This window comes from Lissotriton vulgaris, chromosome 7, assembly GCF_964263255.1.
Source record: "Lissotriton vulgaris chromosome 7, aLisVul1.2, whole genome shotgun sequence".
In the NCBI taxonomy this organism is placed as follows: Eukaryota; Metazoa; Chordata; class Amphibia; order Caudata; family Salamandridae; genus Lissotriton; species Lissotriton vulgaris.
Genome location: NC_141695.1, coordinates 82957914 through 83030002, shown reverse-complemented (window position 1 = coordinate 83030002; position 72089 = coordinate 82957914).

Here is a 72089-nt window from a genome sequence, read left to right as displayed (position 1 = left end):
TACCCCTTTACCCAAAAACTGAAAACTGACCCTGAACCCTAAAAATACCCTTTTACCCATAAACTGAAAACTGACCCTGAACCCTAAAAATACCCCTTTACCAAAGAACTGAAAACTGACCCTGAACCCTAAAAATACCCCTTTACCCAAAAACTGAAAACTGACCCTGAACCCTAAAAATACCCCTTTACCAAAGAACTGAAAACTGACCCTGAACTCAAAAAATACCCCTTTACCCAAAAACTGAAAACTGACCCTGAACCCTAAAAATACCCCTTTACCCAAAAACTGAAAACTGACCCTAAACCCTAAAAATACCCCTTTACCCATAAACTGAAAACTGACCCTGAACCCTAAAAATACCCCTTTAGCAAAGAACTGAAAACTGACCCTGAACCCTAAAAATACCCCTTTACCAAAGAACTGAAAACTGACCCTGAACCCAAAAAATACCCCTTTACCCAAAAACTGAAAACTGACCCTGAACCCTAAAAAAACCCCTTTACCCAAAAACTGAAAACTGACCCTGAACCCTAAAAATACCCCTTTACCCAAAATTAATTAATATTACAAATACATTACTTCCCACCCTATTCCCCTATAAACCCACAACCCGCTCCAGTAGTAAAACATATAATTTAGTTAAAAATACACATAAATTATCAATTAATTAATCAATTAATCAATTAAAATAAATAATTGCCAATTAATATTTAATTGCAAAATAAATTAATCATTGAAAAATAATTATGTAATTACAAATAAATTACTTCCCACCCTATTCCCCTATAAACCCACAACCCGCTGTGGTAGTAAAACATAATTTAGTTAAAAATATACATAAATTATCAATTAATTAATCAATTAATCAATTAAAATAAATAATTGCCAATTAATATTTAATTGCAAAATAAATTAATCATTGAAAAATAATTATTTAATTACAAATAAATTACTTCCCACCCTATTCCCCTATAAACCCACAACCCGCTGTGGTAGTAAAACATAATTTAGTTAAAAATATACATAAATTATCAATTAATTAATCTATTAATCAATTAAAATAAATAATTGCCAATTAATATTTAATTGCAAAATAAATTAATCATTGAAAAATAATTATTTAATTACAAATAAATTACTTCCCACCCTATTCCCCTATAAACCCACAACCCGCTGTGGTAGTAAAACATATTATTTACTCTTATATATTTTTAAATTATAAAAACATATTAAACACATATTATAACAATTAATTTAAATACTTAACTTATATTTCTAACACATATTAGTAAATCGAAATTACTTACATCGATATATATGCTATCGATATTAGTAATTTCGATATATATGCTATCGATATTAGTAATTTCGATATTACTTACCTTAGGGTCGATATTCTGGCCATCGATATTCTGGACATCGATATTCTGTCCCATCGATATTAGCAACTCGATATTAGTGTAGGTCGAAATTAAGAACTCGATATTTTGACTGTTTACCGCTGCATATTGCTGCTATTGTCGTGATACACATCTACATTAGGGCTGTGGAAATGACTTCAACAGCTTCGCAGTGACGTAGCCGATATGGATAACGTCCATTCGGCCATCTTGCATGCCACCCTCCCTTGTTTTCTTGTTATGTAGTCTGCTAAAAGCCATACAAGACAGATAAAAACATACAGAGGTAAGTACATTAATAGATCTCATCACAAAAAGCAGTATTATTAAAAAAGCATTTTAATTTATGGCAGATTATGAGAATATCATGAAGTGTCATAAGAATAGGACATAGAAGAGTATCATCATGCCTTACAGGTCTAGTATAAACTTAAATAAAGAAGCATCATACAGTGTAATGTGCATAAACAGTTGGAAATATCAGCTTAAAACAATGAAAGGAGCTCAGAAAATAGCGTCATTTCAAGATAACATATTGCCTAGTGGAGAAGTGTGGCTCAATGGTTAGAGTGGCAGACCCTGATGCAGAGGTCTGGCCCGGGACCAGGGTTCAATTCCCTGCCTCGGCGGGTCTTGGGCTAAAAAATTGTACGGACCTGATAATTCTCGCCTCGGTGCCTATTCCAATCATAGAGTCCCACTCTGCAACTCTGGGCAATAGCTTGCTTAATCTCCAAAACGGCCCACGCAACGCTAAGGATGCCTGGCCTCCACCTTGGGGGTGCCCAGGAGTGGACGCCTCACAGGGAAAGCCAGGATGGGTTCCACAGCGATATTCGTACAAGCGCCTTGAGACCCTTGCAGGTGAGTAGTGCGCTTTACAAGTATCAATTTACAAGTATCAATTTACAAACTCGATTTTCTATGCTTATAAACATGCAGACTGGTTAAACAGATACTAAGGGCCTCATTCACCCATTCGTAATAGGTACTACCCGCCAAGAAGGCAGCGGGCTAACATGCCTAATTACGATGCAACCGACACCATGGGGTCGCAAAGTCTATTCATTGTATTTAGGCGGGCGTTGTAGTCTGCAGCAGACGCCGCAGTCCATTAAAATTACATGTTACATATCCCTGAAATGCACTCCTGCCATTCCCTTGGCCGCGGCTACTTCCTTGCTAATCCCGCTATGCCTCCAGACAGCTCTGCTGCATATTGCTGCTATTGTCGTGATTCACACCTACATTAGGGCTGTAGAAATGACCTCATCAGCTTCGCAGTGCCGAAGCCGATATGGATCATGTGCATTCGGCCATCCGGCTGGGCCAATCTCCTCTTATTTTTTTGTTATGTAGTCTGCTAAAAGCCATACAAGACAGATAAAATCATACAGAGGTAAGTACATTAATAGATCTCATCACAAAAAGCCGGATTTTTAAAACAGCATTCCAATTTACGGCAGATTATGTGAATATCATGAGGTGTCATGTGCATAGGACATAGAAGAGTATCATATTGCCTTACAGGTCTAGTATAAAACTAAATAAAGAAACATCACACAGTGTAATGTGCATAAACAGTCAGAAATATCAGCTTAATACAATGAAAGGAGCTCAGAAAATAGCGTTATTTCAAGATAACACATTATTGCTTTGTTACAAACTCGATTTCTTATGCTTAAAAACATGCAGACTGGTTAAACAGATACTAGGGGCCTTATTCATCCATTCGTAATGGGTACCACCCGCCAAGAAGGCAGCGGGCCAACATGCCTAATTACGATGCAACCGCCACCAAAGGGTGGCAAAGTCTATTCATTGTATTTTGGCGGGCGTTGCAGTCTGCAGCAGATGCCGCAGTACAATAAAGTGACATTTTACATATCCCTGAATTACATTGCAGGGACCATGCAGTGCCTGTCACGTGTTATTGTACTATGTAGGGGGGCATCACAAGTGTCCCCTCGGGACCTTGTCGATGCCTTGAGAGTGAGGGGACCCCCAGTTCTTTTTCCGCCCGCCCGGTCATGGCAGGTAAATCACTGCTGAAAGACAGGTGGAAGGGAATATCATCATCCCTATGACAGTGCCTGGCAGGCAGCGCTGCTATTCTGTGGATTACGGACAGTCCGACGACCAGTCTGAATCATTACGATTGTGGGAACCTTGGCAGTGGGTCTTTCAGACCGCCACCTATCTGACCGCCATCGTAATGCGGCGGTCGGGCCTTACAAATGGCTGGGAGACCACCATCAAAGGCAGGTTGGTCTTCCCACAATTCTAATGAGGCCCTCAAAGATCGAAGAGATTTCCAATAATACATTACTCTCTTAAGATCTACAATACTAGTTTAGTTTAAAAGTGGAAGCAAAAGATTATTCCAAAAAGAACATTTAAATGTGCATACCAACATCAAGTGCAAAGTTGATTTTACAGACAAATCATCACTTAGATAAATCATTACATGGACACGAGGTTAGAGTCCTAGTATGTCTGACAGGATAAGGACATGCCACCAAATAGTGCAAAGTGCTAATCTGAACCAGGTTAACAAGGCCCACAGGTAGTTGCTACCTATTCACATAAGGTATGGTTACATGATGGCTCTGGAATTCAAAGAGCTGTACAACAAGACCAAACTCTTCAGTGCAAGATCTAGTATGCCTGGCCCACTTCCCAAAAATATATTTGATGGTCTAACTAGTAGCTGTCGAAAGAGCTTCAGGGCTTTTGTAAAAGTCAGGAAAGCCAAATATATCACTCATATTTTTGATGTTTGTTAGCCAGGGTATATGGGTAGCCTTCTCTAGATCTAGATGCAAACTGTCCATAGTCACAGTACAGCTGAAACTGGCTTCGAGCATGTCCAGACTGCTAGCCACTCTGGGAAGTCGATGAAATACATAATTGGAATCAGAGATTTATTGTAGTGGCAGACTTGTAAAGCTAATAGACGTTTTGTTTCCATAAGTTGTACTCCTTTAGAATTCTGAACTCCATGTTTGCATTTTTAATGTTTTCACACTGATATCTATTTTTCATTTGTTCATTTTCACAAGGAGTTTAACATTGGGATTTCAAACTATTTTTTTGCACACATGCTGCTCTCATGAGAGAGGGCAATGGAATGCCATTGGCACAGACTTGTTGTTATATGAATATAGTATGAAGCTATTTATTACAGTACTTATATGACACCAAGGTTCTAGTCGAACCATGTGATTAATGAATGATTTTCATATTATAGTTACCAAACCTGTCAGGTTGAATGTAATCAGAAATATGGAAACTTATTCCATAATATTGAATGTACAGCTCTTTAAAAACAATGTACAGTAACTGACTGTGCAGTTACCATATCACTTTAAATTATATTATGGTTCAAGAGAAAGATTGAATTTCATTTGATTACCGGGAGTGGGAAATACCAAGAGTAGTGGCAGAGATATCATGTATAATATCAAAAGTTAACCGCCAATTTGAACACTATAGCCGCACAAAAAGTTCTCTCCTGTTTTTTTTAAAATTTCAATATTCCTGTTGTGCAGATTAGGTCCTGCTCAGCATCTGGGATATCTACTGTTTCTATTCCCTTCCCCCCTGGTCTACTTCTAAGCTGCACAGCAACTAGAATAACAGCAGGTTCTCTTGCAGATATCTGCTCAAACAAACTTATCTATTTTTATGGCAGATATTCATGGATTTAGTAGATGAATCCTGCCACAGTAGGCTCCCAAGCGTTCAGCCAGGTTAGATAAATAGATAACCCGGAGATGGTAAACAATCTTTGGCCATGGGAGATCCAGTGACGTCTATGGATACATTTAAACTACAAGAATATCATTAACCTATGTGGCTTTTAGATCATCCTGAAGAAGATTACTAAATCTAGGACCTGCTTTACTAGTTGAAAGGATGTTTGACTCAACCCTTAAATCTGAAAAAATCGCCATTTACTAAAGAAACTCAATCTGGATCCACATGATTTTCAAAACGGTACACAGTCAAAATATCGAGTTGTAAATATCGACCTACCATAATATCGAGTCTGAAATATCGAAGATGCATAATATCGAAGGCAAGAATATCGTAGGACAGAATATCGACCCAAGGTAAGTAATATCGAAATACTTAATATCGATGTAAGTAATATCGAAGTAAGTAATATCGATAGCATATATATCGATGTTACTAATTTCGATGACACTAATATCGATATTTGTATTATTGTATAGTTTTTTATTATGTATGTGTTATATGTTTAATTTAAGTATTTAAACTAATTACTATTATATGTGTATAAATTTTATATAATAATAAATAATTTTATAAGTAATTTTTATGTTTTTGTACCGGAGTGGGTTGTGGGTTTATAGGGGAATAGGGTGGGAAGTAATTTAATTATGGTAAATTGTTTAGTAATTAGTAGGATTTATTAATAAATTATAATTAATTGGTAATTATGTGAAAATAATAGGAAAATAATTTTAATTAATTTATTAATTGATATATATATGTTCTGTAGCGGGTTGTGGGTTTATAGGGGAATAGGGTGGGAAGTAATTTAATTATGGTAAGTTGATTAATAATTAGTAGGATTAATTAATTAATTATAATTAATTGCTAATTAATATTGATTCATTGGGAAAAAATTAATTGATTAATTGATATATATTTTCTGTAGCGGGATGTGGGTTTATAGGGGAATGGGGTGGGGAGTAAGTTAATAATAATTAATTAATTAATATATGTTTTTATAAATTTATATTTAATTTATTGGGAAATAATTAATATTAAATAGTTAATTAATTATTATTATTTTGTACATATTTAACATTATTAATTATTTGGTAATTAAATAATATTAATTAGTTACATTATTTAGAGTAATTTATTGATATATATTTTTTAATTACTGTTAATTAATTAATTGGGAAAAAATAATATTAATTATTAAATTATAATAATTACAGCTAATTTGCTAATATATTTACTTTATTTGTTATTGTTCATTAATAATTAATTGCTAATTAAATAATATTAATTCGTTTTGGGTAAAGGAGTATTTTTAGTGTTTAGGGTCAGTTTTGAGTTTTTGGGTAAAGGGGTTTTTTTAGGGTTTAGGGTCAGTTTTCAGTTCTTGGGTAAAGGAGTATTTTTTGGTTTCAGGGTCAGTTTACAGTTTATGGGTAAAGGGGTATTTTTAGGGTTCAGGGTCAGTTTTCAGTTTTTGGGTAAGGGGTATTTTTTGGTTCAGGGTCAGTTTTCAGTTCTTGGGTAAAGGGGTATTTTTTGGGTTCAGGGTCAGTTTTCAGTTTTTGGGTAAAGGGGTATTTTTAGGCTTCAGGGTCAGTTTTTAGTTTTTGGGTAAAGGGGTATTTTTTGTGTTCAGGGTCAGTTTTCAGTTCTTGGGTAAAGGGGTATTTTTTGGGTTCAGGGTCAGTTTTCAGTTTTTGGGTAAAGGGGTATTTTTTGGGTTCAGGGTCAGTTTTCAGTTCTTGGGTAAAGGGGTATTTTTAGGGTTCAGGGTCAGTTTTCAGTTCTTGGGTAAAGGGGTATTTTTAGGGTTCAGGGTCAGTTTTCAGTTTTTGGGTAAGGGGGTATTTTTTGGGTTCAGGGTCAGTTTTCAGTTCTTGGGTAAAGGGGTATTTTTTGGGTTCAGGGTCAGTTTTCAGTTTTTGGGTAAAGGGGTATTTTTAGGGTTCAGGGTCAGTTTCAGTTCTTGGGTAAAGGGGTGTTTTTTGAATTCAGGGTCAGTTTTCCCTACTGTTGTACTCTCTGGAGTAGTAATAGAAATGTTTACCCTTACGCTATCCAACGTTTTATTTAATTAATTGTTAAAATATCAAATATTTATTTTATTTTTTATATTACTTACATTTTATTTTTGTTACTCTTTTATGTTTGTAAATGTGTTAGTAAATTAGAATATATTTCATTAATTTATAAATTCGTAAAATAATTATTAATACTTATTGTTCAGTGTATATATATTACATATTTACTGTATATATTTAATTAATGTATTCTTAATATATGTATTATTTATTACTTTTAAATATTATTAGATACTTTTAAATATGTTTCTTTTATTTATTAGTCTTATAGACTTAATTTTACATTTATATATTAAAAAAAAAAACAATATTTTTAACATCGATATTTTTTACATCGATATTTTTTTTTCGAAATTTTTGTACTTACCATGTTGTAGATAGGATGTCGATATTTTTGCCCTCGATATTGTTGACTCGATATTCTTGTAGGTCGATATTTTTGTAGTCGAAATTCTGTCAGTGATTCTTTCAAAACATATGGCCAGCCTCCAAAGTTTCTTTACTGGCTCAAAGTAACTCAAATTATCCACAGATTCTCATGCACATCTCAGACAATAACCTGCTGAAATCCTTTCACTCTAGCTTCAGATCCGATTCCAAATACAGGACAAAAACCTTCCAAATATATGACGATCTCCTAGAAATTTTGAATGAAGGTGATATCTGCCTCCTAATGCAAATGGGTCTTTCAGTAGCATCTGAAGCCAGATAGATGTATTTTTAGGAACTGAGATTCGTGAATCACATGTCCTTAAAGAAAAGTGCTGGCTGTCTTATTGCTACAATTGTGCACTGTCCTGAAGGACCAGATCTGCAGTCAGGCCTTGAACCCAACCCAACCCAACCATGCTGCTAAACAAACTGTTTATCCTCTCTTACCATGTACAGTGGGCTCCCGGCACAGGGCCTGGCATGCCTGACATCCTGGCACCAGCCCAGTGTCACAAAAGCAGCTGGGCATAGCAGGCTACCATTTGTCAAAGAATCCGTTTGCAAGGTCTGGTCCACGGCAAGGCCCAACAGCAGGCCTCATGCCCACCATCCTCCCTGCATGTGGTCTCCTGCTCTGGCTCTCCTACTATTTCTTCAATCGCGGGGAGTAGCAGGGCTAGGTCTGATGACAACAGCCTGCATGTCCACCATGCTCCCGGCACACATTAAACTAAATTAGTTGTACTTCCCTTTCTTAAGTTTCTAATAGACATAGGTAGGCCCAAGTAACAGTTCACTGGTCGTCCGTGTGAAAAGCAGAAAAAAATTCAAAGACACAGAACAGTAGATCTGGAAAGTTGCCTTCAAGATTAGGTATGGAAGACAATGGAAAGTTGTGCAATCAAACATTTAACTAGTGCAATTAAAATTTAACCCTGGCCTACTCAAGATCTGAAATGTATATAATTAGGAACTATTGCTCAGCAGTCGGAAATGCTCATGCTGAAACCAATTTTTTTTTTTTTTACAAACTCAATAATTTTTAACAATAAACACCAACATAACATGGTAAAAAGGCAGACACATCCTATTCCTTAATAATTGTGGATTGCTCATTGTTGTTCATGATCACAATTAAAGGCCTGAATCACAAAATGCCTCCTTGAGGCACCACCATGCGTAAGGTGGCCCTTTTGTGAACCAGACACTGTCTATAAATGCAAACAAATGGGTAGGTATAACTTGTTAAATGACAAGGTAATGCCTTTCAGGCAGATTTCTATCACAAACAACAAACAAGTGCATCTGACTTTTTGTCCTTAGCCTCTTCACATTGTTTGATGTCACAACTCAACAATAGATGTAAGAGTCATGATCACGGGGGAAATTAAGGTAGATGTTCTTGAATTCTGCAATAATAAGTATGACATAAACTGCTGGGCTCATTTACAAGCTTTTCAGAGCTTTCTTCCTGTTTTCTGGGGTCCGAAAGGGCTGGGCCCATTTGTTCTGGAACTTTTCGAGAGATGCAATCTGATGGCTCTTTTTATCATCATGAAAGTATGAATGAGAGAAGAATCATTTATGCCCTGTCAATTTTGAAATAACTCTTCTCATTACATAATAACCATATGAATATTAAGGAAGATTAGTTGAATTTATTACAAAGCCAAAAATAACTCAACATAGACACACCTTAAAACAAGTGTAAAATTACAAAGGAAGCAGCATAAAGCCAAAATCACTCACTCAATTCAAATGGTGCAGCATTGACAGAACTATTTGCTCGAGAAGTAGGATACAGGAATTCAAAAAGCAAGAGTCCAAATTTCCCTGCATCGAGGGTTGGTAGGTAAAGAGCCTTCAAATCTGTCCCTTGTCTGTAACTAAGATGACATCCCTACGTTAATGAGTAATCCTTCTAGCTAAAGAGGAAAAGGTGTGAACCGTGGAGTCTTCCTAAGAAGTCTCACCAGCGTTAAGATGGGTCAAGCAGCATGAAGCCACTATCACAGGAGAAGGAACTCGTTCTAAGATGCTCTCTCTCCAAAGGCAAGAAAGATGTGGGCTCTATCCGTAATTACAACCACCAATTATCAACAGATCAGACTCCCAGAGTGAACTTCTTGCACTTACTTCACACTGCAAAAATTCATCCTTTGATCCCATGCTTTCTCCTGTCTGAATCTTATAGAGCCTGGATGTTATCGCACATCGGATCTCTATGATCTCTCCATGGAAAAATGAATTGCGACAAATATTTTTGGATATGACAAATGTGTGACAAATTATCTTGCTATAAATCATTCACGGAATAAAGATTGTTTTAGATACTGCATCGTAAAAGCATGCAGAATGTTAGATGTTGATTTGTGACAAAGCTCAAAAAAAGTTTAGTAGATCATTGGAATACGTTTTCTATGTTCATAAAATGAACATTAACAGGCAAACAATAACATAAATGTCCTAAATAGGTGTATGAATAAAGTTGTTTTAAGGATTCGAAAATAGGTGCTTATATTAGTACTTGAAATGTGAGCACTGATATTGAGGTGAAAAATAAATGTAATAATGATGTGTGTTTTGCAACGTTGGATTTTAGTGATGCTTCTAAGTACTGAATGGTGCCATTAGCTTGTAACATGAACCGAGCACTCAAGAACTAATATGTGAATTGGTGTTGTTCAGAGCCGATGTCGTTGGTATCATAGGAGCCACTGATATTATTTCCTCATGGTTCTTGTCCTGGTCAGCCCCTACCGATAACGCTGTCTCTGGTAGCTCCAGTGTAATAGAGCTAGTTGACACCCCTCCAGCGTTCAGAACCTCTTGCGCCATCATTTCGTTTTTACCATCCTGATTCGTCCTCCCCCGCATAGGGGTGCTCGAAAGTTGCCCCTGTAGCCCCTGTCTGCCCTGTTGAATCAGTGGTTTTGTGCAAAGGGGGTACTGCTTTAGCTGGTTTCCAGTCCCATGCGATGGTTTATTTGGCGTTGAATACACCTGGCCCATCTTGGCTCCCTTGTTATTCTCCTCCATCTCTGCATCACATTTATTTTTCTCTCTCACCCTTCTCAGCCTTCCCGGTGCCTTTCTCAGAGGCAGTGGCAGAGGCAGAGGCAGTGGGGCTTGATAGAGTTAACGGATCAGGAAGGGACTGGATTTCAGGATCTTCGTCCCCTTCGTCTTCACCTTCCACCCGATCATCTTCATTGACCTCATTGACCTCCCCATCCTCCTCATCCTGTTCTCTCAGAACATTATATTTGTTTTTTCCTGGTTGTATCACTGCGGCCTTTTGTCTCAGCGCACTCATTTGCTGGACCTTGCGTCTGTTTATTCTTTTGACCACAGGCAGGGTTTAATTCACAGATTTCAACAGTTCTTTTGCCTGTTCCACCTTGGCCTGTTTGCCCTTTACTCTCGCGGACATGTCTGGATATCAGCTGTGTAATTACTACTATTTATATTGGGGACCTATCTTGAGGTCTCCAAGAAGTCTTTTTCGGTATACTGTGACCTCCCCACTCGGCGGTCGCTTAATGGCTTTAGAGGTTTTTGAAGGGATGATGGCTCATAAGCGGCGGCGGGGGGGATCAGTACTATGCCTCAACCTAATGCTGTACTTTCAGGCTAGGACCGGGACAGCTTAGGAGTGGGGCAACCGGCAACCAACAGCTGATATGGGACAACCGATGGAGCGAGTGGTAAGGCAAAGACAAAGGGGAGCACAGTAGTCTTGCAGTAGGTGCAATAGACGCAGTAGGACACGTACACGGTCCAGAGGTGGAAGAGGAGTACGGGTGAGTAGGGGTGAATAAAGGACGAACAGGCAGGGCGGACAGGGGATGTAATCTAATGTGCTCAGAAGTCAAAAGTCAAAGTCATAGTCAAAAGAGTTCAGAGGTCCATGCTGTTTTGCCATATGCCCTTTGCTGACGATGCAAGCAAAGAAAAGACCCCAAGAAGGCAATACACGGCAGATAGGCAGACAGGCAGCCCAACAATCTCCCTGTTTGATACCACAAAGCTCAAAAGTGCCATACGTTCGACGTCCTCCGTCCTCCGTCCTCTGCCCCGACCCAACTCGACTCGACTACACCTAGCCGTCCTGGTCTCCGTCCTGGCACCGCATCCGCGGCGAAATGTGGTATTCCATCTGCCTGAGGCCACTTACTCCGCTCGGTCACCAGAAAAGTTAAGAGAATCCAAAAGCTGAGCGGCGGACATCAATCAGCCACTATGTAGAGCAGCAGCGTTTCGCCAGGAGCGTTTCCGCCATTCAGAGCAGCAGCATCAGCGTCTCGTTCCGCATAGCTTTGTGGGAGGAGTCTCGGCACGCCAGGAAGCACCTGAACAACAGCACAAGCCCAAGCCCAAAGCAGAGCCACAAGCGCTCTATGGAATCTCCAAGCCAAGAGTTAAGCCCACAGATATCTAAAGCTTCTCAAGAGAATGGCTTATTTTCTCTTCCAAACACCACGAAAACAAATTCCATTTAAATTATGCTTGGAACCATCCTCCAGGAGTTAAGAGATTTTAAACACTCCCAGGCCCAGGAGATCTCACATCCGCACAACAGGCTCACAAAAATGGAAGAATTTTTTGGGAGTCTTGGGGGTCTTCCTCTAAAGGTCACTGAAGCTGAAACAAGGATCGCTATCAGCAATACAGAAAGACCTGCTGGTGGCCAATAAAAAAAGAGCCCAGTTAGTAGAAAACCTGCAGGACCTTGAAAATTATAACAGGAGGTCAAATCTACGTCTAGTAGGCATTCCAGAGGAACTGGAAGATAAAGACGTAGACAAGTGGTCAGAGTCCCTCTTGAAAAAGCCATACCTGAGCTTCAAGGGGATTTGACAATTGCAACAGCACACAGAGTCCCGGCATATAAACCCAACAATATGAAATATCCGCGTACGATTTTGCTTAACTTTTCTGATTTCAGGGTGAAGGAGAGAATCCTAAACACTGCATACTCTAAGAAATCATTCAACGCGGAAGGTGTAAATAACTTTAGAATTTTCTCAGATATGTCGGCAGCCGCTGCTCACAGACGTAGAGACTGCGTTAAGATTATTGACTCTTTTAAAAGCAAGGGAGCTCAGGCCATGATTGTGCAGCAGTCAAAACTTAAAGTACTGGCCAAAGGAAAGTTTTTTATCTTTACAATTGTACACGAAGCCCAGACTTTTCTAGAAGGCCTAGGAGTGTAGCCTATAGCTGATCTCCACTCTGTTCTATATTTCATAGTTTATTTGGGAGCATAGCCTATAGCTGCTCCTTGTGTTTCTCTGTGAGGCGGGGCTAAGGCGACCACAGGAAGCACACAAGGATGCAATGAAATGGCATCCAAAAAGAAGAAACCAAAGAGAAGGACAAAAGAGGATCACGGGGAGGTTCCGTCGATTCTCGGGGCGGGGGGGTTTGGGGGAGTTGGGGTGGTGAAGGGAGGTGTTGCAAGGGAAAAAGGAGAGTTCATATATTGAAAAATTGTTGGTTCTATTTTCAAGATTAGTTCAGATATGTCATAGTCAAATCTATCTGATCTTAACATGGCTTTAATACATATATTGCTTATTAGCCTAGTTTACACAAAGAAAGGGTCTGCTGCTATTATATATTTGCACTGTATACTTGATTATTTTGCACAAATTAAGGATTTGCTGCTACCTATTTATGCTGCTATAACACCGGTACTAAGCATTTATTTATTGATGTACAACGCGCTTTTTTTTATAGCTGCCTATTTGCATAAAAGAGAGGTTCCTAAGTATTTATTATAATACTGTACTGTACTCTATTTTGCACAAAATAAGGGTTTGCTGCTACCTATCTTGTTCCGTTACTATATCTGCACTGAGTACTCACCTTTCATTGTACAAAAAGTTTGTGACTATTTGCCTATTTGCAAAAAGAGAGGGTCTTTTGATGTTTATTACTATACTGTACTGTTAAATAACCTTTTTAACATACATATTTACTATATTTGCTTTTTAAAATGTTTTTTAATCATGGTCTTTTTGAAAAAAAGATATAGCATGTTGAGGTTTATCACTTTTAATGCAAATGGTCTAAACAATGTTCCAAAAAAAACGCTATTGAATGCTGGTTACAAAACTTAAATCCTGATATTATTTATTTACAAGAGACCCATCATAGAGACCAAAACGATGCAGATAAACTATTTAAGAACTGGGCTAGCCATACAATATCATCCTCAGCTGGGTTGACACAGAGAGGAGTATGTATACTGATCGGAAAACCTCTAGGTTTTATTCTGGCAGGCACAGCCACAGATCCCAGAGGTAGATGGGCAGTTGCCCATGGCAAATTACATAATGTAAATATAATCCTTGTTACATTATATGCTCCCATCTTAGACGACCTCCAGCCAATCTTACAGTTAAAAAACACTATAACTGGCCTTCCCGGGATAATAGTATGGGGAGGTGATTTTAATCTTTTGCAAAATACTGTACTGGACTCGTCTAAAAAAGATCGCCGCCAGAATAATCCCCAATCTGTCTTGGCGATACAAAGTTGCAAACTAGACCTCGATATCATGGATCATTGGCGAGTTAACAATCCACTCAATAGAGAATATTCTTGTTTTTCGGCAAAGTATAATTCTGCCTCAAGATTGGATTTTTTTTAACCTCCCATGATTTAAATCTATGTAACTATGTCCATCTACCAAATGCTTTTTCAGACCACGCGACAGTCTGCATGGAGGTAATTCTGGGAACAGAAGACCTAAGCACTATAAAACTATGGTTTTTTTTTAACAAAAATAACCTTTTAGATCCTCAATGGTGTACGGAAATTGAAGAATTCATTGAGGAGTTCTTTACACGCAACAGAGGTACAGCCCCTTAAACATGATCTGGGATGCATTTAAGGCCACTCTACGGGGGTTTATCACATCTAAAGATATACCAAAACATAAAGCAAGAAAAGAGAAAAAGAGAAAAAGAACAAGTTGCAAACAGATGTTATAGAGGCAACCCAAGTACACTACAGGGCTAGAACAATACATTCTAGTAAAAAACTATCCGAGGCTAAGAGTAAGATGAGGGAGTTCTATTATGTCCTGGGTGAAACCCATTTTAACTGTTACACCCAGAGGATGTACGAGGATAGCGAGTATACAGGGAAGCTCCTGCCGTGGCAAACTAAAGAAAAACAGGCTCGCAACAGAATTGACCAACTAATTGATCCAATTACTAAAAAACAAACTAAGACCACAGCTTTAATTGGTGAATGTTTCCTGAAACATTATGAGGGAATCTATCAAACAACAGAAGAGACCACAAGTGATTCAATAGGGGAGTTTTTATCACAACTTACAATTCCCAAATTAAACGCTGAAGATAAGGAATGTCTCATTTAGACATTCTCAGAGTCTGAGTTAGATGAGGTAATCGGCTCCCTCCCCAATGGAAAGGCCAACGGTGACGATGGTCTTCCAATTGAATTTTTAAAAAAATTTGAAGGAACCCTACGCAAATAACTTTTAACATTAGTAAATGATCTACTTCAAGGAGGATCCCCTCCGCATTCTTTCCGCTCAGCTGTGGTAGTTAGTATTTTAAAAAAGGGAAAGGATAGTGAGAATATAAACTCATATCAATAATAAGTCTACTAAACACAGATTATAACATTTTTACTAAGCTTTTAGCAAATCAATTGAAGAAAATAGTGGGAAGTCTGGTAAACAATGACCAGTGCGGTTTTATTGCAGGTAGGCAGCTCCACACAAATACAAAGTTTGTATTGGAGGCACTAGATTTTTTTAAAACCAATAATTTGAAGGCCCAAATTTGGTTCCTAGATGCTGAAAAAGCGTTGGACCTAGTGTCCTGGGACTGCCTATTTGCTATTCTGCTTAGTTTTAATTTCCCGAATGTTTTTATCTCTCTTTTAAAACAACCATATTTGTACTCCAGGGCACAGATTATCATCAATAACTCCAACGTCCGTACATGCAAGGTCACTAGAGGCACCCGGCAAGGCTGTCCATTATCGCCAATAATATTCGCATTATTTATTGAACCTCTAGCGATCGCAATTAGAAATATACGAATTAATACAGTCCCGGTAGCCGGCATGACTAATATAAGATTATAGGCCGATGATATTGCCCTGTTTTTACACTCTAACACCCTAAGTCAAGCAAAAATTTCTAAAATATTTTCCGATTCCCAAAAACTAGGGGGCTATAAAATTAATGTTAACAAGACGGAAATTATTTTACTAAACTGCACCGTAGACACTTTAATACCAGAATTTTGGCAAATTTATAACCCTACGCCGAAGAGATATCTGGGTATATTTATTTCTGACAATTTAGACGAGCTGTTTTTACTTAACTATTCACCGCTGCTAAAAAAAGGTTGAGTTCCTTTTAGAATGCTGGAATCTACTACCTCTGTCTATAATGGGCCGAGCAGCACTGATACTAAGCATGGGCGAATTTTGCGAATTCGCGGTTCGCGAATTTGCATATTCACTAACTCACAATCCGCAAAATCCGCGAATTCGTGCAAATTTGCGAATTTGCTGTTTTTGCCAGTTCGCGGGGGTTTTGTACAAGTTTGGAAACTTGAACTTACTTGTGTGGTCGCAACGGTCGCGACCATGTTGTTTCTACGTGTCCAGCCTGTTTGCGACCCTGTGGTTCATTGCAACCACCCTCCGGTTCATCACTGCCACCCTCCGGTTCACCAATGCCACCCTCTGGATCATCACTGTCCCCCTCGAGTTTATCACAGCACCCTCTGGTTCATCACTGCCACCCTCTGGTTGGTTACTGCCATCCTCTGGTTCATCCCTGCCGCCCTCTGGATCATCACTGCCACCCTCTGGTTCATCATTGCCACCCTCTGGTTGATCACTGCCACCCTCTGGTTCAAGGCTGTGTATTGGGGCAGGGAGGTTGAATGAAACTAGACACTGTCTGGGGCACACAAGGTGTCCCATGCAAAGTCCAGTTCAAACCGGTGCTGGGGCTCTCCAGCCCCAGCTCTGGCGTGAAACTGGACAAAGGGAAAGGGGTGTAACCACCCCCTTACTGGGTCCCACCCATAGGAGGGACCTAGCAGGAGATCCAGCCCCTAGATTTGGAATAAAGGTAGGAGCTGTGCCAATGCAAACCAGATCATCCTGACTGAAGCTTTGAAATGAAACTCCGGACCCTTTGACATCCCACTCGACGTGGAAGACTGAATATTCTCCTTTGTGGTCAAGGAGTGGCCACCCTGTGCAAGCAGGCACCATCAGCGCATCAAGACTTTCTTTGCCGTTGCTCCCGCCAGAGCTCGAACAACAGAGATCGACAAGACCCAGACTCCCAGATATCCAACAGCCCGATCCACAGTCCTGGCAAAGCTGAGACCCGTGGAGGCGACGAGAGACGTAGGACCAGCCATCTTGAAGAGTCAACAAAGTGCTTCCTGTGCAGCTCCCGAGGCACCCTAGATGCTGTGCTTTGGGTTTGAGAAGCCCCAGCCCCAAGCAGCCTGTGCTTTAAATATCACCACTCCACACTCACCGAGTGCTGCGTGGGGCCCTTTTGCACTTTTCGTGCTTGACATGTGGTCCGGTCACTTGCCCGTTGGCTAGTGGCCTCTGTGACAACAATCCATCAAAACAACACTATTGGTCTGGTTGCTCCAGACTGTCCCTAGCTCCCATGAAAAGGAGCCATTGATCTGACCTTCCCGGTCTGATCCAAAAGACATCTTCGAGTCCTGCTTGGGTTGCATTTGCTAAGGTTTGGTGACTCCAATTTGAGAACCAACACCGCCGACAGCAAGAGCCTTTGTGGGACCTCTCGTGTCTACCAGGTGGTCATCTTTGATCCTTCCTGGTCCACGTGGCAGCAGAGACAAACTACTCGACAGCACCTGATCGCAACCCAAAACTGCCTAGTTCTGCCCTGGTTCCATCCTGGTCACTGGCTAGTGACCTAGACTCTGTCCCCTCTGCTTTCATTTACTGTACATCTTCGATCCACCCTTGGATCCAACCGGACTCATCTCTCCTGGCCGCCTGCAGCATCTTTACCTCCAGTGTCCATAGAAGTCCACGAAGAAACCCGACGCACTTTGGCACCTATGCACCCGCTACCTGTGGGTGAGTTAACGAGATTACACCGGTGCTCCTTTAGTGGTTTACACCTCTAGTGTCCTACTTGTTAGTGGCTAAGTTCTAGTCCAGTCGGAAGACTCCTAAACCTATAACTTTCTGATTTTTACGCACCTTTGACTTGTATGGTAAACGTGATTGCCTATAGACACTGCACCAGCATCCTGTGGGCCTCCAATGTCCTAACCTTTGTTAGTCCAGTGTAGGCCCAGCGATTCCCTAGGCCCTAGGCCTGTTCATTGTTCGTGACGTGGTACTTATACCTCTTTCTTAATATATGGTTTGAGTGGCCACCCTGCCTATCCATAATTGTGCATCTTATTGTATGTTATAATGTGTTCTTTGTTTAACGCTTGTGCTCCTGTGCTCATAAAGAGTCAAGGGGATTATTCTAAAAATAAACACATATATTTTATAATATATAATTTGTGTGGTGTCCTTTCATTTGGGATTTAAAGGATTGCATATGGTAAAACAGCTGGCTTCACATTCCCTCTTGAGTTTAGCCTAAGACTGCTTTTGTCCATGCTACCACTAGGATAGTTGGTCTATAAGGTTGACTTACAACCAATCACCATAAGGGTCGTTTGGACTGGTGCAAGGTGCTTACTAAAATAGTGATCATCATATACCAGGCCAACGTCTCACACACAGCACCCTCTGGTTTGCCACTGCCACCCTCTGGTTGATCGCTGCCATCCTCTGGTTCATCCCTGCCACCCTCTGGTTCATCACTGTAACCCTCTGGTTTGCCACTGCTACCCTCTGGATCATCACTGTCCCCCTCTGGTTTATCACAGCACCCTCTGGTTCATCACTGCCACCCTCTGGTTGATCACTGCCATCCTCTGGTTTATCCCTGCCACCCTCTGGATCATCACTGCCACCCCCTGCTTCACCAGTGCCATCCTCTGGTTCATCCCTGCCACCCTCTGGTTCATCACTGCCACCCTCTGGTTTGCCACTTCCACCCTCTGGATCATCACTGTCCCCCTCTGGTTTATCACAGTACCCTCTGGTTCATCAATGCCACCCTCTGGTTGATCGCTGCCATCCTCTGGTTCATCCCTGCCACCCTTTGGTTCATCACTGCCACCATCTGGTTTGCCACTGCCACCCTCTGGTTCATCACTGTCTCCCTCTGGTTCAAAGCTGCCACCCTCTGGTTCATCACTGCCACCCTCTGGATCCTCACTGTCCCCCTCTGGTTTATCACAGCACCCTCTGGTTCACCACTACCACCCTCTTGTTCACCACTGTAGATTATGGTGGGAAAGCAAAGCACACCTTCCCAGCCTCAACTGAGATGAATTAATTTGGGGTTGGTTAATGTGTCACTGAATTTGTGCTTCAAGTCGGGCACCTGCTTCCTTAGCTGTAAGACCTTCCTGTTGCAGTTATTTCTTTTGCAGGAGCATTGTGCCATACTTGTAACTATTCTCTGACCCTGCTTTGAGGGTCAGAGCAGGGTCAGAGAATAGTTGAAAGTAGGCAACTGAACTCTGGAGGGACCCCTCAGAAAGCACTACAGGGAATGGTTACAAATTAGTTTGAAATTTTGCACCTGCTAACTGCTTTCAGTTTTCCAAAATTAGTTTTTCTTCCATTTCGCAAGATTTGCGGGACACGGAATCGAACTTGCAATCCGCAAATTCGCGCAAATTTGCTGATTTCTCTTTTTTTGCATGTTCGGGCGTTTTTTCTTTTTATTTGCGTGTTCGGGTGGTTTTTTGCTTATTCGCGGGCCGCTTGCAGTGCACCGACCCCGAGGTTGCCCATGAGGTCATGTCTGGGCGCTGCCATCTTGTTTGGGTGATGTGTTTCCGTTTCCGGGCACTCGTTGCAAGTTCGCATCCTATGCGGCGCGCGATTACGTATTCGTGGGCATTTTTGCATGCTCGCGGGGGAAATATCGCGCAAACTTACCCACGCGGTCCTCTATGGGTGCGGCCATCTTGTTTTTCATTCACTGCTATGGTTTTGGGCATGCTACCTTTCTATCCACCTTACATCTTTGCAATCCTATGTTGTTTTTCTGAACTTTTTTTGTTTTCTTTTGCTTATTATCTCTCTCTTCAATTTCCTACATCTATATTTTGTGTTTTTTTAAAACTTTTTGTAACTTTATTACCTACTTTATTTCTTTTGCTCTCTCTCTTATTTTTTTTCACACCTATTCTGCTTTCCTTCTTCTTGTGCCCAGGACCATGGCTAAGGGAGGCGACAAGGGCAAGGGGAAGGGCCCAGCCCCACGTACCCGGCTCCCTTGCGGGCGTTGGAGGGGGGAGGAAGTGCAGCCCAGGGAGATCTTTTCTGCGGTGAAGGTGGCCACCTTGCTGGTTTTTGGCCAGGTCCACCTCCCTAGGACCGTGTCAGCAGGTGGGCGGATTGCTTCTGGTTACGGCCTCTGGGAGCGTCGCCAGCTGTGGGAGAAGGTGTGCCGGCACATGTATAAGGAGTCTGGGGTCGGGCACACCAACCAGCAAGTGACGCACCGGTGGACTGACATCTTGGATCAGGAGCATGACATGCTCGACCTGCTTGGTGTGGAGATCCCTGGGCTTGGTAAGTAGCTATTTAATAACTACTTTTTTTCCTTCTGCTCTGTTAAATTGCTAATCTACATTTTTCCTGAAGAGTACAAATGCTGCTGATTAGATTACATTGCAGGTAAATTAATGTTTAAATAGCTTCTGTCATTGCAGGTGCTCGCCTAGTTATTGGCGTTGCTACTATGCTTACTTGTTTGCAACTTTTTAGTCATTTTAGAGCATTACTACGTAATGCTAGAGACAGTAGCCTCAAGTCTGGTCCTTCTTTGTACTCCTGCTGTGAAGAGATAGTGGTGGATTGATACGTTGAGTATACTATTTATTACTTGTTCTAGGACATTTGTTAGTGGTCAGCAATCATGATGACGGATTGTGTCTGTCACGCGACGTCTCGTGCTGCTGAGTGATGACAGTCGTAGTAGAACCTTTTTGTTGTTGATGTAGTTAGTGAATTACATAAATTTCCTATTAGACGGTCTGCGAATCCTGCAATACTGTACTACTATCCTCTTAGTTGACCAGATCAGATGCAATTGATGTTAATTTGTTTCCCCAACATAATTTTAAATTGAGTACAAAGAAATCAAATATTTCCCAAAAAAACAATCATCCATGTTGTGTTTCTTTATTTCATGATCACCAGCAACTCCCAGGGGCAAGGCGACGGCGGCGACAGAGACTCCGGTGGCAGAAGTTGGACAGGAGCAGTCCCTTCCATGCTCTTCTGCTGGCCCCAGTAAGTTGGCATCTGAAAATATGACATGTTTTTCCTAGACGTCAGAACATCTGACGCGGCACAGGTGACAACCAGTGCCGGGGCCAGAAGTGCGGAGGGGTCCACTCAGGATGCGGCGGCGCCAACAGGAGGAGCTGGGGGGGAAGACTCAGCGGCGGCAGACCGTGGTAAGTTATTATACTCCTTACTTAGTGAAATTTTTTGGAGTAGCCTCGCAAAGGAGTGTATGATGTACTGTACAGTAGTACACAGTACACTAGTATAAGTACACTGTACTGTCAAGAACATTTACTAATTTAGAACTATTTTTTGGGCTATCACGGAGAAGACAGTCAACCTTGACTTTTAATAGCATTAGCTGCAGTACTTCTCTGGTAACTAATGGCCCCCTCTATTTCACTTCAACTCAGCTGGCAAATTTTTATTGTGATTTGTGAAGCCAAGTCATATCAGATGAAGGTTAGGGATGTGAAGAACGAAAAGTTAAAGAAGGGTGAAACGAAGGACGAGCGAGTCTTAATATTTATGACTGTAAAGAATGGTTTTGTTGAATGCAATTCAACATAAGAAGACAGCGCTTTCCAAAATATAATGAAAAGGGTGTTAGTTGGTTTTTGACAAAAATACATTTTGGTACATTTGAGACATCAAGAAGAATCATAGACGTACTTTCGAAGCCTGGATGTTATCTTCTTTATCCTCCTCGTCGATAGCAGAGGTGTATGATGTAGTAGAGCAGACGCTGAGTGGAAGAAGTATGGCCAGTGGCAGTGCCATCCCTATAGAAAAGTAAGACATTCAGATGCCCACTTGCATGTACTGCTTAAAGTACAGCGAGTCTACATCATCATGGCCTGTGTCTGTATTTCTTGGGTGAAAGCAGAGTGAGCTGCCATTATGGCGGCGAGCACAAGTTCACGTACCAGTGATTTCTGTTGCAACCCAAGAGAAAAAAAGTTAAAAAAAGGCCTTTTTTTAGTACTATCTGACTATGTATGTAGTAGTGAGTCCACCCATAGTGCTGCTAGTGGATTTCCTGAAACTCCCAGTAATGTCACAGGCGTACATAGATGGTGGAAAGATACATGCCAAAATGTTATACTGTTACAACAGGTATCTGTGCACATGTCGCCTTTAACAGAGTAAATGCTTTAGGTAATCAAACAACACAACCAATAGACAAACAATGTGGAAGTAGTCTTGATAGAAGTTTTTCTTCAATTCAGATTTTATCCACCAAGCCCAGCCAACACGTGTTTCGTCAGGGCTAGTAGCCGCGACTTCATCAGGGTTTCCGTGGGCAGCGGTTCCAAAGCTATTGCCACAATGGCTAGGTTCTCTCAGCCGCTTCCAATTCCGACCCGGCTACCGGGTACTGTGGAGGTTCTTGCTGATTCGTCTCAGCCGTCTCAGCTTTACAGCGTCTCCGCGTGTAAACTGTAAATGACTTTCGCATTTACACGCGGAGACTCTGGAAATCAGTACTCCTATGGTGTGTCGCATCTTTGGTATTACCCATCACACGGACGGCTGAGATTACTCAGCGAGAACTTCGACAGTACCCGGTAGCCGGGTCGTAATTAGAACCGGCTGAGAGCACCTAGCCATTGTGGCAATAGCTTTGGAACCGCTGCCCGCGGGAGCCCTGATGAAGTTGCGGCGTGTATTCTGGTACTTTGTAATCTGGTGGTATGAGGTGCTGATTCATCTTGATCATTGTTAACCTCTCCACATTTTTGGGCGAGAGGCGGGTCCTTTTGCAAGTTACAATGCCACCAGCAGCACTGAAAACACGTTCAGAAGACACGCTTGCGAGTGGGCAAGACAAGTAGTTATAGCCAGGTTGGAGATCTCTGGACACAATTCTTTTTTTTTTGTTGAGTCATTCAGATAGTCCTGCACCATTGACTCAAGGTTCTCCACGGTTCCTCCACTTTGCTTACTTTTTGCTGGGACCTTTTGAGAAGCAAACACAAGCTGAGTTAGCCAATCCTCTTCTTCACACAATGTTACTGTTGTGTTTGGTGCAGATGATCCGGTTGCTGGTGTCTTTAACGGCTGAGAGGTCACTTCTGCCACAGCCACAGGTGCAGAAGTGGATTCTTTTGACTCCGGATGGCCTGCTGAGGCTGATGTACTGCCTTTTCCTTCAATTTCCTGCCATTCTCTTTCAAACCTCATGGCTGACAGAGCTAGCCAATGTTTGTACTTTAAAACGTCTGCGTCACCAAAAGGAAAGAATGCTCTGCCTGCCAGTGCCTTTTTGTAGCGTGGATCAGGAATAGTAGCACAAATGTAATGCTGTTCGGTGTGGATCTTTTGAAGACGTTCATCGCAAAGTAGGTGCTGTAATAATTTCTGCGCCAAATCAAAAGCTTCTTGCTTTTCTTCATCTTTTTGAAACATAGAAGACACCGCCTTCAGTTGGTGCTCTAGCATGCGCAACAATGGGATAGCTTTTCCCAAATTACAGTCCTCCTTGCTGACTGCACGCGTGAAGACCTCAAAAGGATGAAGCATGTCTGTCAGACTTTTAACTAGCTCCCATTGCTCCGCATCTAGCCTCAGGTCCTTCATAGCTGTACCCAGTGTAAAGAAATACTGATCGACTACCGTAAACTGCTCATACAGACGCTCAAGCATGTAGAAGGTTGAGTTCCAACGTGTTGCCACCTCCTGGATGAGTGCTTTCACTGGCAGTCGACGTTCATGTAGCAGGCCCCTCAGATGCTTCCGAGCCTTAAAAGAATGGCTGAAATGTGTGCACATTCTTCGGCAGGTGGTCAGTAACTCGCACACTGGACTTTCTTCACTCAAGAATTTTTTAACAACCAGGTTTATACAGTGCATTAAACACGGCACTGTGAAATAGTTACCCATATCCATGGCCTTAACTACATTGGTGCCATTATCCGTGGAAACATAACCAATCTTGCGTTTTTTTGGGGACAGCCATTGAAAGACCTTTGTGTAAAAGTCCTGCAAAATGTTTTCTCCTGTATGACTTGTCTCCATGCCAAACATGGCTAGTGTTGCATGTTTCCGAGCAGCTTTAAAAACGTTGTCCAGGTCAACACCTGCCCTTAGCTTTGCTGTAACTCCTGACAAAGAGACCCAGTGTGCAGTGATGCACATGTAATCAGTGCCTGCGCCACTGTAAGAATATATCCTCGGATTCCTTCACCAGCCTGTTGCTATGACCTTATCCTCCCCAGCAAGTGTGTGGAATTATTGCTGTCATTTAGTCACACATCAATCAAAACCACACGGCCCGGGGGAAGAGGGTTAGGGTTTGGAAAATGGATGGGAATGGGGATTTTTGGTCAAGTTTTGTTGAGAGAAGAAAAAAAAAGCAGAGCATGGACAAACAATAATTGTAGATAAACATATCTTTGGGTACAAAGCTATCCATAAATCTTTTAAGTGACATAAAGGAAGTGCATGCACTACTGCATGCATGGTTACTAAAAAGTAAGTAGTACTTTCGACAATCGTTAATGAAAGAATGCGACAGTACAGGGCTGCAGTAATAATCATGCGTTTTCACTTGCCTATCTCTGCACTCAGAGAAACACTTCTTACATTAAATTAGGTTTAAAAAATAGCAGAAGTAAAACCTACACAATGGCTGTAGGGATGAATTTAGAAGCAGAGAACAAAGAAATGCAGAGTCACACTCATAGAAGTTCACAGCAATAACATTACTTAAAAGATAATTAGAAAAGAACGGATACTGTTTCTGTATGTTGTTGTAGTTGTCCTGTTGAATTTGGTAAGTTGCATGCATACAACCATTCCTCTTATTAACAGGACTCCTCCATTCCATCTGACGCTCCGTCCATCAATGTTGGTGACCAGAAGATACCCTGTCCACTGCCTGCCTGGCGGATACTGAATTGCGGCTCGCAAATGTGAAGCCTGACTTCATCCTTTTTTTCCCATTGCACAGGCTGAAACCCGGCCTGTAATTATTGATGGAAAAACAGGAAGTGATATTAGAACACCACTGACAAATAAATATAAGGTATGTACGCTGTGTAGTGCAAAGTGTCACACTTTGAGTTTCCTAATAGACAGTACAATATTTTTTAAAGTGCATACTCTGTCTGAGTCTCCTTTTGAAGGATAAATAAGTATGGGCGAATTAATTTAGCGGATCTTTCCCCTCAAGCTAGGTGTACTGTAAACTGTGTTTTAGAACAAAATTAGACCTTCCCAGCAGTGCTCCCAGACCCTTACTAAACCCAAAAATGTAGAAGACCCCCAATCAGATCTCCAAAAACGAGGCCTAGTAGAAAATGGTGACAAAACGTACCTTGAAAGTAAAGTAGGCCAAAATCCCCCCGTACCCACCATGGATTGTATTCAAACCACTTGCAAGCAAGCAAAAGTATCCATACCCAGCATTTCTCCAAGACTCGCAAACACCCCCACAAACACCAGGAACCCCCACAAACAGCCCCCCAAAAACGGTAGAGTGAGCAAAATCTCAGAAAATGCAGAAACTTTTTCCCCAGGGATTGTCTCCAAAACATTTTCTTTCGGGTATTAGACCTTCCCAGCAATGGCCCTAGAACTGTCAACCCTGGCGAAAACAAGTTAATCCCCCCAACAAGCCAAAAGGCAAAACCCGGGAAAAGCCACACTTAGAAAACTTTAGGCCTACCTGGAATTCAGTCCAGATGCGCTCTGCAGCTAGGCCCAAACTCCCCTTTTCCACCAAGGATTTCCTGAAAAACAAATGCAATCAACATTAGACTGTACCAGCAGTGCTCCCAGACCCCAAAACCCACCCCAACAACCTAAAAGCCCGCCAAACAGCACCCCAAAGACAGGCAAGTGATCAAAAGCGCAAAAACCTTTTCACCATGGATTTGGTCCAAAACAATTGATTTCAATATTACACCTTCCGAGCTATGCCCCCCTACCACTGCAGCCAGCCACAAAAAAGCAGAACACCCCCAAACAGGCAAAAAGCAAAAATGGGCCTACCTTCAATTCAGTCCAAATACGCTGTGCAGCTAGGCCCTAACTCCCCTTTTCCACCATGGATTTCCTGAAAAACAAATGCAATCAACATTAGACTGTGCCAGCAGTGCTCCCAGACCCCAAAACCCACCCCCAACAACCAAAAAGCCCGCCAAACAGCACCCCAAAGACAGGCAAGTGATCAAAAGCACAAACACTTTTTCAACATGGATTTCGTCCAAAACACTTGATTCCAATATTACACCTTCCGAGCTATGCCCACAGACCCCTGCAGCCACCCGCAAAAAAGCAGAACACCCCCAAACAGGCAAAAAGCAAAAATGGGCCTACCTTCAATTCAGTCCAAATACACTGTGCAGCTAGGCCCTAACTCCCCTTTTCTACCATGGATTTCTTGAAAAACAAATTAAATCAACATTAGACTGTGCCAGCAGTGCTCCCAGACCCCAAAACCCACCCCCAACAACCTAAAATCCCGCCAAACAGCACCACAAAGACGGATCAAAAGCGCAAAAACGTCTTCACCATGGATTTGGTCCAAAACACTTGATTCCAATATTAGTAATTGGCCAATTCCAGACATTTTTCCTGTGGTCTGTCGTGGACAAGAATGGGATCCTGTGGTTTAAGAAGCTCCTTCATCACTAGAAAGTCTTCCCTGGATGAGGACGCAGCATGACTCACTCTCTCCCCAAAAAAGGAGGCCTTTGCTGCGCGTATAGCAAGTTTATACGTCCTTAATTCCCTACGGTATTTTTCCCTGCTCTCTGTCTCTGGGTTCTTCCTCCATAGTCTCTCCGCCCGTTTACAGTTCTTTCTCAGGGTTCTAAGCTCTGGGGAGTACCATGGGGCAGACCCCACTCTCTTATCCCTAATAAGCATCTTCTTAAGTGGAAGCACATGGTCCACTGCCTTGGTCAGCCAGTTCCTCATCATAGCGTCTGCAGTCACTGGATCCTGACCTTTCTCAGGCTGGGAGCCCTCCAACCGGGCATTCCAGGCCTCTACCGGGAGCCTTGACCATGCCCTGTCTATTCTAAATTTCCTGGGTGGGAGGGTATCATCTTTCTTTACCTCCCAGTTTGCCATGATCAGTGAGTGGTCAGACCAGGGAAGAACGAGAGGGGGCATAGCTAATAAACACCTCATGTTCGTAAAAAAGGGGTCCAAAAGGTGCGCTTTAACATGTGTGGGCCCGGTGTTTATCAAATTCATCTCCAGGGCGGTCAGCTCGCTCATTAAATTAGTTGCCATTGGGTCAGTTGCCTCATCAAAATGGCAGTTGAGATCTCCTAACAGAATAAAGTTGGACGAAGCTGAGGCCAGGAGAGTGGTAGTTTCCATAAGCGAAGATGTAAACTCCCCCACACTCCCAGGTGGACGATACACTAGGAGGCCTGACAGCGTGCAGGTAGGGGAGAATTTAAGGGAGAATTGGCAGCTCTCACAATCTTTCACCCCTGCCTCCCATGCTTTACAGCCCAGTGATTCCATATAGATAATGGCCAAGCCCCCTCCCCTCCCTGCGCCTCTGTCAAGATGATAGATCAAATATCCCGGTGCTAGCGCTGTAACCACACCCGGACCCGAGGCGTCAGATGGCCAAGTCTCAGTGAGAAACAAGGCATCAACCTTGTGGTCCAGGAGTAGGGAGTTAATCTCTGTAGCGTGGCAGGGAAGGGATCTGCAATTCAGCAGGGCAAGACGACGCAGGGTAGTGGGGGTAGTTACTCCTAAATCCGATTGGCAGACTCTGCATCCCCTGAAACGTTTTCCCCCTTTAGCGATATAGCAGCATGTGGCATACTTCGGTGTTCTATAGGATAAAAGCTCCTCCTTCGTGTACCTGACCGAAGAGGCTTGATGGGGGCTCGAGTCGGGCATAACCACTGGCCCTGGTCCCGTCTGGGCCCGAACGGGCACAGACGGGCTTGACTCTGGCGAAACTCCGGCGCAAGTCCGGCGCGTCCACTGCACGCGTCCGCTGCGCGGAGCCATAAGGGACTATTTTTATAGGGCAACTAGACCGGTCGTCCAATGTGACCCCACCTAAGATGGCCGCCAAAACGGGATCGAGCCCTGGACCTGGTCTAAACAAGCACCCAGGGATCGGGGACCGAGAGAAATGAATTCACAGCCCAAACTAGGGTAGGAGCGATCAGTAGGATAATTCTAAAGTCGATTTTAAAATAATTCCGTTTTTTTTGAAGATTCCTAAAATGATTCTAAAAATGTGGTGCAGGTACAGGGGGGGATCGGACATAAGGGAAACATCAAATGCAGCTAAAATAAGCACTGAGCGCTCGACTAGCAGCCTCTCAAGAATGCTCTATCTCCGGTCTGGTAGCTAAGCCCTCCTTTTATAGGGCAACTAGACCGGTCGTCCAATGTGACCCCACCTAAGATGGCCGCCAAAATGGGATCGAGCCCTGGACCTGGTCTAAACAAGCACCCAGGGATCGGGGACCGAGAGAAATGAATTCACAGCCCAAACGAGGGTAGGAGCGATCAGTAGGATAATTCTAAAGTCGATTTTAAAATAATTCCGTTTTTTTTTAAGATTCCTAAAATGATTCTAAAAATGTGGTGCAGGTACAGGGGGGGATCGGACACAAGGGAAAAATCAAATGCAGCTAAAATAAGCACTGAGCGCTCGACTAGCAGCCTCTCAAGAATGCTCTACCACAGGAAAATTGTCTGGAATTGGCCAATTACTTCAAAGACAAAATTGACACTATTATTAGTTCTCTCCCTCCGGTGATGGGAACCCCGACCCTGTCTGAGGACTTAAGCATGTCGGAAAATGTATTGACGTCTTTTGGCCCCGTAACCTCAGGCGAAGTACTGAAGGTCCTCGGGAGCTTGAAGAGTGGCTCGCCTCGAGACCCAGTCCCTATGCGGTATTTAAAGCAGGCTGCCCCATCGATAGGAGAGCCTTTGACCGATTTGGTCAATCTCTCCTTCGCTCATGGCACGGTACCGCCAGACTGGAAGAGCGCAGTCGTTAAAGCGCTTCTGAAGAAGCCTGGCTTAGATCCACAGAACTTAGCCAATTTCAGGCCCATCTCCTTGCTACCAGGGATTAGTAAGGTTGCCGAGAAACTGGTTAACCGCCAACTGTCCAACTTTCTCGAGGAGAACGGTCGGTTGAGAGACTCCCAGACGGGATTCCGACCGGGTCATGGAACCGACAGGGCTCTGCTAGCAGTTGTAGAGGAGGCCAGAAGCACTTTGGATACAGGGGGGTCAGTGGCAGTGATCCTCCTGGACCTAAGTGCGGCCTTCGATACTGTCAACCATGGAGTGTTGACACAACGCCTAGCAGAGACAGGTGTCACAGGAGCGGCCCTGGAATGGCTGGCCTCTTTTCTGGAGGGGCGTACCTTCGAGGTTTGGGAAGGCAACGCAAAATCTCCTCCCCTTCCACTTCACTGTGGGGTGCCTCAGGGCTCATCCCTGAGCCCCACGTTATTTAACGTGTATATGGCACCCCTGGAGGGTGTGGTGTCTCCGTTTGGCTTTAAGACCATAAGCTATGCGGATGACACTCAGCTAGTGGTGGGTCTGACACAGATGGAGAAACAGCCTGAAACGCTCCATTCATGCCTAAGAGAGGTGTTTGACTGGATGACCAGGTCATCGCTCAAATTGAACGGCTCAAAAACTGAGCTGATGATCTTGGGCCACTCAAGTTTTGCCCTCTCGCCGAGCAGCTGGCCCAACTGTATGGGCACTCTGCCTGACCCAAAGAAGGAGATTAAGAGCCTGGGGGTCTGGCTGGAGCCTGATCTGTCCTTTAGGACACACGCCAAGAAGATCGCTGGCGTGTGTTATGGACTGCTCCGTTCGGCCCGTAAGGTTCTCCCCCTCTTACCTGAACTCTCCCGGAAGCTGTTAGTCCAAGGTCTAATCATCTCACGCCTGGACTACAGTAATGCACTCTTTCTCGGAGCACCGGAATCAACGTTCAAAATCCTGCAACAAGTGCAGAACGCGGCAGCCAGGCTGCTGCGGAACGTTCCGGCCAAGCAATCAGCCAGGCCCGCTCTAAAGGCACTCCATTGGCTCCCGGTCAAAGAGAGAGTGACCTTCAAGGCCCTCTGTATTGCTCACAAGAGCATTCAGGGGAAAGGACCTGCTATTCTGAAGGACATGATTCGGCCCTATAAGCCCACCAGAGCCTTACGCTCCGATAATAAACACCTCCTTCAGATAAAGAGAATTAGGAGAGCCCGTTCAGGTGGCAGGAGCTTTTCTATCCATACTGCACACGCCTGGAACTCCCTCCCACTCTCACTACGCTCTGAACCAAACCTGCTCAGGTTCAGGAAACATTTGAAAACTTATCTATTTCCAGAATAATTCTAAATCTGTTCTGCTTCACATAGGCAGCTTGCTCTGATTCTCTATAAGCGCTGGGATGCCTCTGGGTAACCGTGCGCGGTACAAAATTCGTTAATAATAATAATAATAATATTACACCTTCCTAGCTATGTCCCCAGACCCCTGCAGCCACCCGCAAAACAGCAGAACACCCCGAAACAGGCAAAAAGCAAAAATGGGCCTACCTTCAATTCAGTCCAAATACGCTGTGCAGCTAGGCCCTAACTCCCCTTTTCCACCATGGATTTCCTGAAAAACAAATGCAATCAACATTAGACTGTGCCAGCAGTTCTCCCAGACCCCAAAACCCACCCCAACTACCTAAAAGCCCGCCAAACAGCACCCCAAAGACAGGCAAGTGATCAAAAGCGCAAAAACTTTTTCACCATGGATTTGGTCCAAAACACGTGATTACAATATTACACCTTCCGAGCTATGCCCCCAGACCCCTGCAGCCAGCCACAAAAAAAGAAGAACACCCCCAAACAGGCAAAAGGCAAAAATGGGCCTACCTTCAATTCAGTCCAAATGAGCTGTGCAGCTAGGCCCTAACTCCACTTTTCCACCATGGATTTCCTGAAAAACAAATGCAATCAACATTAGACTGTGCCAGCAGTGCTCCCAGACCCCAAAACCCACCCAAACAACCTAAAAGCCCGCCAAACAGCAACCCAAAGACAGGCAAGTGATCAAAAGCGCAAAATCTTTTTCTGCTCTGATTTTCTCCAAACCACTTTTATCCTGTATTAGACCTTCACAGAAATGCCCTAGACCCGTCAACTCACCCGCACAGAAGTAGAACACCCCCACAAGTGCGGAGTTTTTCTTCATTGGGCATAATCCAGCCATCTGCTTTGAGGATAATAGGAGTCTGGAGGAGGAGGATAGAGGAGCATGTTCTTGTGAACTTGTGAACCTGAGGAATGCAGACTGCGGCACCTTCAAATCAATAAGCAAATAAGTGAAGACAGTTCTGCTGATGGGTTTGTTTTTGTGATTAGGTGATTAAAGTTTTTTTATATAGATTTTGCAAAACAAAGAAAGACAGAAACACAGTAATAAAAGTGAATAAGGACAAAAAAGAAAGTTAGTGATTCATTGACTCATTTTCAGGGCTCGGTGTCAGGTAAGAAGAGCTCGTCCTCAAATTCTGCAAATTCAGACGCGAGTAGGTCAGTTAACAGAGAAGAACTTCCCTCATCTAAGTTGGTGTCCTCCTCGTCTTCTTCCTGCGTGCATTCTCGTATTTTGTAATCTGGTGGTATGAGGTGCTGATTCATCTTGATCATTGTTAACCTCTTCACATTTTTAGGCGAGAGGCGGGTCCGTTTGCAAATTACAATGCCACCAGCAGCACTGAAAACACGTTCAGAAGACAAGCTTGCGAGTGGGCAAGACAAATAGTTTATAGCCAGGTTGGAGATCTGTGCCCACAATTCTTTTTTCCCATGCCAATACGCCAATGGGTCAGTATTAAGATAGACCTCTGTTGAGTAATTCAGATAGTCCTGCACCATCGACTGAAGGTTCTCCAAAGTTCCTCCACTTTGCTTACTTTTTGCTGGGACCTTTTGAAAACCAAACCCAAGCTGATTTAGCCAATCCTCTTCTTCATCCAATGTTACTGTTGTGTCTGGTGCAGATGATCTGGTTGCCGGTGTCTGTAACGGCTGAGAGGTCACTTGTGCCACAGCCACCAGCAGCACTGAAACACGTTCACAAGACACGCTTGCGAGTGGGCAAGACAAGTAATTTATAGCCAGGTTGGTGATCTCTGGCCACACATCTCTTTTCCCATGCCAATACGCCAATGGGTCATTCATTCAGATATTCCTGCACCATCGACTCAAGGTTCTCCAGGGTTCCTCCACTTTGCTTACTTTTTTCTGGGACCTTTTGAGAAGCAAGCCCAAGGTGAGTTAGCCAATCCTCTTCTTCACACAATGTTTTTGTTGTGTCTGGTGCAGATGATACGGTTGCTGGTGTCTTTAACGGCTGAGAGGGAAAATCACTCACTTCTGCCACAGCCACAGATGCAGAAGTGGATTTTTTTGACTCCGGATGACCTGCTGATGCTGATGTACTGCCTTTTCCTTCAAGTTCCTGCTGTTCTCTTTCAAACCGACTGGCTGACACAGCTAGCCAATGTTTGTACTTTGTAACATCTGCGTCATCAAAAGGAAAGAATTCTCTGCCTGCCACTGCCTTTTTGTACTGTGGATCCAGAATAGTAGCACAAATGTTCTGTGTGGATCTGAAATAGTAACCCTTATCCATGGCCTTAACTACATTGGCGCCATTATCCGTGGAAACATAACTAATCATGCGTTTTCTTGGGGACAGCCATTGAAAGACCTTTGTGTTAAACTCATGCAAAATGTTTTCTTCTGTATGACTTTTCTCCATGGCAAACATGGCTAGTGTTGCATTTTTCCGAGCAGCTTTAAAAACGTTGTCTGGGTCAACACCTACGTGTAGCTTTGCTTTAACCCCTGAAAAAGAGACCCAGTGTGCAGTGATGCACATGTAATCAACGGCTTGGCAACTGGTCCACATGTCTGTTGTCAGATGTATAGTGTGAACAGCACTCTTCCGCAAAGCTGCCCCAATCACCTCCAGCACATCCTAATGTAGTGCTGGAACCGCAACTCTGGCAAAATAGAACCGGCTAGGAACTTTCCATTTAGGGCAGAGCGTTGCCCTTAATTCAAGAAAACCCACCCCTTCCTCAAAAGAAAAAGGGAGAAGGTCCAGCGCTAGCATTTTAGCCAGCTTAGTGTTATACAGACGCGCCGTTGGGTGGGTGCGTTCAAATGGCGCATCTGAAAATAACATGCTTCTAAGGGTGGGCTGGACCATTTTACGGGATGATGATGACTTCTTCGACCCAGTTACGCTCGGTGATGATGAACTTTTTCGCATTGGTGTCTCACTCTCGCCCACACTCTTAGGGTGGCTCATATATCTTGCAGAGGGTGTGCTGCTGACAGGGGTACTGGGTGTAAGTGAAGAAATGTTTGACGCTTCTTCCTCCTCGTCATCATCAGATGAAACATCAACGGTACCAAGCTTACCACGACTAACTTGTAGCTTACAAATGGTACAAATGGCTATGTTTTCCCTTGTTGGGCTAACACTAAAGAAGTCCCAAACTGCGGACTTCAAATGTCTTTGGGGGGCGGAGGAGGTGATACTGGGAATGCTAATGCCAGATGAAGTGGAGGATGTGTCTTGCCGAAATTTACTACGTTGTGCACTTACAGCACCACTAATTGAGGAAATGGAGGTCGTGGTGGATGGAGGTCCCTTCTGGCGAGAAAATATGGACGCAGTAGGTGGTGGTGTACTAGTTAACTGCATTGGTGGTTGTCCCATTGCCATGTTGCCAACATCACGCTCAGCAGCATTTCGGGATAGGGTTAAAATGTCTGTTTGCTGCATGCCCGCTGAGGCTGGAGTGACGTGTATGATGACTGCGTCGTCATCGTGAGAGTCTTCATCAGCAGGAGTATACGCCACTTCTTGTTCAGCGTCATCATCACACTCCATAACTATGAGACTTTCTGGACCTTCCTTTTACGCTAGGCTACCTTTGTCAGATCATTGTGTGCCTCCCTCTCAGACGGCCGTGGTGGTTCCCAATTTTTATCCATATCATCAGAAGGAAGGGGGCTTGAAGAAGATGTAGACACCATCCTTGATCTTTTCCCTGCTAGGGATCTGGAAGACAATGAATGATCAGGAGGAGTGGCTTCCTCAAATGATACCTCGGCTTGAATGTCAATTTCCTGATGTGCCCCTACTTTGGGAGGAAACAATTAAGCAAAAGGGGGTGGTGATGTACAGAGTTTCCGAATAAAGCAGAATACTCTCACCCAGTCAAGAGATCAGGGCTTGATCCAACACCTTTTTTTAGCTCACTGCACCATCCCAGCTCAGAACCTGGCTATATGCAAATTAGTCTGTCCCTGGCCCAGTGCATCATGGGAACAGGGCAGACCAAACTACCAAGTCAATTCTTTCACTGGACGGAAACAAGCTTCCGGGGACCGGTTTATGGCATTACAGCAGCCTTCGGCCCAGCTTGCTTGAATCCTGATGGTGCAATGAGCAAGGGACTCACATCTGAGTATACCCTTCCACGCTTATGGTGGACAAAAAAATTCAGCAAAAGGGGGTGGTGATGGACAGAGTTTCTGAATAAAGCAGAATACAATCACCCAGTCAAGAGATCAGGGGTTGATCCAACACCGTTTTTTAGCTCACTGCACCATCCCAGCTCAGAACCTGGCTATATGCAAATTAGTCTGTCCCTGGCCCAGTGCATCATGGGAACAGGGCAGACCAAACTACCAAGCCAATTCTTTCCCTGGACGGAAACAAGCTTCCGGGGACAGTTTCTGGCATTACAGCCGTCTTCGGCCCGGCTTGCTTGAATCCTGATGGTGCAATGAGCAAGGGACTCACGTCTGAGTATACCCTTCCACGCTTATGGTGGACAAAACAATTAAGCAAAAGGGGGTGGTGATGGACAGAGTTTCTGAATGAAGCAGAATACTCTCACCCAGTCAAGAGATCAGGGCTTGATCCAACACCGTTTTTTAGCTCACTGCACCATCCTAGCTCAGAACCTGGCTATATGCAAATTAGTCTGTCCCTGGCCCAGTGCATCATGGGAACAGGGCAGACCAAACTACCAAGCCAATTCTTTCACTGGACGGAAACAAGCTTCCGGGGACCGGTTTCTGGCATTACAGCCATCTTCGGCCCGGCTTGCTTCAATCCTGATGGTGCAATGAGCAAGGGACTCACGTCTGAGTATACCCTTCCACGCTTATGGTGGACAAAACAATTAAGCAAAAGGGGGTGGTGATGGACAGAGTTTCTGAATAAAACAGAATACTCTCACCCAGTCAAGAGATCAGGGCTTGATCCAACACCGTTTTTTAGCTCACTGCACCATCCCAGCTCAGAACCTGGCTATATGCAAATTAGTCTGTCCCTGGCCCAGTGCATCATGGGAATTTCCTGATGTGCCCCTACTTTGGGAGGAACAACTATTGTGGGCACTTGTGCTGGTCCATGCACCTCTGCTTGCGCATCTCCTTGCACCGCCTCTCCTTCCACATGTACTTGTGTTTGTACTTGCATCTGTGGTTGTTGTGGCTGTGGTTGTTGAACACTCGTCAGATGAGTTACAACAACCTGAGTTGATTGAGGGATGCTGCTACTTTCTTGCGATGAGCCGACATCACTGGTCGATGGTGATTGAACAACTATACTGGCTGCCTCAGCAGCACTCAAGGGCTTGGACTTAAGTTGGCATGGTGGTGGTGGCACTGAGCCCAAAGGAGCAGAGTTGCTGCTCCCAGCTTGGTCCCCAGCAGACCCCGCTGCTGCTGCAGGCGTACTTTTTTTTCCCAAAAAATGCGGGGGTCGGCACACCAGTCTTCTTGGTAAGTGGCGCCACTTGCTTCTCCTGCCCCTTACTGGCAACTTTCTTGCTAGAGGAGCTACGGGCAGCTTTTTGTGGAGCCATCTTCTTCAGATGTCAGAACAGCAGGCCGCAGGTGCACAAGTTGCAGAGTAGTCTGTGGCCACATTTGACGTTGTGCTGCACACACCGCAGCAGGACTTGTTCCTGGCACTGATGAGGAATGATGAGGCTGATGATTCGTCTTTCTGCACCTAAAAGCAAACATAGCCAGAGGAACATCAGTTAAATAAATGTTGCATATATAGCACTTCAATTAAGAGTTTGCAAGTAAGCAATTTTATTATACCCACCCCCCAAAATGGAAAGACCAATAAAATGCACCACTGACAGAGTACCCCTGGGCATAATGGATAAAAGCATGGCAGACTGGGTGTAGGCCTATGGCACAACAAAGCACACTGCCTGGCTTCAAAATGGCCCCTAGACCCACAGCCACATGGCCAGGCCCTGCCTGTACCAGTCTTCAAAATGGCACCAACCCTCATGGCCATGCCCCATCAACACCTCAAAAAACACACAAAAATCACCACAATCCAATGACATCCATACCCACAATCAGGTTCAAATTCAGGACACCCCACAGAAAGACTAGGCCCATGCACCACTGGGTAACCCTGGGCATAATGGATGAAAGCAAGGCACATTGGATGCAGGCCTATGGCACAAAGCACACTGCCTGGCTTCAAAATGGCCCCTAGACCCCCACCACATGGCCAGGCCGTGACTGGACCAGGCCTAATGCTAACTGTCATCTGCCTACCTCTCCTCACAACAACTTGATAATATAAAGAGCTCTTTGTTCATGGAAATTTCCAGACAGTAACCTGCCGCCCACCAGATTTCTGTACTAGGCTCCAGGCCTCCGACGCTCCCACAGTGGCCAACTGTTGTTTCGTCTGAAACCCAAGCTCTGCCTACATTCCTCCGATAAGGGCCAGCTCTGACCGGTTCCTCTCCAGTGAACAACAGCTCATAACTAAAACATCACTCTTGACCTACAAGTGCCTCGAGCAGCTGAGGCAGGAAAGAAAATGGAGTCTCTCTCGTTTGGGCCCTGTAGGCCCAAAAAAGGTGAAAGAGACGCATAGCTCTATCAAAATACAAAAGCAAGCCCTACCAATAGGTAATATGATATCATAAATAAAGGATCTACCCCCTAATATAGGCCTTCAGGCCCGAAAGTGATGAAAGGGCATATTATTATGCCAAAGTCAGTAGGCTAACCCTAAGAATAGGCCAACAATAGGGATCTATCCACTATACTAAGATGGTAGTAGACTAAAGTCACCATCACTCAGAAATAGGACAAAATATCCGGTCACTACACCTTCTCACCCTCCACCTTGCACCCTACTCACCCTCCCCCTTGCAGCCTCCTCCTCTCCGCCTTGCACCCTTTTCACCCTACCCCTTCAACCCTCCTCCACTCCTACTTGCACCCTCCTCGACTCCCCCTTGCACCCTTCTTACCCTCCCCCTTGCATCCTCCTCCCCTCTTCCTTGCACCCTTCTCACCCTCTGCCTTATACCCTTCTTACCCTCCCCCTTGCACCCTCCACCCCTCTGCCTTGCACCCTTCTCATCCTCCGCCTTGCACCCTTCTCACCCTACCCCTTGCACCTTCCTCCCCTCCACCTTGCACCCTTCTCACCCTCCACCTTGCACCCTTCTCACACTCCCCCTTTCACCCTCCTCCCCTCCGCCTTGCACCCTTCTCACCCTACCCCTTGCACCCTCCCAACCCAATGTCGGGTGCTACCATTGGGGACAATGGGACCATTTGCAAGGCATGATGGACTAGGGCCGGCCCTGATTGGGCCAACACCAATAACACTGGCAATCCTGGGGGGCCCAAGATCCCCCTTCCCCCCCGTGGACGCATAGGAAATTGCTTCTGATTTGGTGTCCCGCAATGCATATAGTGACACCCACCCTCCCAGAATACCAGATGTCTAATCTTGGGTCTGTGCTTCCTGGAGCATGGGCCATGGTATTGCCTTGGTTTGTTAATGGGACATACACATGTTAGTGGCATTTGCTTTGTTTTTGCCTGTAGTTATGGGCATCTGGCGCTTGGCGCTTGTTGCAGGCATTTTTTGTACTTGGAGGTGTAGCTGCCATTACCCCCATGTTACATGAGTTGTTTGTATACTCACCAGGCTCTACGACTCCTTCAATCCCATGTACTCCCAGCGGTGGTAGCAGGGCTATGACCTTCTCCTCCCAGGGATGGTACTGTACTGGTCTGCGGAGACCACCACCTCCAGTGTATTGGCTCTGTTGGTAGTCGGTGTCCATCTTCTTCTTCACCATCCTCCGCAGATCGTACCACCTGGCCTGGCATTCTGTCCTGGTGCGTCTGATGGGTGCAACAGCATTCACCTTATTGACGATCCTCTCCCACAGTTGTGTTTTCTTATCTATGCTGGTCCATCTGACCAATGCACCAAACAGCTGTGGCTCGACTCTGATGACTTCATCTGCAAGGATCGCCATCTCCTCCTTTGTGAACTTTGGATTCTTGTGTGCGGACATGGTGTGAGGTGAATGTGATGGGGGGTGAGGGTGTGTAAGGATTTGGGTGTGTTGGTATGAATGTGAATGTGGGGTGTGGGTCTGAATGTGTTTGGGGGTTTGTGTGAAGGTGGGTGTGTGCAGTTGTTTGTCTGTTGTCTGGATCTCTGTGGCTAAATGGGTGTGTTGCAAAGGATCATGGTTTGTGGGTGTGGGCCCTTTTTATTGGTCCATTTGTGGGTGGGACTTATTTTGAAATTTTGGTGGGTGTGTTATAAGGGGTGGGTCTGAGTAAGGCCCTCTGTTTGCCTGTTTAGATCTGGCCAGGACATTCATTTCCAATGGTTTGTACACAGGAGATATATTTTGTGGTGTTGTGCGAGTCGTTTGCACCCTACTTGTGCTGCTTTAATGGGTTCGCGTGCGCTTTATTCGGGGGGGTTAGATCGGTATTTGCTTTTGTGGCTCGCTCATACGTGACGTTTTTCCGGGTTCCCGTGCACTTCATTCAGGGGGGTTTGATTCATATTTGCTTTTGTGGCTCGCTCATACGCGATGTTTTTCCGGGGTTTGCATGTGCTTCGTTCGGGGGGGGCGGGGTTTGTTTCGCATTTGATTGTGTGGCTCGCTCATACGTGGCATTTTTCCAGGGTTTGTGTTCGCTTTGTTAAGGGGGGTTTGTTTCGCATTTGATTGTGTGTCTTGCTCATACGCAATATTTTTCCGGGGTTCGCGTGCGCTTAGTTCGGGGGGTTTCCGATCGTATTTGATTGTGTGGCTCACTCATACGGGATGTTTTCTCTGGGTTGCCGTGCGCTTCCATCAGGGTGGTTCGTTTCGCATTTGATTGTGTGGCTTGCTCATACGCGTCATTTTTCCGGGGTTCGCGTGCACTTCGTTCAGGGGGATTCGGATCCTATTTGATTGTGTGGCTCGCTCATACGCGATGATTTTTTGGGGTTCACGTGCGCTTCGTTCAGGGGGGTTCGATTCGTATTTGGTTGTGTGGCTTGCTCATACGCAATGTTTTTCTGGGGTATGCGTGCGCTTCCTTCAGGGGGGGTTCTAGTCGTATTTGATTGTGTGGCTCACTCATAGGCGATGGTTTCTGTACAAATCACAGTTGATAGGCGAGGACGTTTTCCCATACGAATCCCGTTTTCGGTCCCTGGTCTGGATCATACTTGTTCAGCATGCTTAGGAATTGTACGGTTTATTTCCCGAGTACGTTTTGTACAGATTATCGCATGATTTTTGTTTGGTTCGCAAGGATTCGGATGTATTTTTAAGAAACGCATCGTACTACGATATTCGTACAGATTTGTACGGAAACGGCTACGAATACAATTTGTCGGACGGTTTTCTTTCTCGAATCGAAATCGAGCCCTTTGTCTCAACTTATGAATATTTTGAGGCCCATCAGAATGAGGGTTTTGATTTTTTTGTTATTTTCAGTGGAGAGAATGTTAGGCTACCAGGTTTCTCATGCACCTATTGAATTCAGCAGTTGTAACATTATTTGCTTGCTTATAACAGGGAATGAGAAGGGTCTGCTCAGCTTTGTAGGAAAGCATAAAACTATCAATATTTCTAGTGTTGCACAACTGTGCTTTTTATTTTTTCTGTTGCATTGACTTTTTTATGGACAAATGTCAACTTGATGGGGATCTCAAGGTGGTCAGACTACTGAATTGGGATGGGGACATCAGGAAACGGTAGAGTATACTCTGAACTAAACAGGGCAAGAATGGAACGTTTGCATTGTTTAGTATTTTGGCAAGTTGATGCTTTTCATAAGTAACATCGAGAACCGAACACATTAAATGGTTTGTAAAATATTTATCTCCCTATCACCATGGAAGATTCTGGCTTCCAAAATTGTGATTTGGAAATTGAGTGGATGAGCAATGTTTTCTAAGGAGGTTAAAAAGTAGGTGGCCTTTAGTCTCAAAGTAGAGGCCTTGGTGGCAGAAATAGATGCACTGGAAGAATTGTTAGTGAATAGTGGGAAGTTTTATACAGGATATTGTAAAAAGTAGGTGGCCTTTAGTCTCAAAGTAGAGGCCTTGGTGGCAGAAATAGATGCACTGGAAGAATTGTTAGTGAATAGTGGGAAGTTTTATACAGGATATTGAATTGTTGTAGATAACAGTTACTGTGTCACTGTATCTTTTTTCCGATCATAGCTGAGAATGGAGTGATTGGGGAGGAGGAGAATGTCCAAAAGACTGTTTGAGGATTCATTGAGTCAGATTTTTATCAAAATCAAAATCATGATGCGTTTTCTAATAGTGTCAGAGATATCCATACAATGCATCACTACAGAATAGTAATTATGCAGTTGGTTGTCAACGAGAATAGGACTGACTCAGACTCAATATTTTCTGGGATGGGGAAGTGGAATGGAGCATGATCTCACAAGGTCAAAGGGGTGATATGTATGCCTTCAAAACTTTAAACCTGATTGTGAGGATCACAAACTTTGAGAGAATGGTTAGCTCTATTGGGTAATATATTGCAGTTGGTCTTAGTGTATCTGTGTCACTAGGGATCATTCTTCAAGACAAGATATTTAACTTGGAGATCAGAATGTGAACAACATTGAAAATGGTCAGTAAATATAACAACTGAGTCACTACTTGTGATAAAGTGTCAATTGTCTCAGTTGTGTCATAGAGGAAAAAAGCTCTGAAGAGGGATAATGTTTAATAGGGAGTTGACTTGAGCTGTCTATGGTACAGCTGGATGTCTTAAGTTGTAGATTCAGGATTTATCTAAGTAGGGACAGAAGGTTGAGAGGGGAAGGCTCAGAGGAAAGGCTGGCAAATAAATTGGTGGGAGTAGTTTAGGTAAAGAAAGAAAGAAAGGAGGGGAGGATATAATTAACTGGGAGAAGCAAGGACTGGGTTAGAGCCAAGAAAAAGTGACCACTAGCAGGTGCAAAACTAGGAAAGGTGCTATATGAGGGTGAATACTGAGGGGAAACGATGGAGTGTGAACAGTGAGGAAGTAATTTAAGGGCTGGTGGGAACTAGTTCCAGGGGAGAATGTTGTAGTGTGATTGATCACTGAGGTGGCAGAAGTCCTGTAAATGTATTTCTAGGTTTTGGAGAATTAGCAGCAGGGAATTCCATGGGGAAGCAGAAACTGGGTTGAAGGAAGTGAGCCAAGATTACCATTTGACATGAGGAGCAGAGACAAGGAAGATTGCCCATTCGCTGCTTCCAGCCCTGCCCATCTGTGAAGAAGTCAGAGCTGCATAGGAGGCGTGCAATACCCTGTGGCTTCATGGTCACCTTGGTTGCCGTGGCCACTACTGAAAAATATCTTACCTCTTGCTGATGCTTCCCTTCTCCTGCGCCCTCTACTTGCTGGCAATATTGCTGTCCCTCGCCTGTGCTGGTTTAGCCTGGGGTTGAAGCACTGGCATACCTCTGCCCTCATTGTGTCTATCCACACTGCTCTTGCACTCGCTCTCATATCGTTGTTTGTAAGCAAACACTAGGCCCGGCTTTGGCCACTTTTCTTAGGCTCAGCTCATGTTATTCCCATACAATCCAGATTGGCCCAAGGTTACAAAGTATAAATCAAGGCAGAGATCTGTGTGGCCATGGAACAACACTGTACCAACCATTTATCACTGGGAGAGATAAGCCAATCACTGCTGGGACACTGCCCTGGTTATTTCAAAAGAAGTGAGAAGGAGGAGTCCCAGTAATCAAGAAATAATTTACACACCATTACAACATTTAGAGGTGATCTATCCCATCTATCCATAGTCTTTTTACTATGTCCGCATGGGTGCTCCGCACCACGTGACTCCGTTGTCATGGGGATATTTCTAAACCTGGAACGAAGCATCGCCATTGCGATCCATGCTCGTTGCGGGATATGACTGACTTCCAACCCGGTAAGCGCCCCTTTCAGACTGTTGATACTTGCGAGATGAGTATACCGCTATGGGCAGTCTGTAATATTATCTCCCGCTCTGTCATTGCAGTTGACGTCACGAAGCATTCTTTCCGACTGATCCGGACCACGCAAGATCGGCATCCGATCGTTGCTACCCGGTGAGTCCCACCGTCCGTTTCAATTTAATTTTATGGGCACTGCATAGCCACTCGCCCTTTTACCGAGACTCTGGTCCCTTAATTCTATTTTCAGAATTATTCACGTAGCACCTTTGTGCACCAGCCCGACCCCCCTACGATCGCAACAGGACCGTGTTCCTTTGGTGAGTTCCACTCGCTGGATAATGTTTTCAAAATGTGGTGTTACTACTACCATCTTCCCGCCTGCTAACTTCGGGGTCTTTTGTATTTACATTCCTCAGCCTCGATAATACCGCTGGGTCAACAGATTACGCATATTACTTTGGGGTCGTCACGTTAATAACTCGTGGTAAGCCCCATTGTTATTCTAGCATATGTCAATTTAATGTACATGTGCAAGTGTTTAATGATCTGCCGTTTTTTGGCTATCAACAGCTCTTTCATTATAACGACGATCTAATTGGACTTAGCCATCACATGGCACTACGATCTAATTTCATGCTACTTTATGGTGAGTTCTCCATACTGATACGGATTAATTGCTAGTTAAACTCTTGAGTCCTTGGATGTTTAGTTGTCCGGCTGCTGTAGTTTCGGACTGGCCTAACTCCTTCTTTCCTCCATAGAAAATCTAGTCAGTGTATACTTTTTCATTTGTGTAAGGTGAATCTAATACTTGTTGAGTTAAGTAAGGTCACGGACATCAATATGTGTGGCTTATGAATTCATTCGCTCTAGTCTGTGTCACAAGAATGTTTTCATTCCCTACGACCTCATGCAAACACTGATGTGCTTTCCTTTTTGAAACTAGTTAGGGATTCGTTTCCGAATTTTAATTCATATATTTTACATTGAATAGGTGTGTCCCCCTTCCCCCGTCCTGATGAAGACCCCACAGCAAGGATAGCAAATCTACCTGCGCAATAGAGGGTCGAAACGTCGACAACCACCCTTATCACCAACTCCACGCCCTGACCTTTCATTTATTGAACTTGTTGGAGTATGCTGTTCTTTTGAAATAATAATTTGAACTTTGCGGTCCCCATTCCTGCACATATTGTGTAACATGGACGAATAACGCCAATTGACTGATTTAATTGTCACAACAAACTTCCTTCTTCCTCCCTCCACTATTTCCTCACAAGAACACTCCCCCCTCCCTTGCTCTTCTACTACCTTTGGGGCACTTCATGAACTATATTTACATGTCAATATACGTTATATATTTGTAATAACCATTCACATTGTGATTAAAACAGTGTGAATAGACTTCTTTTGTGATTGGTTTATTATATTTTTTGCATTGTAAATCATCTCTTGATTACTGGGACTCCTCCTTCTCACTGCATTGATCACCCAGGTCCCAGTGACATTAGTTGGGTACAACCCCCTACTTATATTCTATTTCAAAAGAAGGGCAGCTATCTAGCACGCCAACGCCAACACCGCCAAGACATACATCAGCGCTATGATGACAGGGGTACAGGGTGAGCAACAACCCTACTTTTCTACAGATGACTGCAATTATACTTACTTACTGAGTATGCCTGTTTCACTGTGAAGGCTGGGTCAAGGGCGGGCCCACACTGAGCCGTCTGGAGCCTGGAAGAGGTTGGGGCCCCCTCCAACATTTACTACTGTGGTACTGTCACTCTACGGCCTCATTTTGAAATCATTAGTATTCTGTTTGTCTGACTGGCGGGGGTCTGCTTGCGCACCCACTACTAAAAACATGGGAGACTGGTTCAAACTGTCCTGAGCACTAAGTCCAAAGTTTTCGAATGGCTATCCTTCCAAATACAGACCCAACTAAAGACACTGATATGCTGAACAATCTAAAATCATCAAAGGTATGAATACCCAATATGTTTGCAAACCCCAATTGACGATCCGAATCTGAGCAGCTAAACGGGTCCCGGGAAAATTAATTCCCTAATGTGATTGACATTTCACTAGTAACTTTATTGACTGTGCGATTACTTAAAATCTTTACAGTATAAAACACATGAGCATCCCCCCCCTGGAATGCCCTTTTCCCAATAAAACCCAATGTACAACTTTAAGATAACATAACACATGTTTTCATTACTTTTTGTCCATTAAAACTTCTGTTAAAAAGAAATATTTTTGTTTGTTCCTTATCTTCCCACCTTCGAGAATCTAAAGGTTGTGTGGGAATACAGCATGGTTGTTCTCATCACAATGCCAATTGTCAGTAGGAAAGTTCTTCATAAGTCCCTTGACCAACCCTGCTTTGATTTCTGGGTCTGGTAATTCACTTACTTTGCAAGCTAAATTAACTATCAGCTAGCATGGTTGGGGTACCAGATGGATCTCCTTGCACAATGTCAGGACTGTTGGGATCTGTGACCTTTTGGTGGAGATCAATTGCCAATCTGACTTTGGTGGATGAACTTGCCGACCCTAGCTAGTGGGCAGGTCGTAGTTTCCGAAAAGCACCAGTCTGAAGCCTCTCTGCAGGTTCACTTGAAACCCTGTCTAATATGGGTGATGGTTTTCCTTGTAGTAATTGGTTTGCACTGTTGACTGAGTTAAATGAGGAACCAACACCCCCCATATGTAATAAATCTTCATCGAATGGCACAGTTACCCCACCCATCTATTGTATTTCTCTTATTATGGAGCAAAAGGAGGAGGTGGGGGACTTAACGCCATCATATGCCAGCTATCAAACTTTATTAAATAGCTTCAGCCGAGCAAAGAAACCATCAACTATCCATGCTAATGCCCAGCCAGTGGGTAGCAAACCCTTTGCCCAGCAGACGATATATAACTTGACATCCATTAGAACACGCACAGAGACAAATTGGATACAGTTGTATTGCAGCTGATATTTGGCTTTGCATCTAAATGAGTCGTAAAATGGTAGCCTGGCAATGGGCTTTATGGGGAATACATAGATCATGCATAATAGGGCTGTCAGCATGATCTAATTGCTAATCGAACTGTTATGAGTCAAGGTCCCAAAACTCCCACCCCATTGCAGATATGTGTCTGAGGAGTCTCCAAATAACATAGCGTCCGGAGGAGTCCTACATGTAGCTTTGTGCATGACTTGACAGAGTTGACCCTGAAAAATTGAAGTATAAGTGATAATTTTGTGGCTCTTGACATTAGGAGCAGTCCACACAGTAATTCAAGTACACAGTTTAAGTGTTACAGGCATAGAGCCAATTTACAAGGCGTTCAACATAGGAAGGATATATCACATTTGGTGACGGATGTATTCTGACTTACCTTACCCTATCCACTAAACCTATTCAATTTCCTATACGTCCTGCATAACTAGTGTCTTACCAGATTTTGACTCATCTCCATAGATCCCACTATTGTATCAGTTGGAGCATCTCCCTCACAGAAAAACTCTACAAGCATTGCAAGTCCAGACCCTTGTCTCTCCTCAAACAAGACATTTAGTTCACCTACTGCTGCTTATTCCTCCTCCACCAATCAAGAGTTGGTGCCTAATAAATTCTTCTCTTCCAATATTACCTATCTAACCAGGACTAGGTTCAAACGCAGTCCTAAGGTGGCAGCCTCTTCAAAAACTACTGATCTGTCCATTATTTCTTGGAAAGTGGCAGGGTTGTATTCAAAACTCCCCCACCCTAGGTGGCTTGCTTATTGTTGGAGGCAATGATATTTGCATTTTCCAAGAGCATTGGGCTGTGGACAGGATATTCTTAGATGGTTAAACCTCTTATATGGTGTGGAAGCACTGTTGCCAAAGAGATCAGGTAAAGCCAGCTGGGGCCTAGATATTTTTGTTCAAAATGCTATAATTTGCACCCATAAACAACTGCTGATTGAGTAATATAATCTGATGGAGATTCAGCTTAAGTTCCCCTCAGGTCTGATCCTAATCATTATAAATGTTCCCAAGGGCACTGACTTCCCAGTCTTGTCCTTGCTAGATGAAACGATTGGTTCTTAATAGCCCAAGATTAAAATTATATTCTCAGGGGTTTTTACCACCACATTCGAACCATATTCTCTAATCAATATTCTCACTGAAGGGGAAGATGAGTTCTGGGGAATGGCCAGCCTGGTTCATAAAGTATATTGTCGTCATCTCACTAATGCAGCCTTCAAGCTCACCTCCTTGGTGATCGAGAGGATTCTAAGGGCATGCAACTGCAGGACTTGTTCTGAACCTGATAGGCAGCCTACATTTAAGAGAGGTTTTAGTCTCAGTGTCATTGACTACATCTTGGTTGACATCAGCATTTGGTCACTAGTAGATGACATGGTGATTTCCTCTAGAACCTAGAGTGATCATAACCCCTTGATTTGATCTATGATGGCTACTTTGCTTAAAATAGGCTTGCCTAGATGTTATTCTACAGCCCAAGAACCCCTTATAACAAATAACCATAGGAGAGTAACCTGGTCTAGGGTTCTTGAAGACAGTGGGGCCGATTCAGAGAACTAACTTAAGACAAAATCCTAAACTTACTATTTTTGATATTCACAGAAGTTAGGATTTTGTCTTAAGTTTGTCTTAAGGCAGACGTAAGACAGACTTAAGACAGACTTAAGACTAAGTCTGTCTTAAGTCTGTCTTAAGTTTGTCTTAAGACAAACTTAAGACAGAATCCTAACTTCTGTGAATTCCGAAAGTAGTAAGTTTAGGATTTTGTCTTAAGTTAGTTCTGTGAATCAGGCCCAGTGTATGCACGCGAAGATCTATGAGCTATTTGTGCACTATCTTAAGAACATCGAAGGTGCTTCCTTCCTTCCCAAGCATATCCCAGCAACATATAGCAAGTTCTATGAGTCAATGAAAAATGTTTTTTTAGTCAGGCTTTCAGGGAACAAACCTTTTGTGAGGAGGAATAGAGGATGCTTTAATCCTTAGTGTAAAAAAGCAAAGTGTGATCTGAAGACTGCTTTTAGAGAGGGTGATGATTTAGATCTCATCTCAGCTAGAAACAGAGTGTTCTTACCTGAGCAAAACTTGATTGGGTAGATACAAGCAGGCAAGATCTATGGATGGCTGCCCGGAGCAACGATAGTCACTCCTTCTGGAAAATTGTAGCCCACGGCAGCTTGAACAGCGTCCCTACTCTATACTACCATATTCAGCCCAAGATTTGGTTTAAACTTGTTACCCTGCTTTTATTTTCTATGGAGTTTTATATAGCACGAAATGGACCCAAAGGTATCGGGTATCAGAGGGCTTTACACGAACACCAGTTGCGTTACATGAGGACACATTCATTTTTGTTAGGCACAGGGAGATTAAGTGATTTGCCCTGAATCACAGGACGTTGCTCATCCTGGTCAAGACTCGAACCCGGTTCCCCAGATTTCAGGTTGACCGCCCTAGCCATTAGGCCAACTCCTCTCCCCAGTGATAAGGCAGAAATGATTTGCAGTGGGACCATAATGGGGGAACCAAACAATAAGTCGATTCACTGTACATCCTCAGGTGGAAACAATAATATTGATCTAGCTTTTACCAAGAATGACACACTCAGGGCTATTGATAGATTAAAAACTGCAAAGACACCAGGGCCTGACCAGTGATCCATACATTAACTTGATGTCCAATGCTGCAGTTGCTATAGTGGATGGGAGCGAAATTCTAAAGACGTGGCGAAGGGCAGAGATAATTGCTATTCACAAGAAAGAAGCAGTTTCGCTCCCCTCCAATTACAGACCAAGCACCTGCTAGACTACCTCCATAACATTTTTGCTGGGCAAATCTTATATAAATTACATGAGTGAAGGGCTGACAATGACAAACTCTCACCTTTTTGTTAGACCTGACCTGTCACACTTGCCATGGTTTCCCATGTCTTTTTGGAATCTTCCTCTGTATTTCTCCTGTGTGCTGAATTTTGTTGTTGCTGGTCTAGATCCTTTTAGCAGTTTGCCACTGCTGATCAGTGCCAAAGTGCAAGTACTCCATGTATGAATTATGTTTACAGATAACTGTTTCCATAATTGACTCTTTTGAATTACTTCTAAGACCCTAGTACAGTGCACTGTGTGTGCCCAGGGCCTGTGAATCAAATACTGCTAGTCGGCCTGCAGCACAGATCGTACCACACATACAGGCGGCCTTTCACAGGTGTCTCAGACCTGCCACTGCAGTGTCTGTGTGCAGTTTTTACTGCAATGTGGACCTGGCAAGTGCACCCAATGGCTAGGCCCTAACCTTCCCTTTTCTTAAATGTGACTCACCCCTAAGGTAAGCCCGAGGTACCCCATGGGCAGGGTGCAGTATATGCTAAAGGTAGTGCATGTACTGGATGTGTGACATGTCCTCGTGGTGAAATACTGTGTATCTCGTTTTTCACTATTGGAAGGCTATCTGCCCCATAGGATAGCATGGGAGATTCTTTGGAACATCTTACAAGTATATCTTCCCATGGAGACAAGATGAAAAGTAAAGTTTTGGTTCACTGAACTCAAAATGTAATAACACATATTTTATTAAAGATGGTTTTTAATTTGTGGGTTGGAAGATGACACTTTTAGAAAGTATGCATTTTCTTGCTTAACCATCCGGTTTTCCTCTGCTGGGTGTGCCCTGCCTTCCCTGGAAGACTCAGAGCTGGGCTGAAGAGACCTGGGTTGCATTTAGAGTAGTAGGAGGAGTTTTCCTTGCACCTGAATTGGCCCTGTCTCCTGTGCACAATGCTGTTTCCACCTCCTGCCATGAAGCTGGACTAAAGGGAAGAACTGGTTTGGGCTAAGCTGAGAGACATTTGCCACAAGAGAACAAATGAAAATGTGGTATAAATATTGGGGCCCAGCCCGCAGAACTTTGAATACTTCTGGATTCAAGAGGAACCTCTGCCATGGAGAAGACCTGAATGGAGGAGTACTACCCCATTGCTGTGTGGATGCTTTGCTGGGCTGGCCTCCAGAGGCTGCTTCTGCCAAGTAGAAGACAAAGATTAAACTGTGCTGTGAATCCTTCTTGATGGAGAACTTCAAAGGCAAAGTGTAGACCTTGCCTCCTGTTCTGAAGTTGCAGGGACAGAAAGTCTTCACTTCTTCTTTCCTCCTGCCCCTGGAACTACTATTTCAGCTGCCATAGATTCAAAAAGCAACACCAATGCCGGCGAGCAATGCCGCAACCTGCAACTAAGCAGCGGGTACTGCGTAGCCGATGCATGACGTGGGAGACACCCCAAATCCATTGACATTGCACCATCATAGGAATCTGATGCTGCACCGCTGCCACGACATCATATCCTGACAACAGTAAGGAACCGTTGCCTTACCTCCCCTGCATCGCAGTAAGAAACCAACGCTTCACCTCCCTGGGGTCGTAAAGGACCAATGTTGCCTGCTGACAATGACGCATCACCTCCCCAATGTACCTCCTTCACTTGTGCTTATCCTCTGAGGCGGAAGCCGGAGGACTGTTATTCACTAATTGCTTTTAGAAACCTTGTAAATTGTGTTTAATCCTGTGTTTTTAAAAAAAAGGAGCTCACCTGTTGAAAGCGCTCACACCACGCGCCGACACAGCCCTCCTCACCCTTCCCTGAGACAGCGGTCCGCGCTGAGACAGGGAACGCCCAAGGCGGTAGCCACGCCCACTGCGAGGCCACGCCCACCCTCAAGGTCTACAACTACGCTGGAATCTAAGCGTTCGCTATCACTTGTGATTATCCTCTGAGGCGGAAGCCGGAGGACTGTTATTCACTAATTGCTTTTAAAAACCTTGTAATTTGTGTTTAATCCTGTGTTTTTAAAAAAAAGGGAGCTCACCTGTTGAAAGCGTTCACACCACGCGCCGACACAGCCCTCCTCACCCTTCCCTGAGACAGCGGTCCGCGCTGAGACAGGGAACGCCCAAGGCGGTAGCCACGCCCACTGCGAGGCCACGCCCACCCTCAAGGACTACAAATACGCTGGAATCTAAGCGTTCGCTATCACTTGTGCTTATCCTCTGAGGCGGAAGCCGGAGGACTGTTATTCACTAATTGCTTTTAAAAAACCTTGTAAATTGTGTTTAATCCTGTGTTTTTAAAAAAAAGGAGCCCACCTGTTGAAAGCGCTCACACCACGCGCCGACACAGCCCTCCTCACCCTTCCCTGAGACAGCGGTCCGCGCTGAGACAGGGAACGCCCAAGGCGGTAGCCACGCCCACTGCGAGGCCACGCCCACCCTCAAGGACTACAAATACGCTGGAATCTAAGCGTTCGCTATCACTTGTGCTTATCCTCTGAGGCGGAAGCCGGAGGACTGTTATTCACTAATTGCTTTTAAAAACCTTGTAAATTGTGTTTAATCCTGTGTTTTTTAAAAAAAGGAGCTCACCTGTTGAAAGCGCTCACACCACGCGCCGACACAGCCCTCCTCACCCTTCCCTGAGACAGCGGTCCGCGCTGAGACAGGGAACGCCCAAGGCGGTAGCCACGCCCACTGCGAGGCCACGCCCACCCTCAAGGACTACAAATACGCTGGAATCTAAGCGTTCGCTATCACTTGTGCTTATCCTCTGAGGCGGAAGCCGGAGGACTGTTATTCACTAATTGCTTTTAAAAACCTTGTAAATTGTGTTTAATCCTGTGTTTTTTAAAAAAAAGGGAGCTCACCTGTTGAAAGCGCTCACACCACGCGCCGACACAGCCCTCCTCACCCTTCCCTGAGACAGCGGTAGGCGCTGAGACAGGGAACGCCCAAGGCGGTAGCCACGCCCACTGCGAGGCCACGCCCACCCTCAAGGACTACAAATACGCTGGAATCTAAGCATTCGCTATCACTTGTGCTTATCCTCTGAGGCGGAAGCCGGAGGACTGTTATTCACTAATTGCTTTTAAAAACCTTGTAAATTGTGTTTAATCCTGTGTTTTAAAAAAAAAGGAGCCCACCTGTTGGAAGCGCTCACACCTCGCGCCGACACAGCCCTCCTCACCCTTCCCTGAGACAGCGGTCCGCGCTGAGACAGGGAACGCCCAAGGCGGTAGCCACGCCCACCCTCAAGGACTACAAATGTGCCGGCCATACCAGCGCAGCGGACGAGCGCAGCGGGAGCGCCGTTTGCGCGCCGAAGGCGCGCCTAAGGTAAGCCCGTCTGCGCCCTTCCGCGCACGACCGGGCCTAGGGCCAGACTCTATGCCTGTCCCTGCCGCCACAAAGGTAAGCTACTCGCGTAGAGAGCTACTCAGCCTAAGACCCACTAAAAACAGCTCCTGTCTTGTATTACACGACCCTACTGTCCCTTTTCCCCACTGTGACAAATGCAAACCAGGAAATCTCTTCCTACCGAAACCCCCTGTCCCACCCCCTGTTCTTAAAATCTCGACTCTCAACTGCAGATCGCTTCCTAAACATGCCCTGCTCATCAACCATCTCATTGTCGACCTTAATCTGGACATACTTCTCCTCACAGAAACGTGGATTACGGAGCATTCCAACGCAGACATAGTTCTGGCCCTTCCCCCGGGCTTCCTTATCATGTCTCAACCACGCCCCCTTGGTAGAGGAGGTGGATTAGCCATAATCCACAGGGACCACTTCACCTGTCGAACCAAAGACTGCGCGATTCAGGATTCAGAGAGCTGCCTCTTCACGATTCAGCTTTCCTCGACTAACTCCCTGTCAGGCCTCCTGGTGTATCGGCCGCCCGGCCACTCTGGCCCCTTCACGGCCGCCCTTCTGGAAACTGTTTCCTCCTCGGCACACCTGACACCCAACTTCCTTATAACAGGCGACATAAACATTCATTTCGAGGATCCTCTTGACACTGGAGCAGCCGACCTAATTGGCGAACTAGCGGCCTTGGGTCTGCTTCTTGCCAACTCAGGTCCAACACATACGAAAGGGCACCTTGTCGACCCGGTGTTTTCCAACATCCCCTCCCTCCTTTTCATTAATTCTGAACCTCTCCCGTGGATGGACCACTTTCTGGTCACGACCCACCTCCCTGGAGCTTTCAAGAAGCCTCAAAAACCCCCCACCTTCACCAGAGACAGAGCGTGGGCCAGACTCTCGGTGGAGGACTGGTCCACAGCCCTGGTCGCTTCGACCCCAAGTCTCTCGGAGGACTCCTCCACCGCCGACTCCCAAGTTAGAGATTGGATATCCTCCTCTCTCGACAGTATCATCCCCATAAAAAATCGGGAGATCAAAAACAGGATAAAGGGCCAGGCCCCCTGGTACACCTCTGACCTCCGTGACCTCCGCAAAGAGTGCAAAAAGGCTGAGAGACAGTGGAGAAAGGACTGGCTCCACAGTAACAAAGACATCTACAATAGCACGGTAAGACGCTACAAATCGGCTCTCAAACTAGCCAAGGCAGGATTCTATGACAACAGAATACAAAATGCCACTAATTCCGCAAAAGAATCTTACCTGATTGTCAAGGACCTCCTCAATATTCCCTCGGCACCCACTGATTCCCACGCCCCTCCAGACAGAAGTAACGACCTTGCCTCCTTCTTCGACTCAAAAATCTCGCGAATACTGGACTCTCTCCCTACCATCATCCTCCATAATTACGCTGATACAGAGGTCTGCACTAACAGCCCGCGGCTGTCCTCCTTTAGAGCAGCCTCCCTCAGTGAGGTCACCTCCACGTTAGCCAAAATGAAAAGCGGATCACCCCTTGATCCGGCCCCGGCCAGACTGTTAAAATCTGTGTCTCCCAGCATAGCCCCTACCATCAGGGATCTCATTAACATCTCCCTCCGCCAAGGCACAGTGCCTCCCAACTGGAAAAACGCGGTCGTCAAGGCCCTGCTTAAAAAGCCCCATCTGAACCCGGACGACATGTCCAACTACAGACCTATATCACTCCTCCCCTGTATCAGCAAGATGGCTGAGAAACTAGTTAATTCACAACTCTCCCAATTCCTTGAGACCAACAAAATCCTGCGCCCATCTCAAACCGGCTTTCGGCCCGGCCAGGGCACGGACACAGCCCTCCTCTCCGTCATCGAGGAGTCAAGGTGCATTCTGGATTCAGGAGGTTCAGTGGCAGTGATCCTCCTGGACCTCAGTGCCGCCTTTGATACGGTGGATCACCGTGTCCTTCTACATCGCCTGGCCAGGGCAGGAATTGTGGGTTCAGCACATGCTTGGATTAACTCCTTCTTATCAGGTCGTTCATTCCAGGTGTGGGACGGCAACTCTCGCTCAGACCCCCTACCACTCACCTGTGGAGTTCCGCAGGGGTCCTCGCTTAGTCACACCCTGTTTAATGTTTACATGGCCCCCCTGGACGATGTTGTTACCCCCTACGGGATAAAAATAGTAAACTACGCTGACGACACCCAACTTGTCGTCTCTCTCTCCCAGCTGGATAAACACCCAGACAGACTGCTGAACTGTCTCCAGGACATATACACCTGGATGTGCGAATCCTCCCTGAAGCTGAACGGTGCAAAAACCGAAATTATGCTTCTGGGCAACAAATGGTCCTCCATCCCTCCCTCGGTGTGGCCGGACGCCTTTGGTGAGATACCCACACCAAAGACAGAAATCAATACGCTAGGTGTCTGGCTGGAACCGAACCTCACCATGAAGACCCAGGCAACCAAGACCGCTGAAACACGTTTTGGCCTCCTGCGGTCAATTCGCAAAATTCTCCCTCTCCTCCCCCCCCTCTCCAGGAAACTTTTGGTTCAAGGGCTCATCTTAGCCCGGCTTGACTACAGTAACGCCGTCTACCTCGGCGCACCGGAATTCACCTTGGCCAAACTCCAACGGGCACAAAACGCCGCGGCAAGGCTCATTATGAACCTCCCTCCCAGAGCCTCTGCCAAACCGGCCCTCAAGGCTCTGCACTGGCTCCCTGTCCGCCAGCGAGTAGAGTTTAAAGCCATGTGCACCAGCCACAAACTCATCAATGGTGCCGGCCCGGCCACCCTGAAAGACCTGGTCGCCCCCTACAAAGCCCCAAGAACACTTCGCTCTGACGACGAACATCTGGCCATCGTCCCAAAATTTAAGAAGGCTCGTACCGGTGGCCGTCGCTTCTCGGTCAAAGCCTCTGCAGGTTGGAACGCACTTCCCCGCAATTTGCGTCTGGAACCCTGCCACGCCCTCTTCCGGAAAAAACTAAAAACTTTTTTATTCCCCAAATAGTCTTCCGGTCCTTTCTCCTCCTGGTTATCACAACTCTATAGCGCGGGGATGCCTACGGGTCACCAGGCGCTCTATAAATTTATAAATAAAATAAATAAATGCTGTGCATAGTCTTTCTTTTCATCGTTTGCAAAGGTACTGTTCTTGGGGGTCTGTGTGACTACAGGCCCAAAGCCGTGACCTCGCATTCGGCGATGCACCTTGGTACTTTTTTATCTGTCTCAATGTCACAATAGCCCCAGGCAGAGAAATTTGTTGATACAAGCCTTATTTCCATGAACAACCTTTTAAAAAAAAAAAGTTTTATATAGTGTGATCTAGACCCGAGACATGGGGTATCAGAGCGCTTTACATGAACAAAACCAAAGGGGATGATGGACGGAGTGCTGAACATTGCAAGCACTCACCCGGTCCCATGATGCTTGTTTCTGGTTTAGGGAAGACATGGCTTGGCAGTTCGGTCTGGACTGTTCCCATGAGGCACAGGGTCAGACTGATTTGCATATGGCCATGTCTGAACTGGGGTGGCGGAGTGAGCTAAAGAATGATGATGGATTAAACCCAGATCAGTTGACTGGGGGTGAGTGCTTGCAATGTTCAACACTCCGTCCATCATCCCCTTTGGTTTTGCTTTGTTTGCCCTAAGTTGGCAGGGTATGCCCCCTTGCTCACTTTGCCGCTGGATTCAAGCTAGCCTGGCTGATGACAGCTGATCAGCAAGAAACCGGTCCCAGGATGCTTGTTTCCGGTCCAGATAGGACATGGCTTGGCAGTTCGGGCTGGACTGTTCCCATGAGGCACAGGGTCAGACTGATTTGCATATGGCCAGGTCTGAACTGGGGTGGCAGAGTGAGCTAAAGAATGATGATGGATTAAACCCAGATCAGTTGACTGGCGGGAGTGCTTGCAATGTTCAACACTCCGTCCATCAGCCCCTTGGGTTTCGCTTTACATGAGCACCAGTTTCATTACAGATGGACACATTCATTAATTTGTCATCATATCTTGATATATATATGGTGTTGTCATTTTGGTCTTGATTTGTCTAGATAAAGTTTTCCTAGTTTTTTTTAAACTGGTGTGGTGTCCATTTGTAGTGTTTTCACTGTATTGCTGTATGTGTGTACAAATGCTTTACACACTGCCTCTGAGATAAGCCTGCCTGCTAGTGCCAAGCTACCATGGGGGTGAGCAGGGGTTGTCTAGAGGTATAACTTCCTTACCCTGACTAGATGCAAGGGTCCTTCTTTGGACAAACGTGCAAAGCATTGCCGAATAGAGACCCCCATTTCTAACACTGGTGGTTAGTGGTGAGGATTAGGACTTGAATTCTTGCCGAACATAGAGGGATTGGTGTACACTACTAGTATAGACAATTACGCAACCACACCGTATTTGGTGAACTTTTCATTTAGGAATTTTCTGCAACTTGTGAACTTCCAGTTTCATCATGTCTATAGCAGCATCAATGTCATCTGTGGATATTGATTTTGAAGAAGATAGATGGGACATTTACACTATGCAACAATTGAAATCACTCTGCAAGAAATATAAAATCTCAGTTAGGGGTCTCACCAGAAAAGAGTAATTTCAAATGGCACTGGTTAGAATCTAGGAATGTCAGTGGGCATACAAAAGAGCCTAGGGGCAGAGGATATAGATGGTCAGCAGATTGAGGTATTAGTCCTGAATCGAGGGAGGGTGCTCTCCAGAGAGGGCCGCAGTGTATCTTCCAAGGGTTTGTCTCTGTAGGAGCTCGAAGACAAACAGAGAACAGAGAAGCTGAGTGCATGAGTGCATTGGCTCCCCGTCAACAACAGAATCACCTTCAAACTTCTCATCCACGCACACAAAGTCCTACACAACGCCGGACTAGCATACCTCAATGACCGACTCAGCTTCTACACACCCACCCGCAGCCTCCGCTCTGTGAACCTCGCCCTCACCACAGATTCACGCTTTCGGAAAACCACCGGTGGCGGCAGATCCTTCCCCTACCTCGCCGCCAAGACCTGGAACACTCTCCCTACCAGTTACGACAGACCCAGGACCTGCTGGCCTTCAGAAGACTTCTCAAGACCTGGCTTTTCGATCAGTAGCAGCCCCCCCACCACCACCAGCACCTTGAGACCCTCACGGGTATGTAGCACGCTTTACAAATGTAATGATTGATTGATTGATTGAGGTCCCACCAGGGAGGAATTCTGCAAGGACCTACGAAAATGCTCTTCGCTTGTTGGTTTGTGGAAGCAGGCTGCAAACCAGGAGCTCGTGATCAGTCTGGACCACATTGGATTTAGTGGGAGAATGGTATCCTGTATAGCAAGCCTAAGGTTACAGAGCATGGGCCAGCCGGTGTGCTGGTGGTACACCAGCGCTGCAGAGCCCTCCTATTGGGTGTGGCTCATGATGTGCCTTTGGCAGGTCATTTGGGGCAGAACAAGACCTCTGAAAAACTTGTCAGACACTTATTTCGGCCCCAAATGTTCAAGAACTCCAAGAGATGGTCATTATTTACATTCTCGGGCCACTGGGCCCCAAGACGGCCATGGGCAACAGGTTCATCCTGGTCTTGGTGGACCATGCCACCTGGTACACCAAGGCTATCCCTCACAGGACCACAATGGCTCCTGTGGTGTCCCAGGCTTTGATAGGGAGCTTTTCCCGGGTGGGTTCCCCAGAAAGATAATAGCTGACCGGGTTAAAAACTTCATAGCTAAGAATATCATGTCTTTGTGGCACGAGTGTGGTGTTACCTATAAGTTCACCGGCCCCAAGGTAATGGGCTTTTTGAGAGATTCAACCTGACTTTCAGGGGTATGATTAAGGGTCTTGCAGAACCCATAAGGCATAAGTGTGACATCCTCTTACCATGCCTACTGTTTGCTCATAGAGAAGTGCCACAGAAGTCCTTAGGGTTCATTCCCTTTAAACTGATGTATGGACACCCTGTAAGAGGACCTCTGAGTCTGGTCAAAGAAGGCTGGGAGCAAGCTCCCAGTAAACCTCCCAGGATGTATTTAGCTGCAGGCTGGCATTCAGGAACCAGACTAAGCACTTCAGACAACTTGCTGAGGCGAATCTAAAAGCCAGCCAGGAGGAGATGAAATGCTGGTATGATCAGAATGCCACTCTGATCGAGTTTCAGCCGGCTCAGTTCATTGCCCCAGTAGAGCCTTGTTCCCCCCAGGACAAGTGGACAGGGCCTTTTGAGGTGGTTGGAGCACAAAGGTGAAGTCACCTGCGGGTCCTACACATGAACTACCTCAAGCCTCACTTTGAGCAGTCTGAAGTTGTCACGATATCCAGGTGCTCCAACGCTTTGCAGGGGCAGTACTGACGAATGTCCCGATCACCCTTCCACCGGTACCCTCGCTTCAAGAGCAAGACCACCAGCAGCAGGGAAAGGGGAAGTGGACAGAGAAGAGAATACCTGTACTTCGACTGGCACCCTACTTCCAGCGACTGCTATTCATCTCGCCGCCATTTCTGTAGGTGCCTAATACACAGAAGGGGGAGAGAGAGAGAATATACCACAAACCTTCTTACACTGTGCTGACTATTCGTAAATGATAAATGAAACTTGTCCTACCAGTTTCTGCCCAGGTATTTGCCTCTCTTCTATATTTAGGAATGTTATCTGACTGAACTTCCTACAGTGAAGACATATACGAACATTAGTATTTCTACCCAGAATATTTCTACACTTGCACTCACTCTCTCTATCAACCTGAATTGTACCTGTGAAGTTCTTCGTCAGACTTTGTCTTGGGGTTCTGTGCAGAGATATCCTCGGGTCAGAAGTGCCAGCAAAAGATCACTGAATCTCTGAAGCACGCAAAAAGGATAAAGGGAGGTACAAGGGGGAGGAAAGGCAAGGAGAAACGCAAGGGGGAATGTCCTGTGGGGAAATGCGAGTGGAAGCAATACAGTTTGGATATTTGCTGACTTGACGAGAAGATGTAACGCCTTACTTGTAGAGTTCAAGTTTCTCTTCAGCTGAATACTCAACTACGTCGTGTCAGATCAAGTCCTCCTCGACACTCGCCTTCTCCTGAAGAACCGTAGGGTATTGGGATGACAGCTGTCACAGCTCTGAGACAGCGGCTGGGAACTTCGTCTGACCAAGGTGCCTCTCTGAGCAGTGAGAGCGCACGACAAGGATTTCTCTCATGAAAGTCTCTGAAAACTCTAATACTATGATACTTAGAACGTCTTTGATAATTGCTGTTATTCTCCCGTCATGAATTGTTGACGCGGAGCAGCGACAAGAACAAGCTTCTCGAACGGAATCTTCGTTGAAGTGCGCAGTTAGGAGCGCGCGCCTTCCAGAAGTCCGCTAGAGGGCGTATCTATCGAATACAGTAAATGGAACATTGAGCGGCCATCTTAGGGAAGGGAACTATATACAGTCTTAACAGTTCTTTAGTTCAATGACTCAGATTACCTCTGGAATCTCTCAGTCTGCCAGAGGAACAAGGAAACCACACATTAGATCGTGCAGAACGGGGCCAGGACAGGGAGCTGACCAACAGTCTTGAGGAAGCTACAGTGGCTACTCGGTGAATCCTGACAGTACCCCCTCTCAAAGACCGATTCATCGGTCCTGGTTTGTGTGGAAATCTGGAGTGAAAACGTTTCAACAGTTGTGGAGCGTGAAGGTTGCTGACCGGTTCCCAAGACCTTTCTTCTGGGCCAAACCCTTTCCAATCCACTAAATACTTCAATTTCCCTTTTACATACTTGGAATCTAAAATATCCTTAACCTCATATTCTGGATGCCCTTGAACATTAAGTGGATCTGGAGGTTTTGTAAGCCGTATAGGCGATTGAACCTTTTTCAGCAAGGATACATGAAAAACTGGATGTACACCTATCTTGGCCGGGAGTTTCAGTTTTACAGTAACTGGTCCTAACACCTTTTCGATAGTATAAGGACCCACAAATCTAGGCTGGAATTTTCTGTTTCCCTTCAAATGTAAATTTTTAGTGGACAACCACACCTGATCTCCTGCTTGATACTGTGGGGGCTTTTTCCTATGTGAATCTGCAAACTTTTTATAGGACGCCTTAGCTTTCTCTAGATTCTTTTCAGCTGATTTATGCAAAGAACTCAAATCTAAAAGGGCCCTCTTGGCTGCGGGGACATCTAACTCCTCTTGTAACACCATAAAGTTAGGGTGTCTACCAAAGTTCAAATAAAACGGAGAGTAACCAGTAGATGCACTCTTCGCATTATTGCAAGCAAACTCGGCCATCCACAACTTTTCGGACCATTCCCCACCCTGATCCAATAGGAATAACCTCGAGTACTGTTCTAATTCTTGATTGGTCCTCTCTGTCTGCCCATCGGATTCTGGGTGGTAACTAGTGGACAGTCTACCCTCTATCCCCATCCCCTTTAGGAAGGCCTTCCAGAAGTGGGAAATAAATTGGGGACCTCGGTCTGAGACCACTATCTTAGGGACACCATGAATTTTGACAATATTTTCGCTGAATACTCTAGCTAATTGGACTGCCGTGGGAATTCCTGACAAAGGGACTAAATGACTCATCTTCGTGAATGTATCTACCACCACCAGGATGGTATCAAATCCCTTTCTCAATGGTAGGTCTACGATGAGATCTAAGGAAATTGTATGCCAAGGAGAAGGGGGAGTGGGCAAAGGCTGTAACAACCCTTGGGGAGCCTGTCTAGTGGGTTTACTCCGAGCACAAGACTCGCAAGACTGAACATACTTTTTGATCTGATCGGACATTCCAGGCCACCAAAAATAACGTTGCACCAATTCTTGAGTCTTGGCAATTCCTTTGTGACCCGCTAGAGGATGGTCATGACAGTTTCGCAAAGCCTTCTCCTGAAGCTCAAGGGTTGGAAGGTATAAGGCTTCTTTGACATATGGTAACTGCTGTCGACACTGACGCTCTTCTCCTAGTAGCACCCACTGTTGAATTTCTTCTGAGGTTAAACTCTTACGGACCTCTTCTTTGAAATTGTCCAACGTAAGCGCCTGTTTGTTTCTGGAATGATTGGTTTCGCTTCTACGGTATGCTCAGATTCTTCGGTCTGTAATCGAGACAGCGCATCTGCTTTCCCGTTCTTGGGGCCAGGTCGGTATGTAATCACGAAGTCGAAGTCAGCAAAGTAAAGGGACCAGCGCAACTGACGAGGAGTCAAGGTGAGGTTCCGTGACAATTGTAAGTGGTGTTTTCGACTCGCACGAATATAGTCGAGTCTGGTATCTATGAACCGCAAATGACGAGTTTAGTGGGTGTACGCAGTTTCGCTGCGCTAACCTAAACCGTTCGTCTGTTACGTGGGTATTTCTATCTGTACCCACGGGTTCCATCTTAGATACGGCATCCATTTTGTCTCTTGCCCTCAAGTAGCCAGCGAACGGACGTTGTCCGCTTCGCGACCCTGGGACTCCCAAGATATTTGCGGAAGACACATGTCCTTTGTAAGTGTCTTTATGATGAGGGGGATGATACTGTAAGGCAGATGGCGCCGCTCGAGGCTCGTCTTGCCGCACCGACTTATTGTCTCAGCCGTGCATCTCATTAGGCACGTCCCTTTGATGCCTGTATCTCGTGTTTCCTGATACCTCCCCTTTTACACCCTTTCCGATCTCCCCACTGTTTCCCTCTTCCTCTGCACCTGTCCTTGTTCCTATTTCGATCTGTTTTACTACTGATTGGAATGCGCTAATGGTGGGAAGATGGGTTTTTACAGTTGGGAACCGCCAAATGTTTCCGCACTTATGTCCCGGACCTTGTGTGTATCAAAGTGACCAAAGCGACCCCTCTGGGGGATAATTATGGGAACCGTGTCATAAACTTTTGTGTTCAATGTAACTCTATTGGAAAATCGTGTATAAAAGTAGCGATCCACAGAACCAATTTGAAGCAGTCTCCCCAAGTTGCACGTGTTGTACTTGTCGTGACTTCTGTGTTCCCTGCAGCAAATAAACCTTGAATCTTTGACGTCGAAGAAAGTGTCCCGTGTCTCTGTGATTCGTACGCCGGAGCAGGTTACCCACGAAGGTTTCAGGTGTTGTGCCCTGGCACCGCTGGGTTCTAAATAACCCAGTCCTTCAGTTGGCGCCCAATGTGGGGCTGCATCAGTGGTACCGGTCCAAGCCCGACGATCGTGAGGAACTTCGTGTGAAATCTCCGAGGGAAGGTGCACCCCGCTTCATCGATCCTGTTGTCGAAATAAGTGGCCCGAAGACTTTTCCCGCAAAGATTCCCGCCTCCTGACGGCTGCGACGGACTGCTGCCCTGACTGTAGACCTGTTTTGGCGCCTGGCGTAGACCTTGGTAGAGCGAGACGATTGACGGGCCTTCCTGGTGACGCCATTGATCTTTGAGTTAAGTATTTGTGGGTCGCTCCCAGAGTTCTTGGTTGTGGTTGCTTAGTGGTTGCATGGTTCCATTGCATTTGTAGTTCTTGGTAGTTTGTTGTGTTGTTTGACGACTGCAGCCGCCAGAAACCGAGGGTTTTGTTCTTTGCTGGGACTTGGTAAATCCCGTAACCCTTGAAGTTTGTGAAACTCGGCTAGTGTGCAAGATGCCTGGTCGCAGTACTTTGTTTAGTTGTTTCAGACCTTGTGGTATGGATTCCCGACTACAGGACTCGTGTCCGATACCTCCGGTTGGAACTCCCACTTATGAACTGTACAGTAAACATGGGCTAGGCCCGATTACTTTTAATGAATACTGGATCCGATATACGAAGAAGGACGGTGACCTTCGTTGGCCACCTCATGGTAGCTTTGAGACCCCGATCTTAGATAATCTAGAGGCTAAATTGTTTGAAAAAAAGTCAAGGCCGGCCATGTTTGATGCCTTTTGGTTGTGGCGTAAAGAAGCCCGACAGAAAGAAATCAGACAGACTAAATGAAATCAGCGAGATAATGTTGCTACCATAGTGAAGAAAGCAGAGCAATTTCAGCGCGACAAGGAGGTTAAGGATAAGGAAGTGTTTGATAGACTACAGCGTATGACCGTAGATAAATGTTATCCTACTTTGCCTATGGAGTCGGAAAAGAAGGAAGAGGCAGTTGAGGATCCTTTAATGTCTTATCTTATGAAGTCGCCACCTCCGTACGTACAGGGTGCCGCAGCTCCTGTGGTTCCTGCTGTACCTATTCTTCCGCCTATTCTCCCTTTGCCTGTTCCTCAACCTGCACCCGCTCTTCCGACTGTTCTTGCTCCTTTGCCTACTGCTATCCCTACTGCTCCTCCGCTTCCACATACTCCTGCTCCCGCTACTGCTCCTGCTCTTTTAACTCCTGCTGTTGCCACTGTTTCTACCCCTTCACTTGTTAGTCCTGTGTCCTATACTTCTCCCTCTACTCGTAGTCGTACTACTCCTCTTGCGGCTAGCTTCTTTCATTCGCTCGGACCTGTTCTTGGGTCTGCTGGTTCCGATGGTCCTCAGAGACGTAGTCAGCTTCCTGGTAACAGAGAACGTGCTTCGCTATATAATATGGCGATGGGTTGGATGACACATCCTCTTAGAAATCCACCCCGTATTGTGCTCGACACATTTTGTCAATTCAATATACCAACCCAGAGATTTGTGTTTGAGGAAATGTGTAAGGTCCTTCGCGATCAGATATCGGCCGATGCACCTGACGAGGTGCTGACCGCTTTGTCTGATCTTCAGCTTCAGTTTTCGACTGGACTGATAGTGGATACCAACGTTCGACGTGCTGTTGAGCGGTTGCTATCTTTCCGTCCCACTCCTATACCCCAAGCCTTGTTTGTTGAGGATGTTGAAAGGCAGTCAGATGAGTCTGGTCAATTTCTTATGCGAGAAGTTCCACCAGTATGGATGCCAGCTGATCCTAATGCTCACCCTCCGACATTGGCGCGCTTCCAGAGAGTATGGATACATCTCCCATGGAAACGCTCGGAAGTGTTGCAGGTGAAGCAATCTTTGACTGACCCTCGCAAAAATCCTACAGGGTATTACAAGGAATTATCGCAGCTCGTAGACGCTACGATAATGAATCTTGCCGATATCGATATGTTGTTTGGCAATGTCGTACCGCAACCGGTATGGGCTAAGATTCGGCAGGAAAATCATCCGAATGAATTAGGTGGTGATTGGGCTGCCATTGTAGCGTCGGATGCTTTACAAAATGGTGGAGCTAAACCTGAGCAGATGATTACTGCTCTTCCTCAAAGAATAATAACGTTAATGAAAACTCTTATGCCAGCTATGAGGGTGAACTGGGACAAATTGTCAGCTTGTAAGCAAAAGAAGGACGAGAGCGTCTCCGACTTCTTTACGAGGTTCGAGGAAGCATTCATTGACCATAGTGGACAGGATATGGGTACCGAGGGTGGTCAGCGGTTGTTTGTGGATAAATTTGTTTCGAACTTATTGCCCGATTTGAGCAATAAATTAAAGAATTCAGAAAGTGCATGGGCCGTTTCTACCTCAGCTCAGATATTGGCTACAGCACAATATTATGAGAATAGAGAGAAAGAGGAGAACGACCGTGCTGATAAAAAGACGAAAGAGCTCAAAACTAAAGTGTTGCTGCAACAAGCGTATCCTCCGCGTTCAAATCAGAATGCATCCCAACAGAATAGATCGCAGTCGCAATCGAACCGATCACAGCCGCGTAATGACTCCTCCTCCCAACGATCATCGTTAGGGTACAATCAATGTGCTTATTGTAGACAGGAGGGACACATTAAATTCAATTGCCCTGTTCTGAATGATCGCAATAGTGGTAATTCATCCAAAGGAGGTCGTGGTGGTTCGCATCAGGTATCACGTGGTAGGGGTCGTGGTGCTCAGAATGATCGTTCTGATAATTCATCTAATTCTAATAACTGTTTCGATCAACGTGGATCATCGCAAGGACGATCTGCGCAGTACAATGTAGACGATTATTACGTCGATCAGGGAACTGACGACAGTAATTACTAGGACAGCCAAAGACAAGGAGAGGGAGTGGTATCAGTTCCGGTTGATCAGAGAGGGCCTTACGTCGCAGTTGCTACATCGGGCGTCGTTGAGCCTTTTCTGTTGGACACTGGTGCAGCGAAAAGTTCTATTATGCATTCGAAACTCCCTGGCGCACCTTTGTCTGGCTTAACAAATGTTTCCGTTGGATTCTCTGGCGCCCCCGTTAGCAATCCAGTTTTGCGCCCTTTGCCCCTTACAATTGGGCCGCGTGAGCTTCAAGCTCCGTTGATTTTGACTACTGGTTGTGGTGAAAATCTTTTGGGCCTGGATTTGCTTAAACGTTTGTATGCAACTTTGTATTGTTCTCCTGCAGGTGTAAAGCTTACGTTAGGAGAGAGGGTTGTCTCTCCTATGTACGTGTCTCTCGATAAGCTTCCACCGGAATTGAGTTCTCTTCCTGCGTCTTTGTGGGCAACAGGTCCCAATGATGTGGGCCTGCTTGACATCTCCCCTTATGTTGTTCAGTTGAAATCTAATGTGCGATTGCCACGTATTCCCCAGTACCGTATCTCCCTTGATGGTGAACGAGCGTTGTTAGCGATCATTTACGATCTGATCGAGAAAGACGTAATTGAAGAGACTCGGGGAAACGTGTGCAACAGCCCTGTACTACCCATTCTTAAACGTACTGATCCTTCAAAACCGCCTGTTTATCGCTTTGTTATCGATTTACGGGAGGTGAATAAAATTGTGGTTCCTCAATTCCCTGTTGTGCCTGACATCACGGCGCTACTGACTCTGATTCCAGCTTCTGCATCGTGGTTTTCGGTGATTGACTTGAAGAATGCGTTCTTCAGCGTCCCGATTGCCGAGGAGAGTAGAGACCTTTTCGGTTTCTCTCTCGGTGGACGCAGCTTCCGGTTTAAACGCGCTCCTCGGGGCTACTGTGAAAGTCCATCGATTTACAGTCAAGCCTTGAAGGGTCAACTGGATGCGTTTAGGTTTCCGGTTGGTGCGGCCTTAATCCAATACGTCGATGACCTATTGGTGGCCGCTGATACTCAGGACATTTGCAAAATTGCTACGGTGTCGTTGCTGCAACATCTCTGTGAGTTGAATCATAAGGTGTCCCCTTCTAAACTCCAATATTGTTGTCAAGAAGTAACCTATCTAGGTCACTTATTGTCAAAGGAGGGAAGGAGGTTGACCCCAGAGAGGATTGCAGCAATTGCGCGAATGGCTGTGCCAACAACCCAAAGAGATGTGCGTGCCTTTCTAGGTATCACGTCGTACTGCAGGCAATGGATTCCTAATTTTTCATTGCTAGCGAAACCATTGGTGGCTCTTACGTGCAAGGATGTTTCAACTCCTTTACCATGGACGGAAGAATGTCAGAAAAGTTTTTCTGAATTACGTGATTCATTGTGCTCGGCTCCTGTGTTGGGTACTCCTGACTACAGTAAGCCGTTTACATTATATGTTCACGAGAGGGAAGGTTGTGCTTTGAGTGTTCTAACGCAACCTTTTGGCGGTAAACAACGTCCATGTGCATATTTTTCCTCGACCTTGGACCCGGTAGCTAGAGCATTGCCGAGCTGTTTGAGAGCAACAGCGGCAGCTGCGGTGTCCATCCGTCAATCAGCAGGACTGGTCATGGATAATATGCTTACGGTGATGGTTCCGCATGCAGTCGACACTCTTTTGAATCGTACAAAAACCCAGCACTTGACAAGTGCGAGATTGTCTGGGTACGAGCTGACGTTGCTGGCAAGTCATATCCAGATAAAACGTTGCAATGTTCTGAACCCGGCGACTTTGTTACCAATTAGCTCAGAGTCAGATAAAGTAGCAGAACATGATTGTTACTTGAGGACAGAGGAGGAAACGAAAGGTCGAGTGGACCTTAAAAACACCCCATTGGAAGACCCAGATGGAACACTGTATGTGGATGGGTCATGTTTTAAGTTGCCGAATGGCGATGTGACTACTGCGTATGCCGTTGTAACGTTGAATACTGTTGTTGAGACTGCAAGGTTGAATCAGAATTCTGCCCAAGCTGCAGAGCTGATCGCTCTCACTAGAGCGTGCGTGTTAGCAAAAGGGAAACGTGTGAATGTGTTTACCGATAGCCAATACGCGTTTGGTGTTGCACATAGCTTTGGACGATTGTGGAGAGAGAGAGGTTTTCTGACGTCGCATGGTACGAAGATTCAGCATGGCCAGCTTGTGAATGATCTTTTGGATGCACTGACGTTGCCTAAGCAGGTAGCGATTGTTAAATGTAGTGCGCATCGTAAGGTGACGGATGATGTTGGTCGTGGTAATGCGTTTGCGGATGAGATTGCTAAGGAGACTGCCCGGAACCTTAGCACTCGAATGTATGTGACGAGTTCGGTTAGGTGGCCTACAGAGTCGAGCATGTGTGAAGACACTATTGAAAGTGTGAAAGAAATTCAGAATGAGGCCACCGAGACTGAAAAGGCGAAGTGGAAAGAAAGTGCGGGAAAGTTGGATGCGAATGGTTGTTGGATTGATTTGTCGGATCAGAAAAGATGGTTGTTGCCCGATGCGTATGTGCTGGCCGTTGTGACAATGGCGCATGGGTTAGCACATATTAGCGCGAAAGGTATTTGTAAGTTGTTGTCTCCTGTGTGGAAGAATGATGGTATCACGAAATGCGCTGAACGTCTGGTTAAGAATTGTATGGTGTGCATGATGGACAATCCTGGCAAAGGAACCCCAACTCCTCCTGGCAGTTTTGCTCCCCCTTCATGTCCTTTTGAGGTGATCCAATTGGACTTCATCCATATGGAGCGATGCAATAACCTGAAATACGTTTTAGTTGTGGTTTGCGCATTCTCCCGATGGATCGAGGCCTATCCTCTCAAAGACAATACTGCTTTGTCTACTGCGAAAATCCTACTGAAGGAATATTTTCCTCGGTATGGAATGCCTAGAGTCGTGTGGTCAGATAACGGAAGTGAGTTTGTGGGAAGTGTGATGAAGAGTGTGTGTAAGGGCCTTGGAATTAATCAGAAATTCCACAGCGCCAATCATCCCCAGTCAGCTGGTTTGGTTGAGGGGTATAATGGCACCCTTAAACTGAAACTAGCAAAGATTCAGGCTACGACTGGTCTTTCGTGGCCTGACGCTTTACCTTTAGCATTACTGTCAACTAGGGCGACTGTACACTCCCGAGTAGGGCTTAGTCCCTATGAAATAGTGTTCGGCCGTCCTGCGAATGTGTGGGGGGTTCCTAGGCCAGGTGTGTTCTGTGATCTTGAGTACCCAATGTTGATCGATTACCTTCATGACTTGACTGCTAAACTGAGGTTAATTCACCAACAGGTTTACGACGCACTGCCGATGCAGACGGAGGGTCCAGGCCACCAGCTCCAGCCCGGAGATTGGGTGGTGACGCGGAACTTTTCGCGCAAGAACAATTTGGATCCGAGGTTCACTGGACCCTACCAGGTTCTCCTTGCCACGAGGACTGCTGTTCGTCTTGAGGGACGGAAGAATTGGGTGCACGCCACCCACACCAAAAAGGTCCCTATTCCTTTGCCGGCAGACCCGTGGGTGAGGAGAGGCATTGCATCAACTGAAACCGAAGGATTGCCGGCGTTTGTACTCTTTAGCGACGCACAGCCTGTTGGAGAATCCTCAGTGCAGCAGAAAGACACTGTTGAACAATTGTCATCAAAAGACTCAAGACCAGAACACTCAACTGATCAGCAGGACGCTGTCTCTTCAACGGATCCTTTATTCGACGAGCAGACACGTCCTGGGAAAACCCGATACTTTTTGCGATCTAGCACTAAAGACTAATAAAAGATCCTGCTTTGCTGTATTGACAACTGCATTTATCCCGTTTTCCGTGATCAGTTTGAACATTCATATTACTGTGATTATTCCTGTGTATATATACATTGAGCTTCGTTCCTTATACTTTTTGCTTCCACAGCCGAGAGACATTGTTTTCGCATATATATATTGTGAAATAAAGGCCGTAGGGCCGCGCGCGTACTTCCTTCTGGATAGTAGGTCTTGACGCTAAGTTAAAGGCCGTCGGTTCCTGGGAACTCCTAGGGATTGACAATTGCTACACAGAACGAAGTGCGTCAAGAAACGTTGCGGACGGTCGTAGGGAATGGCATTTTCGAAGCTGATGGACTTGGAAGAAGCTCAGATACAAAGATTCAAGCTGCAACAACTCAGTCGTACGAAATGTTTCATATTCCAAGTGTTTGTATTATTCTTGACTGTTTCTGCATTTTTGGCGGGTGGGGTGTATTATATGATCTCTGGTTTTCTATCTCCTGTTTTACCTACTCCTACACCTGATCCTAAACTTACTACTGTTGCTTCTCCCCATTCTTTTCATGTCTTACCCGAACACGAGCAGGCTAGACGTGCAGAATTCCGCAATAATTCCTTTATTCAGCTCCTTCATCAGCATCAGTTAGTGGTTAACACTACTAATTGTTGGGTGTGTGGGTTGATGCCACATACTACGGATAAGGGAATTCCATATCTGGTGTTACCGTATAGTTCCCAAGGGTCTGCTCGAGCATTTCAAACAATGTTTCGAAGCGCACTAGGTTTCCACCCCATTCGAGAACCACGTTCCCCCTACTCTGGTCCTACCTCGTATCAAAAACCTTTCTCGATAGCAATAGAGGACTTAGACAGCGATATCTATGATCCCTCGCTTATTCCCGAAGAAGAGGTACAAGCTTACAGGGTCCTGAGTAGAGGCGAGTATAGTGTGTTCACTAGTGAAAAGCAGCTTAAAAGCTCACCTCCGATATGGGTCGTACCCCACATTGGTAATTTTTGTCTGATGGGTCGTGGCCGAAGATCGAAAGCCCGACTTGGAGAGAGTGCTTGCACTGAAAATTACATTCTGCCGATGGTCTCGTCCCCTGTGTTCCTGGCTGCCAAGGGTACATACTTTATCTGCCATGATCGTGCATACGCATGGTTGCCCGCTGACTTCATGGGCTCATGCTTCATTGCAAATTTGTTGCCTCCGACGTTCACTGTAGATGCCGATTATCACAAGACTAGAGTTGTGCGAGGCGTAATTAGCGAAGAGGATACTGCCGGTCAAGAGGCAGGAGACTTTTTCAAGGGTTTCCTCCCGTTTTGGGGACCTATGGTTAATAGTAGGAACCTGAGACAGTTGACTCGAGTGGTAGAATCGACAGCTAATATTACTGCCAGTGCCCTTGGTAATATCACTACAGAACTTCAGGCGGATAGACTTATGACGTTACAAAACCGTATGGTTTTAGATGTCATCTTAGCAGATCGAGGTGGGGTATGTAAGGTGATCCATTCGAGCTGCTGCATTTTCATTCCTGATAATGCTCCGACTGTCTATCAAGCCATCTCTAAGTTGCATAAGATCTCTGAATCCATACACGTGGATGTAGGGGATTGGACGCTACTTGGGTGGTTTTGGGGCCTAATTTCGACTTGGGGTTGGAAGATTCTGATGATTATCGGAGTTGTCGTGGCGTTCCTGTTCACGTGTTGCCTTTGCGTGCAGTGCGGTCCTGCCTTATGTGGCCTTTGTGCTACAACGTGTATGAGACAGCCGCCTGTTACCAATGGAACTCGGTTGGACAGAGCTATGCTACAGCAACATCTAGATGGTCTGATGAATATCGAGTATGATTCCGACTAGTGCTTGCCTACATGAGGGCAAAAGGAGCGTCTGAGGTTCCGTGACAATTGTAAGTGGTGTTTTCGACTCGCACGAATATAGTCGAGTCTGGTATCTATGAACCGCAAATGACGAGTTTAGTGGGTGTACGCAGTTTCGCTGCGCTAACCTAAACCGTTCGTCTGTTACGTGGGTATTTCTATCTGTACCCACGGGTTCCATCTTAGATACGGCATCCATTTTGTCTCTTGCCCTCAAGTAGCCAGCGAACGGACGTTGTCCGCTTCGCGACCCTGGGACTCCCAAGATATTTGCGGAAGACACATGTCCTTTGTAAGTGTCTTTATGATGAGGGGGATGATACTGTAAGGCAGATGGCGCCGCTCGAGGCTCGTCTTGCCGCACCGACTTATTGTCTCAGCCGTGCATCTCATTAGGCACGTCCCTTTGATGCCTGTATCTCGTGTTTCCTGATACCTCCCCTTTTACACCCTTTCCGATCTCCCCACTGTTTCCCTCTTCCTCTGCACCTGTCCTTGTTCCTATTTCGATCTGTTTTACTACTGATTGGAATGCGCTAATGGTGGGAAGATGGGTTTTTACAGTTGGGAACCGCCAAATGTTTCCGCAATTATGTCCCGGACCTTGTGTGTATCAAAGTGACCAAAGCGACCCCTCTGGGGGATAATTATGGGAACCGGGTCATAATCTTTTGTGTTCAATGTAACTCTATGGGAAAATCGTGTATAAAAGGAGCAATCCACAGAACCAATTTGAAGCAGTCTCCCCAAGTTGCACGTGTTGTACTTGTCGTGACTTCTGTGTTCCCTGCAGCAAATAAACCTTGAATCTTTGACGTCGAAGGAAGTGTCCAGTGTCTCTGTGATTCGTACACCGGAGCAGGTTACCCACGAAGGTTTCAGGTGTTGTGCCCTGGCACCGCTGGGTTCTAAATAACCCAGTCCTTCAAAGGTCTTAGCCGTCTTCAAAAACTGCAGGTTCTTGTGATCGGAATAGACGGTGACTGTGTGTCGTGCCCCCAACAGATAGTGCCTCCAGTCCTCAAAAGCATCCTTTACTGCCAATAGCTCTTTCTCTGTGATGGTATAATTTATTTCAGCAGAGTTCAATTTTCTGGAGCGGTACGCCACGGGATGCAACTGTCCAGTCTTTGGATGGCGTTGAGAGAGAACTCCCCCGATGGCCTGATCTGAAGCATCAGCTTCCACGTAAAACGGTTCAGCAGGATCCGCATGCAGTAAGATGGGGGCAGAGGTGAATTGTTTCTTCAGATTCAGGAAAGCGGAGTTTGACTCATCTGTCCATTCAAACTTTACTCCTTTCTTCAAGAGACCTGTGATGGGAGTTATCAATTGCAAAAATCCTTGAATAAATCGCCGATAGAAATTGGCAAACCCCAGAAATCTTTGAATTTCTTTCACATTCTTGGGGGCTGGCCAATCTTCCACTGCTTGTACTTTTCCTGGGTCCATGGTCACTCCTTGAGGTGAAATAACGAATCCCAAAAACTCCACTTGTGACACATGAAAAACACACTTTTCCAATTTAACAAATAGCTGGTTTGCTTGCAATCGTTCTAGGACCAAACGTACATGCTGGGTGTGTTCCTGAGGATTCTGCGAGTAAATCAAGATATCATCCAGGTAGATTATGGCAATCTTATCCATTAAATCGCTCATTATGTCGTTGATAAAGTGTTGAAACACTGCAGGAGCATTACAAAGGCCGAATGGCATGACACAATACTCGAAAAGACCAAACTTGGTTCGAAAGGCGGTCTTCCACTCATGCCCTTCTTTCATACGAACCAAGTGATAAGCTCCTCATAAATCCAGTTTGGTGAAAA